Consider the following 72,089-nt stretch of genomic DNA (forward strand, 5'->3'; position numbering starts at 1 on the left):
ATACTTGGGTATAAGTGAAGCTGGGGGTGGAGATTATCTGTCAAGAAGGATCACAACCACAAATGGGCCAAAACAGGGCTTGCTTCTTAGCCCCAATCCTGTTCAACATTTTTTGTCAGATTTATCATCCAGGCTGGATCAGTGCAATTCTCATGTCCCAAAGATGGGTGGCCTCATCCTTTCTAATCTACTATACGACAACAACCTAGTACTCATCAGCCGATCTCTGGTAGGCCTTCAGCATTTAATAGACACTACACAAAGCTAATTAGTTGAAAATGACTTGAGCATAAATCTGTAAGACCAAAGTTATGCACTTGAATCGAAGAAAGGCAAAAGGACCACAGTGCTGGTCCCTGGCAAAACAACAGCTTGAAATCACCCATAAATATAAATATCTAGGCATTATAATCAATAGCAAAGGCTCATTTTGCAGAAGGTAGCACTGAAAAGGAGAGGCATTGTAAAAGCATTGGCAAAAAAAAAAAAAAAGGAACAAAGTCACCGGTTCTGGTTTCTCTCCACTGGTCCAAGTGACTCAAGCGAAACTTCTTCCAACAATCACCTATGGAAGCGAGTCAATGAGGGGGAGATATGCAACTTCTTTAGTCTTCCTAGATACATGTCACCAGAACAAATAAGAATAGAATTTGGTATGCAGAAGCAAGGCTTGGCTCGTATAGGTGCTTATATCAAATGCTAGCACAAAATCAAGAGAGCAGAGCCAAGGACCCTAATTGCTCATTTACGGGCCGGACTATTGAGTAAGGAGAAAAGGCCCTATCTGCAAGACTCAATAAATCATTTAGGCTGCGGGGTCTCTGGGAGGCATCAGGGACACATGATAACTTTAAACAGCTAGTTAACAAAACTGTCAGAAGAGTTTCCATGGCCCATGGCAGAGGACAAAGCATTACTGTCTGGGAGGGCACCTGGATGGTTTACCCTGCACAGTAACACCAAGGTGGCACCTCAGTATTATCTACGCACTGGGGCCCTCACTTACAAGCCCCTAGTGGCACACTGCACCACCAATGCATCATTTTTGTTATACTCAGGTGCCACAGTGTGCCCACACATATTTACAATGCCACACAAACCACCTTGTGTAGCTTTTCATGGCCTTGTAAATATATCCCCCTTCCACACATAACTTTGCATGAAAGGAGTGTTCTGTGGGTGTTGCTGTGCGTGTTCCTAAGCAACACTAGAGGAATCTTACGCATTCCCAGATTTACAAGGCAGGTAATGCATCAGTTTCCTACACCATCTCAGGGTAGGCATTAAAGTGGCGCAACAGGGAAAAATAACATTATTTCTCCCCATGTTTCCTTCTTTCTATGGCAGCACACATAGAAAGAGGAAAATGCCCTTAATGATTGTTTAAGTGCAGGTAGTTGTCCCACAAGGGTGCCTGCATTAGCGCTAGGCAACAGTTTGTGCACAAGGGCAGAGGAAAGTACAGGGATGCATTGTATTTCTGTAAATAAGACGCATTCTTGCACTTTCAAAATGATGCACTGCAGCGCAACAAGCTGGCTTGCAGTGCCACCTTGCATCGTTTCTTTGTAAATCACCCCCTGGGTTTACTAAAACAACTAACAAGAACTATCTATTATTGTCTTGGCATCCTTCACTACTTGGTCCATCTACCACCATGGAAGCGGCCCTTGGTAGTACTCTGCTGCTGTTTGTATGGGCAGGAGAAAGAAGATATAATCCAACTGCTATGTATATGTAAAGAACTCATGTGAGAACACAGCACTGCTGCGACCTCTCTTTGGTCATAAAGGTATTCGAACATGTAGGCAGGGGGTAAAAGCGTTTATGTACTGATATATTGCCTCCTTGTAAGATTCGGGGCACAGGGGGGGCAGACACAGAAGAGAGAGCACATGGAGATAGGAGCAGAGAAAAAGGAGGAGAGAGGCAGCCTAGTAGGAAAACAGAGCTCTCCCACTAGATACCAGGGATGAGGAGCAGGCAGAAGCCTGGGGGTGGCGGGGGGCCTCGAACTCCTGACAGCAGTCAGGAGTTCAGAGGAATGAGGGCTCTACTTAGCAGGTGGAGCCACAGGAGGCAGAGAATTTCACTGACCAGATCATACATACAGTCACAAAAATATTTAATTTACTTTAAAAAACAAACCTAGAAGCTAAAGTAAAGTTAAAGTTAAATGAATTTTTCAATGACAATGTTAACGTTTTGAACTAAAATAACCTAGAAATTTATCAGTTATAGCTAGCAGTATTAACATGACCTGCGCCCCTCCATGCATTGCTTATGACCTCACATATGACATCACTCATGACATGTTCTATGACATCATTTATGACATCTCTGATGACAAATAGTGCAAAATGGGGCCAAAATAAAAAAAATCTGCAATTTTTCTTGCACTCGCACGGGACTGTCCAATATAGCATAAAAAAATAAAAAAAATGTTGGCTGCACTTTTAATTAAACATTTATGGGGAGGGGTGTGTGAGCAGGTAATCCCTCTCTAAGCACATTTTGTGCCCTGGGGTCCCCATCTCCTTTCTCCATCTCCTTTGGGGCTGGGTATGTCAATAAAGAGGGGGCATGCACAGCCCCCTTCTCCAAGCACTGTTAGACCCAGGTCGAAATTATAGAAAATGGGAGGGAGACCATGCTGTCTCTCCACAAGCTTTTGTAGGTCTTGGGTCTCTGGATCCACAGGGATGATTTTGTTCAAAAAAGGATGGGGAGATGTTCAGTCCTCCTCCCTGAGCCTGTCTAGGCTCGAGGAATCCCATCCCACAGGGCCAAAATCAATAAAAAAGGGGAAGGGCTGTGCAGTCCCCATTCCTGAGCCATTGAAGGCCCCACCTGGTGAGATCATTTTTAAGTCTCCTGTAATTGGAAGCAAACACGCCTTCCCTGCCCAGAGTAGTCCAGGCAGAGAAGGTAAGTTTGCTATCAGCCGGTGGGATATTTAAATATTCTACCATAGGATGGGAGCAGACTTGTGTTTGTTTCCTTGTCTGCACTTCTGCTTATAGACATTTTCTATTGGCATGTTGGGAACTGTCAAGCAACTGAAAAGATTAGTAGGCTTGGTAAAAAGATGCGGAAAAAGGATGTCATACTTATGCAGATATAAATATTTGAAGCCTTTAAAAATATATTATGTCACAAATTGTAAAAACCTATACATTTTCTCACATTTTAACTCTCATTATTGTATTTCCATCTTAGTACTCATTTACTTATGCCTGCTCTTCAGGAAAGGCTTTAAACCAAACAGCTACTATTCAATCAAAATGGCATTCAGGACTGCAATGCTTTTGTTTTGAATAACAAATTTTAGTTCTCCAATTCTTCATCAGAACTCTGTGTTGATGCTACAGTAGGACACTGGGAGTTAACTGACCTACTGCTGGTGGTTTAAAAAAAAATATATTTCAATCTGCATGTCAGAACATTTAATGACATCAATGAGAAAGATATTTAAGAACTCATAGAAAATGTGTCCTAATTTTTGCTTTATAGAGTGCTAATCATAATTTCTAATGCAAAAAGAACCCCCTTATTTTGTTTCTGAAGGGAATTGTCAGGCTATTACCTGTTCGCAGGGGTGAATTGGGAACGTATAGGATTCCTATCTTCCTGCAGGCCAAGCAGATCCTAGGGTAAAGAATCAGCATGATCCAGTGGGATGAAGGGATGAAAGCTAATGGATACCATACTGCACCTCACTACTTCTGAGTTGTCTTTCCTTTTCTCAGCTTCTACAAGGTAAGGACAAACTATTAGTAATGTGTATTTCTATAATGTGAAGATTACTATAATACAACTGCTTCTGGATTTACCTAATATCCCTTCTTCTTATCTTGATGAAGTGAGAGTACCTTGGATCTGTTCGCTGGATCCATAAGACAAAATCGTACAAGTCAATTCCTCTAATAGTGAGTTAGCACATCAGTGTACATCATAAATATTGAAGTTACAGTTTAACACATACCTAGGCATTTTCAGAAAATTTGGGAATTGATGCTCTTCATGGACATCCTAGTAATGCTTAAACAAATAATTTTATTCAAAAGAAATCCGTAAGAACATGACATGAATAATGCAAACTAATAATGTTCCTTGCAATAACCTTGATATGTAGACTTGTTATACATATCTCACATTGAGCGCAATAGATATGTTTTTAGTGTCCATTCCATATATCTCCTTACGTTCATTTCACTTCTCATTGTTTAGAGTTCATACAAAAATCATATAAGGAACAAGTATTCCTAAAAGGAACCATAATATACAGACGGATACCATTCAGTTCATTCAACCCCCAAAGTACTAAATCAGGGTTGTCACAGTTTGAAAACACAAAACTTAATCAAAACAAACGTATTCCTCTTTTTGTATTTCTCTTCTGAAGAGGTGACCAAAGTACTCTTCTTTTCTGAATGTATCAGATGATTGGTACTGCATGCAGAGACGGAGTTATTAAAGGAGTGAATAAGATTAGTGCAACAAAGAGAGTTAGAGGATGAGGAATGAAATAGTAGAGCCCTTAGGTGCCATGCAGGCCTGCGCCCAAATAATGAACCAGAGTGGAGGAATTGTTCTGAGCCCCTCGGCAATTATAGTGGGGGGGAATTGAATGATGTGGACTAGGAATTAAGCCCTGCGCACAGCCATTTGATATTTTCCTGGAACTTGGGGGGTTAAAAAAGAACATTTTAAACATGACCTATTTAAAGGAGAGTTAGAAAAGTTCGATATATTGTGTCTCCAGAAAACTTGGCTGTGCGAGGAACCAGAACCAGTAGACCGTTTTATGAGGCTTTTTAGGGGAGCAACACAGCAAGGGTTAGGCCGCCCGTCTGGGGGCTTAATAACCTTAGCCTCAACTAGAATAGGGAATAAGCTCACAGTAATAAAAACCAAATGCCGCTGGTTATTAGCAGGCCATGTAGATTTTTACAGTACAATAGGAGGTTAGAAACAACTTATGATAATTAACGTGTATATACAGCCGGGTATATGCATGATTGTGAGACCCAGCGGGGGCTGTTTGTGGAAGATTTGGAATTACTATCTATTGGTAAAGCAGGATATATGACACTGATGCTGGGTGATTTTAATCACAAACGTGACCACAAAAGTAGTGCTAAGCTGTACAAAGGAGCTACTGGTAGCTGCGCAAATCCCCAATAGCATTTTTCCTAATGTAAAATGTTCTGCCCGCGATTTGTCCTTAGTAAGAATTTTAGGTTCACTAGGTATGTTCTGTCTAAACAGTCATATGAATATGGATTGCCCGGCAAAACAGACCTTTCGTATAGGCAATCAGGCATGCCCTATTGATTATGCTTTCATAAATACCTGTTTTTTTTGGAGAAGCGTTGGTTTTCAGAGTTAAATGTATAGAGGGTAGCGACCATTGGCCACTCCGCTTAACAATCAGATCAGCCAATAAAAATCAAAAAGAAAGGGAAAAGGCGCTGATAGTGCAGGTTGAGTACCCTCACAGGATAACAACCCGACTTACAGAAAGTAATTTGAAAGCACTTAATGAACTGATAGTAAACTATCCAAATTTTAGCATGGAAGAAGATCTAAACGATATATTCAAAGACTACAATAGGTGCATTGCGCGATTGGCTGACTGCTTGAAAACTAAATTAAAAATGTCGCCAGAGAGACAGACGAAGGGAGAAGCATATAAGATTAGTAACAGCAATAGTTGATTCAACTGGGAGTCTAGGTGCAAAAAGCGAAAGATGCAAAAATGAAAAGGGGAATACAAGAAAAAACCTTCTGTCTCTATAGAAGAAAAGATTTCACAGGCAAAACAAAGTTATAAACTAACTATAAGACAGAGGAAACTGGCACATATTAAGAAGAATTGGGATACAATGATTGAGGTGATAAGAACACGGGACATCAGGGGCTTCTGGCAGTTATTAAGGGACGGGAAAAGGTTAGGAACTTTGCGGGGTTTGATTGGAGAAGAGGACTGGTATACATATTTGTCTACCGTATATAAAGGTTCCGACGCTGAGGAAGAATATGGAGCTACTAGGAAGATTGGTGAGGATATGAGATTAGCGTTTGTCCCACAAAAAATAAAAGAAACTATCGTAGCACTTAAATTAACTAAAGCGGCTAGCCCAGACAATCTCCCAGCAATAATAAAAAAAAAAACATTGATTGATGGGTCAAATTATTTCACACTACATTTTGTAAAATTCTTGATCACTGGTGCTTTCCAGAGAATTGGAAGGGGGCTATGATAAGGCCGATTCATAAAAAGGAGGACCCTACACAACCAAAAAATTACCGTCTGATAAGCTTATTAGATGAAGGAGAAAAGGTATTTACAAAGATATTGCTGAGATTGATGAAGGAATGGGCTGAGAAAATGATTTTATACCAGTAGAACAAGGGGGGTTTAAAGAAGGGCACTCAACAATTGACCACTGTTTTAGCCTGTGGTCATTAGTAAAAAAAATCAATTGAAATGCAAGGAACCTGTTTTGCTGTTTTGTTGATTTCCGTGCTGCATTCAATTTGGTCGATAGGAAACTTTTGTGGGATTTGCTAAAACAGTTAGGGATTAGTTCGGACTTATTATTTCTCCTGCAAGGTCTGCATTCTCAAAACAGGGCCCAAGTAACTTTAGATACGAGTGGTTCACTCTAAAAAAAGATCCCTATAAAAAATGGACTTCGCCAAGGTTGTGTGCTGGCCCCAATACTATTTACATTATTTTTGTCGGACTTGCCAGAGCTGCTGAAGGAGGTTAAAGGTCTATGCCCAAAAATGGATGGAATGCATGTTTCCTGTTTATTATACGCTGACGATCTAGTGATAATGGATATGACGCAGCGAGGGCTACAAAGGAAACTGGAGGTGTTTTATTCCTATTGCCAAAGGAAGAAAATGGTAGTAAATATGGATAAAACAAAAATAATGTCAATAGGGAAAGAATAGAGAGCCTTTACTTACCTTCTAGGAGGAGAGAAAATAGAGAAGGTAAAAAATATAAATATTTAGGCATGTGGTTCGACTCTGATTTGAGATGGAAAGATCATATTGAAGCCCTAAAAAATAAAGCACTATCATCGGTCTGGGGTTTGAGACAATTTAGTAGTAAACATGGGGGACCCTCCCTCCAGCCGATTATTTCTGCTTTTAAAGCTATGGTACGCCCCCAGTTTCAATATGGGGTAGAAGTTTTAACATTCTCGGGGAAATTAAATTCGGAGACAGAAGAAGGAATTTGCATAAAGCGAATGTTATCGCTGCCTCCTTCAAGTATGATACAAGCTATAAGAGCAGAATGTCAAATGACGTCATGGACTTATCGTGGATTGCAAGCAGCACTGAAGTTTTGGTTAAGCATAAGAGATGAGGGGCTTTGTAAGATTGCGAGATTGTGTAAAAAAGAAATAATAACAAGCACGTTATACTGGGCGATACAAGTGTGAGGACGGTTAGAAACGATCTGCGCCCTCTTAGGCTTACCCAGTAACCAGTGGTGTGGAGAACAAATTCCGAAACAGAACCTAAGATTAATGGTGATTGAAAGGGCAAGAGAAATAGATCTGAAGTACCTGGAAGGTAAAATTTCAACCCAGACTATGGTGGGTGGATGGAGGCCCCCAGAAAATTTCCCCTATATAGAGGCTCTACCTGACCCAAGATTAAGGGACGCAGTGCTACAGCTCAGAATTGGGTTACACCCAGGTTATAGGGATCCCAAAGTAAAAGTATTTCTCAAGAACGCCCACGGCCTTTGTACGTGTGGTTTACTTCAGAAATGTAGCACGCAACATCTACTTTTAGATTGTTATTTGCTTTTAGAAGTGTGTAAAAAGTTTTTAAGACCAATTTGTAAGAAGTATAATATTATTAATCGTGATCAAGCGCTCAAGTTGCTAGTCGTTATGAGGTTTTTGAATGTAACTTGCGCTCTAGGTTGATTTTTAATTGGATTAAGAGGGATTTTAATGGGTCTTACAGGGCACGGTGTAACGTAGGTAATAATGGTGAATGAAGAAATTCAATGGTTGCAAATTGATTATTTAAAATTCTACTGGCCACCGGTAACATAGAAAATGTGTTAAGTTGTAGCGAGAAGTTAAATACAGAGCACTTCATATTGAAAAAGCACTTTATGAAACTGTAAGGATTTAAACCTTATTAGAATCATATGTGGGTCAATTTGATAGGTATGTTGTACCCTGAAGGTTTAGTAGGCAAATTAAATTTATTTAAGATTGAACGAATTAATGAATTATGTAAATAGTGTTGGTTGTTAAGGACTAGAATGCATTTGGAACTGTGTATGGGACTGCATAATGCAATAAGTAACTTTTACTGAATTTTGTATAACCTGTTGTTTTTATACTTTTAAGGTTGATGCCAAATAAATAATTTATTATGAATATGAAAATATTTCTTTTAGGTAACAGAAACAAGGCACAAGCAGTTCAGGTGGAAACAACCCATTAAGGTAAGTATATGCAAATGTCCCCATGAGTGCTACAAGCGTGTTACTGATCTGACATTTTGCTGCCTTGTTTGATGTATTTCCTCTATTTTTCATCAGCAGGAAAACGAAGTCTCATCCGATAAAGAGGACAGCAAGGAGGAACAGCCACGACCCAGGCGAACCCAACACCAACGCAAGTGTGACCAATCAAGAGCTGGACACAGAGGCAAGGCGTGAGAGAGCATGAGACGCGGCCCCAGGTAGAAACCAGATTCAGGTGAGTAACATTAGGCAGGCTTCTGGAATGACAAGCAGTCATTCATGGTGTAGCATGCAGCCTTAAAGGCTACACACTCCACCTTCTTAAAGGGGATGCCTGACAGGGAACAGCTTCACCGCACGCCCAGCTCACAGTGAGATGCAGCATGCCCAACAGGAATGCTTTACATTTTAGAGTTTTGATTCCATCGAGTGTGCCATACACTTGTCGTAAATACAGAATGTTAGCCCTCTGGTTTTTCATTAGATCACTGTGTGAAGCTGCAGTGGAACACTGGGGAACCACCTGACAGACTGCTGCTGCTGGTGCAAGTTCACGTTTCTCTCAGAATATCATATCAGACTTTATTCCCACATGGCTGAGGAACATAGGCGGTCATTTTGAACACGGCAGGAATTCCCGCTATGTTCAGCCTGGGGGTCTTTCCATCGACCGCCAGCCTCCTGGAAAACCCGCCGGCCGTAGAATGATTTCCCTGTAAGGCCGGCAGGCGGAGACAGTGTCTCTGCCCGCCGGCCTAGCGGGGAACACGGGCGCAACATTGAGGGCTGCTCCATGAGGAGCCGCCTCCAATGTTGGTGTGCGGCGGGTACAGCAGCACCCATTGCGCATGTCACTGTCTGTAAATCGGGCAGTGACATGCGCGACGGGGGCCTGCACGGGAGCCCCTGCACTGCCCATGCAAAGTGGATGGACAGTGCAGGGGCCCCCAGGGGTGCCCCGGGGCACCTCCTCCGCCAGACGTTTCCTGGTGGGACATCCCACCAGAAAAAGGCTGGCGGCATTTGAAACATTATCCGCAGGGGGGGAAGCATGGCAGTGGGTGACGGCTGCCGCTGGCGGCCGTCAACCTATTCATTATGTGGCAGTTCGGCCCACCATGCTGGCTGGCAGCTTTAGCCACCACTGCCGGCATGGCAGGCCGAACAGCCAAGTTCAAAATGACCACCATAGTGTGTATTTATTGTAAATGTGCTCTTATTTTAGATTCTACAGCACCTTCAGTAAACTCTTAGAAAATCAAGAGAAGAAGAGGTTTTCAGCATTAAAAAATAATCTGGAAATTCACAAGAATTCATGCAAAGAATATGACACCACAAACAAATGATACTATGACTAAGATCTGTTGTCACCTGTTATGTGTGCTCCCTTTTGCGATCCTGAAAACCTAGCATTTTCTACAGTACATTTAAATAAAGACTATGGCCCTCATTTTAACATCGGCGGTACATACCACCTACTGCTGTACTTCCGCCACAACAAGGGTGGAAATCCGTCAGGTCTTGTAGTGGACAGTGGTAAGCTGGCACTGCTACCACCAGCACCACCACACCAGTAGAACACTGCTAGCTATATTATGACCAGTAATACAGCCTGGCGGTGATCTGCTGGTGGGGCGCTGCTGGTGGTAGCAGCACCCCTTCCCATTCACTGCCGGAAGACCTCCTCGCCCAAGGTAAGTCGGGCTTGTGACAGGGGGTTGAGGGGTGTTGTGCGTGTGTGACCAAGTTTGTGCATGAATGTCTGAGTGTGTGTGTGAATGCGTCTGTGTGTGTTGCTTGCATGAGTGTATGTCTGTGAGTGAATGTGTGTAAGAATGTGTGTAAGCATGTCTGAAAGTATGCGTGAATGAATGAGTGCATGTCAGTGTAAGTGAATGGGTGTATGCCTGGGGCGTGTGGGTGTCTGTGTGCGTGTCTGCGGGGATGGGGTGTGTGGGGTGAGGGACACTATGACAGAAGGGGTGTGGGGGTGATGCATGCATGTGTGGCTGTGGGGAATGGGGTCAGGTATGTGGTGTGTACATGTATGGGGGTGAGTGAGTGGATCGGAGGAGGGTGGGGGTTAGTATGTGTATTGGGTGTGTGAGTTTGGATGGAGGGGGGAGTCAGGTGAGTGTTGGGGGGTTAGAGAGCCACCTACTTGTGACAGGGAAGGAGTACCCTGTCACCGGTAGAGCTTACCGCCATGGTTTTCGTGGCGTTGCTAACACCATGAAAACCATAGTGGTTGGCTCATAATACAATGGGCGGTACTATACTGGCCGCCGGGCTGGAGATATCTCTGGCCTGGTGGCTCATACCACCATGGCGGCATGAGTGGAGAAATGTCATAATCTCATAATGTGGATATATGTACCACCAGCCTGTTGGCGGTCACAGGGACATAAGGAGGGCCTATGATCCCATAGTCCTGCAATGGCTGCCACAACATGTTGTCCATATTGTGGCCTGTCAATAAAGGGGGGTTCATTTGAGATCTTCCCATCATAAACCTCTGGGAGTCATTGTGTGCTCACCCCACACCCTTATATATATTTTTTAGTGGTGGGCGGAACTCGCAGAGTTTCACTCTGTGGAAATCCATGGAGTTACATAATAACTCTGTGAGATTCCTCTGAGTTCCATGAGTGGGCTTAAACTAGGGTATGTTGTGCTGCTCGCACTTATTTTTAGCACTGGGAGCTTGTTCTGCGCTATAAAATCAGCACGAACAGTACCATGCAGGGCATCAGAGGGCACTGCTGCTTTCTACCACTCTAATAGATTTTCTACTTGAGCAGCAGCTTTCTTAATGTAAATAGTTGTGACCTGTCGTGAACGCCCATGTTAAGAAATCTCGCTGAGAGGAGTTCTGGTGCCTGAAAATCACAACAGGAGTTGCGAATTCTCACACTCCAGCTTAACCTTGGTGAACCACGCCAGAGAAAAAAACTCTGCTACACAGTGGTTGGCAGAGTTTTGCTGGAACTCCGTGCTCCAAGCAGAATGCAGAGTGGGCAAAACTCTGCAAACACTGCTAGCGGGGCAGACTTTTTTGCACACCCCTAGTTTTTACAAAGATCGTGTCCCTGAATCTTGCAATAGCTTCCACAATATATTGTCTATACTGTGGTCACCCAATCAGGGTTGACTAGTCCCCTTTAAAGAGGTCAAATAAAGGCTATCTGACCACCAAGACTCGTAAATAACTATGTTTTACCCTTTCATGGCCACCCTTTGCACCTCCTTATACACAGATTTCTCCAAAATGGCAGAACAGATTTACACAAATGACAAAAAGCTTCAGAGTAAAATTCTAACTTTTTGGCAAATTTTGCATAATTCGTTTCAGTTGTTGTTCATCTTCAGCAGAAATTTGCTATGGGAATTAACATGGAAAACCAACATTTTGGGACTCCTAGCCCCCTTCCTTTTGACTCCACTGGACAAATCACTCTGAAACTTTCCAGGAAGGAACTGAGGTGAATGAACTTCAAAGAATAGATTGCCACATTTCTGTCTTGAACACTGGATGTTTAATCCAAACAGTGAGGATTATGTAATCATCAATTTCCACACTAATACTTTGACCACAAATCCAGCCTGATTGATTTGAATTAGAACTGTGTCACTTGGTGAGATATTGAAATGTATTGCTGGTCTGTGTCTAGCCTATTCCCCTCACCAGACTTTGCTCATCTTCTATGTATAATCAGATGATAATACACCCACCCTGAACTGTTGGAGGGTCTACTTCTGAGGCAGCTGTCTCCAACATTTTAAAGGATAGTGTGGCTTAGTGTTAAGTACTGATTATCAGACAGAATTTGAATCCTATCACTTTTCTCACACCCCTCCTGGTGTCATCATGCCAGTAGTTACAATTACAGGTGCTGGCCAGGACCCTAAATAAGGAAAAGCAGCAGGAGTGAGAAACAAACACAGCTTCTGGCGAGGAGGCCACTGCTACTGGAAGGCTTGATTTGACCTGAGGAACCAGAGATGCAGTGTTAATATTGCAGCACGTTATCCTTCCTAACGGGTGGATAGAGAAAGAGACAATATAAGCAAGCTGTAAGTATACTAATGCAATTGGAAGAAAACAGGAGTGATATGTTTATTGACACAGGTGGAGATGTGTACTGTGACTAGTCTCTGGGCATTCCTGGGGACCTTCTCCAGAACCAAAGTAGTGCTGACTGATGTACAGATTCATTGTCCAAGGTGAGAAGGTAGGCTACAGGTGACCAAAAAATGTCCAGAGGAAGAAGAGTGTACAAAGAACATGCTTTCGAAGAAATAGAGGTGGGGACAAAACTACAAATATGTAGGTCACCAGTAATGGGTGTGAACTAGAATGAGAGAGCAAACTCTTAACATCTGTTGTTGCCAGACATTTTCCTAAAAGTGAACAGACTTCTTATGGTGACCCTGCTCTTCCTGTTCCAGAATCACTACAGGCTGGAAGTTTGAGAACTGACTAAAAGGCAGGGTCAGTGTCACCAGAACCAACCACGAGGGGCAGGATGGAGGATACAGGTGCATGCACACAAACAATGGAGGGCAAGAGGCTAGGGGCAACATGCTGACCACAGAGGCAGACCGGGCAAGGGCAGAGCCGGTCACGAAGGGTAGGCATGAAGTTCAGGGGCATGCATACGGTGAACAGAAGGCAGGCGAGAGAGCGGCTGGGACAGCTACAAGACCATCGGACAGGATGGTATGAGCAAGGACAGTACAATGGACAACGGAGAGCAGGTTGGAGGAGGCAGGTCTATGCAGATGGATACCAGCATGCAGGGCAGAGAGGGGAGGGGCAGGGGTAGCACAATGCACCGTCGAGGGCACGAAGAGGGAGGGGGCACAGCACACTTAAAAAGAACCTTGGCACAGGGTGTTGGGGACAGCGGTAGCAAGCTGATCACTCAATGCAGGCTGGCAGCAAGCTGACCACAGAGGACAGGCAGGAGGGGGCAGGTGAATGGAGACTGAGAACAGAGGGCAGGTGCAGCAGATTAGAAAATGGGCAGCAAACTGACCACAGAAGGCAGGCTGGCAGGGGCAGCACAAAGCACCATGTGGGGAGGCCTGGTAAGAGGCTAGATCTCTATGTAGTGTGCAAAGCTAGGCACACTGTGCAGGGGGCCAGGCAACCACACTTTGGTTTACAGGGGCAAAACTAGATCACCTAATGCTCTAATTTTTAAGGTAGCTTGGTCGAGCAGTTAGGCAAATCTTGGAGAAGTGCAAAGCATTTAGGAACTCATAGCATCAATCTTGCAACTCACACACTCAAAGGAATAACTCAAGACCAATTTATATGTAATTTTTGGACCAAGATTATCAAAATTGGTTAAGTACTTCTTAAGATATGAACTTTTGAAGCTGAATAAAAATAGTATTTTACGTAATTACGCACCATAGGAACTAATGGAAGAAAGATTACATTTAAAAATACATATAAAATCGCACAGTTGGTTTACCAAGTTCTTCTTTTGCACGTTAGTTGAGGTCATCAGTGGGCACACTGTGCCAGCTGGAAGAATTTGGGCGGCTCCTGGTTCTGGCGGGAGCAGCAATGAAAGGTCTCTGGAGCTGGTGCAGGGCCACTGCAGGGGACAACTTGGAAAAGCACTGCACAGATAAGTTTAAAGATTGTTCCTTGGGGTCCCCTTGGAGTGTTGAGGTCACCAGGGGTGGGGCACCCTTAGGGCCCAGCAGGTTCTTCGTTGCAGGGTACAGGTGGCCAGGTACAGAGCGAATTGGTGAGACAAGACCTGTGCGCATGGATGCCCTCTGGAGGAAGAGGGAAGTTGGTTCAAGGGTCATTTGCAAGACAACGGGGGCACTCTGGTAGGAAGTCCAGGGTGTTCCTGAAGTCCCTTGACTGGGGCTTCCTTCTGGCCCTTTTTCAGACCTGGGCGGGCTGGTTTTCCAGGTGTCCAACATTAGCTGATGAATACGGAAGATATTGGTATGGTTTGACCACTGGAGGGTGCAGTGCCACAAAACTTGGCACACTTGCAGGGTTTGTCCCTCTGGTCATCGGTGTATCACTTGGACCAGCTGAAACTTCCAGTTGGGGAGTTAGTGACTGGTCAGTGAAATGACTCTCACTGGCTTGCTGGTTTCTTGCTTTTGTAGAATGGTAGCTCCACTCTGAAGGGAGTTCTAAGGTGATTTTCAAAGACGTCCTCTGTGGTTCTTTAGATTTTTTCCAGTTGTCCAGCAGCTCCCCGGCAGTGGTTCTCAGTCCTGGGTGCAGCAGGCAGGGTTTGGAACCTTTTATTTGTTGCAGCAGGTCCACAGTTCTGGTGCATTGGATCTTCTTGGTGCTGTTCTTCTTCTGTCCATTGAATCTGATTTCCTGGTCTAGGGATGCCCACTAAATACTGTACTTAGGGGGTGTTTTACGGGGTACATGGTAGTGACCAATGGTCACCTACATTTGGGTGGCTACACCCACTAAAGTGACCAATTCCTGTGGGAAGGGTCACTTCCCTATCCCTGATTGGCTATTCCTTCCATCCAAGATGGCTGAAAATAGAATGGAGTGTTGCCTGCCAGGTGGGGCCAATCCTTCTACCCTTTGTGGAGTTTTTCGCATTTGCTCCTGCCAAAAATGGGGGTTTGAAAAGGGGGTGACTATCTGCTGCTAGCAGCAGGCCTGGGGGTTGAGTTTCAAAGGCAATAAGCCCTTTAAAACTTACAACCTGGGCAGTGCATAATCCTGAGGGAGGGGGTGTTAGCACCTCCACCCAGCAAGTGCATTGTTCAACAAACCAGAGAGATGGATCTCTTCCCCAAGGTTTATAGATTGGGTTTCTAGAGGTGGCAGGCTGGATAGGACCAGTCAGCAACCATGCCAAGGTAGATAGCTTTGCTGGGTACATTTAGAGATAAATCCAATACTGCTACCAGGCTGGATTTTTCATTCTGAGTTGTTTGACACCAAAGAACCCAGGGTTCAGAGTGGCCATCATGTAAATGGGAAACTCGTATTGACAAGTGTCCAGCACACACATTAAAATGGCTGTTCTGTTCGCTCACTATGTCCTAGGTTTCGCAAGGACACAGTGGGGGCATATCGCTCATGCAGCTATGCCCTTACATATGATATGGTGCAACCTGCCTTAGGGCTGAAAGGCCTGCCAGAGGGATGTCTTACCCATAGTATATGGTGTGTATGGTGGACAGGGCACACAGGCAGTGTGCCATGTTGAGTTTGTGTTTTTGGTTTGCACCAGGACTCTCAGCATGCATTGGCAGTGCTGAGTGTATCTGGATGCCCTAGAGGGTGGCACAATCAGTAGGTACCTTTTACTAGGGACTTACAGTGGTGGCTAAAGGTATATCAAATTGTGCCAATGCCTCACAACAGTTTTAGGGAAGAGCTCTGGCCTAGGGAACCTGATTAGCAGGAACCCTGGGCACTACAGTTGTTAGGTTACATCATACATCAGGCAAAAAGTGGGGGCTAACCATGTCAAAAAGAGGCCTTTTATCACAGGCCTGAAGGAGACAGGGACACACACACAGAACAGAGGGCATGGATGAGAAGGGTCAGCAAGCTGACCATGAAGCGGAGGCACATGTAAATAAATATATAAATCACTATTCACAACCACAAAACACAAAGAAATGCACATGGTCAACAAGACCAATATGAGTTATTGGCTATACGAGTAGCTAGTCTCTGTAATGGACAACAAAAAAGTATGCTTAGGACAAAGAACCTCACCCACCCCTAGGTGGCATAGTTCATCATTGGGTCCCTCCTCACACCATGAATCTAAGTTCCGTGGTTTGGGATAAAACTGCCTTTCCAGAACAAAAAGGGGGAAGGGAGAAGGGAGGTGGTCTTGGAGTGTTTTTCTTCAGAAGTGAGGTCCCTTTGAGAGCTAGGTATGGGTAGTGTGTGCAGAGTGCAGGATGAACATGAAGTAAAATCAGAAGATAAAACTACCTCATGGTGGACTGAATTGGTGGAAAAATTATTAAATGCCCCCAATAGGCAGAATCATCAGAAAATAAATAAGCCCATCCTTTTGTGTTCTGCATAGTGATTGAGGAATGATGCACATTTGGTCTCAAACATTCCTCTTGGACCCTTTTGTGTGTGTAAATGCCATGAATCATAGTTGCTATATATATGTCCATGTCTCCTTACTTTGCTTAAAGGTGACCAACTGCTTTTGAGGGTATTGTGTTCGTTTTTAATGCTGTACATGTATAAACATTTTTTAAAATATCTTAATAAGTTACTGAACATATTTATTGAACACCAAGTTAATAAGTGACAAAATACCCTCCTTTCTGCTGCACATTTTGAACTACTTTGATAAGCATCAACAAGTAATTCTGTCCTTTGCTGCCACTTACTACATTCTTATGTGTGGGCAATTTAGTATCATTGAATGTCCACAAGACACTATAGTCCTGGTTTAGAGTTTGGCGGATTGGGTTACTCCATCACAAACTTGACGAATATCCTGTCCGCATATTATGATTCCATTATTTCCCATGGAAATCATAATGAAGGATATCTGTTACGTTTGTGACAGAGTAACCCAAACGCCTAACTCTAAATCAGGCCCTATCTCGCAATCCGAGATGCAGAAAGGTGTCTCAGACACCTTCTGCGACTCGCTATGGGGTCGCAAAGACCCACCTCATGAATATCAATGAGGTGGGTCGCAGTTTGCGACCCCATAGCGAGTCTAGGCACTCACAGGGATGGTGGCCTGCTGGAGACAGCAGACCACCATGTCCGTGACTGCTTTTTTAATAAAGCAGTTTTTTTTTTCTTTGAAAACGAGCTGCAAAAAGAAAAAAATCCGAAACCATTTGGTTTCGGTTTTTTCAGAGTAGGCAGTGGTCCACAGGACCACTGCTTCTCTGAAAAAATATATTTGTGGGCATTCACTAAGGGGAAGGGGTCCCCTGGGGACCCCTTCCCTTTTGCGGATGAGTTACCATCCACTTCAAGTGGATAGTAACTGCGAGTTGGTTTGCGACCGCTTTCGCGGTCACAAAGCAACTCAGCATCGCGATGCTGTCGCAAATAGGAAGGGAACACCCCTTCCTATTTGCGAGTCGGAATCACATTTTGCGAGTCGGTACCGACTCGCAAAATGTGACTCTGCATCGCGTTCAGCCTTTTGCGCCTCGCAAACTGCGTTTTTCGCCATTTGCGAGGCGCAAAAGGCTTCCTACATCTAGCCCTATGTCTTTTGTCACAGTATATTTATTTTGCCAGCTTCACTTGTCTCTGGTATAAGCTTTATTCTGTAAGTAACTTTGCATCTACATTTGTGATGTTACCATTGTTTGGGTTCCTGAAAATTCTGTTTTGTCAACATTAATTATTCCCTCAATTCTTTTTAGACAAAACTGGCTAAGTATAATGTTTGGATTCATTTAAACCTCCCACGAATGCATGGAAGAGTGAGAAATGTTTGGTAATTGGGTGTCTGCTCCTCCCTGTATTGTTATGAACATTTTCATGAATTATCTGAAAACTTGACGCCAATAAAGCAATACTTCAAATTCGATATTAGCTTGGGTAGGAAGACAGTAAAGATGACCCAGTGATTTTCGCATAGTGGAATTTGGAAGCTCCCCAAATAAGTTGGCTATTTAGTTTTAATGCACCAGACACCAGATAATCTAACTTTAACACAAAGCAACACATCAAGCCGCCTTGCTGCACTGTGTGGAAGGGCAATAATGTGCCATATTCAACATTATATAGCACATTCCTGCACTCTGTCTGCACCCACACTCCACCCATGGCACGTCTCCCTGCCGCAGAGAGGCCACAAGGCTTATGTTAGTTTAGACTAACCAAGCCAGTGCAGAGCCACATAAGGTGACCTGACTAGCCTTGGTAAACCTAATTTTAGGTTTTGCATCACCTTAGGCCCTCTTACATGGCGCAGAACGATGCAAAACTTTTAATAAATTGGGCCCCTAGAGTCTACTTGGGTGAGATTCAGCTAAAAATGGCCAAACCCAGGGCAAAGCAAATTGTAGTAGGAACTGCATTATGCTATCCTTCATCAGTAAGATGAGTCAGAATCTCTTTAAGCCACCGGGTATGAAAATGGCACAAAGAAGAATATGTGGTCAGCGGGTTAATTAATTGTCAACTTTGACCCAAAGATTGTTGACAGCCTTCAAAGGATGGCAGTAACGGACCATAGTAACAGACAAAAAAGAATAAATATATAAACAAAAGATCCTGGGCCCGATGTACGACCTTTTGTTTTGTGACTCACAATTTGCTATCAGTGTGCGAATTGCGAATAGTGAGTTGCAAAACAAAATGTACAACAGTGTGAGCCACACTGTTTGTGATTCCCAAATGTGTCACAAGGGACTTGCCTCATTAATATTCATGAGGCGGGTCACAATTTGCAACCCATTTGGGAATGGCCACACTCAATGGGATGGTGGCCTGCTGGACTCAGCACACCACCATGTCTGTGGCTGTTTTTCAATAAAGTTTTCCTTTCTGGGACACTGCCTGGTCAGAAAAAATATTTTCACATGCATTCACAAGGGGGAAGGGGTCCAATTTCAAATTGGTGCTAACTGCGATTGTTTTGCGACCGCGTTCACGATCTCAAAACACTCATACATACCACTGTGACTCACAATTAGTTAGGGACGCCTCTTTCTAATTGAGAGTCACAGTCCCTATTTTGTGAGTCAGTAACTGCATACCAATTGGCAAAATAGAGATGGTGCATCACACCTGGCCATTTTGCGGTCCAAACAACGAATTTCGCTTTTTGCGTCCGCAACAAGGCATTGTACATCGGGCCCTCTGATTCGTCAGAGATCAACTTAACTAGGAGAATATGGACCTGGGATCTGGTATTGTTTCAATAGGTAACTACTACAAGACTGAAAATAGTTTTGCTGCATAGATATCAAATATAATGCATTTATACTCCTTTCCTCAGTTTGTTTACACTACCACTTTCTGTGAAGAATACATAGAGGGGGATGATTTACTACAGTGTTTTATCACTAGGAAATCCATCACTAATATGAAAAAATTATGCTCTTTCATCACCTTTCACTGTCTTTGCGTATTAGCAGCATAGACATATCAGAATATTATGAGCAAAGTGAATAGGAACAGTTCATGAATTACTACAAATATACAGAAAGCCTTTAGAATATGAATTAGATATTCAGTATTTTTTTTAATGTCCCCCAGATGGAATGTCGCCTTCTATTAAGCAACGAAGGTAGTTTTAGTATCTGTAGGCAGGCCCGTGTGTCTCTCAAGCCGAAAATAAATATACTTTGCTTGTAGTAGGTACTTGGACTTTGTGTAAAAAATTTACATTGCTAAGCTGTTCTTTCTTCGCTATATTTAGTGACCGAGATCATTTCAAGTGCTTACAAATTGGATAACATTTTAACCTCTATTCCACTCTGACAATAAAGTTTAAACAATCTGAAAAGTGGTAAACGACACCTATAATTGAGATACACAAATATCTGTAAAAGTGAAGTGCGCCAAAAGGTCCATCTTATATCTGGCATGTTCAAGCCATTATCCAGTGGCGATGAAAAATGGAAATACTGTCATGAGATGAACAATTCTGTTTCATTGTGTAAAGAGTACAGGGAAGAAAAGGGAATGTAATGTGAATTTAAAACGTTCTAAAACAAAGTGAATTGTACAATAGAATCACCTTATCCTCAGGAAGTGAGGTTATATTTTAAAGCAACAAATAGTTATTCCTCTGTAATTAAATTATACTAGGCATGAAGCCAGATATGACCAAAGACTCCAGCCATTACATCATATAATAGGGTAAAATGTTTATGTATCCGTAAAACAGCCAACCCAAATTAACTTTTAGGGACACCGACTCAGTGGCAGTCGGTGATCTTTGAAAATAGTGAGGTGTAAAACTAACACAGAACTCCAACGTGCACTCAAATCTAGTGAGACAGAGTCATACCTGAATGGTCCAGCAGAACAGTCCTAATGTTCTCTGTCCCATTACTTTAAAATTTCCTGGGAAGCACTGAAGGGGGGTCTGACTGATAACTCACTTGTGTGTCAAATATCATTGCCTCTTGCATTCTTTCGCTACATTTCAGCTGACCTCCCAGAGCAGATGCCCCAAGATCCTAGCAGTGGTTCCAGGATATCCACATTTAGAAGAAGAAATTCTTGAACCTCACCTGATCCCAGTTCCTGCTGGGATAACGTTTCTAGTGCAGTAGGCTTTGTCAAAAACCTTCACCAGTGAAAGCGACCCTTCTATCTGTTAATGTTAAAGCTCTGCAGCCTGTTACCTTAATCCCAACTCGTGGCATGCTATTCTATCTTTGCAAACCTCTTTAAGCATCGTGGTGTTCTGCCATGCATTTCCTGATGCTTTTCATTCTGGGTAATCATCATTGTAAGGAGGACCCATGAGAGCAGTCTAACCAGAACTGTCAAACCATGTCCTACTGGAGCCAGAACATAAGCAGCGGCTTTGCACTTATTAGTGGTCATCAACGAGTTATAGCTCAGTTCCAGTGGCATACTGTGGGCCTACACATCTCACTTAGGGTGTCACACTGAAGCATACACAACGTGACAGATAGCATGCTTGAAATACTCTGTGACATGAGCCCTAATTAAAGTGAAAATGCTCCTGGGTTTCTTGTGTTCCAGTTCAGGGAGGACCTGGCTGAGAGTTCAGGCTGGACTGTTCCCACTGGAGCAGGATCAAGAGTGATTTGCATATGGCTATGTCCAACCTGAGCTGGCATTATGTGCTAAATTACAATGGACTGTTATACAGCCCTATAATTACCAGTCAATCAATCAATCAATCAATTAATTTGTAAAGCGCTTGGGGGGGGGTGCTGCTACTGTTTGAAGAGCCAAGTCTTGAGAAGTTTTCTGAAGGAAAGAAGGTCCTGGGTCTGTCGTAGATCCGGCGAGAGGGTGTTCCAGGTCTTGGCGGCGAGGTAAGAGAATGATCTGCCACCTGAAGATTTGCGTCGGATGTGGGAGACGGAGGCGAGGGCGAGGTTAGCGGAGCGGAGATGCCGGGTGGGGGTGTAGAAGCTGAGTCTGTTGTTCAGGTATGATGGTCCGGTGTTGTGGAGTGCCTTGTGTGTGTGGGTGAGGAGCTTGAAGGTGATCCTCTTGTTGACGGGGAGCCAGTGAAGGTCTCTTAGGTGGGGGGTGATATGGCAGTTGCGAGGGATGTTGAGGATGAGTTGGAGGCGTTGGAGGAGTTTGGATGAGATACCAGTGTAGAGGGCGTTGCCGTAGTTGAGTCTGTTGCTGACGAGGGCCTGGGTTACTGTTTTTCTTGTTTCTGTTGGGATCCATTTGTAAATTCTGCGAAGCATGTGGAGCGTGTTGTAGCAGGAGGAGGAGATGGCGCTGACCTGCTTTGACATGGAGAGTGAGGAGTCGAGGGTGAAGCCGAAGTTTTGCATGCTGTCCGTGGGCTTCGGTGGGGGACCCAGCGTGGACAGCCACCATGAGTTGTCCCAGGCAGAGGAGGTGCGCCCAAGGATGAGGACCTCTGTTTTGTCCAAGTTCACTTTTAGCCGGCTGTCTCTCATCCAGTCAGCGATGGCTTTTAGTCCCTCGTGGAGGTTAGTTTTGGCGGTGTGCGGGTCCTTGGTGAGGGAGAGGATGAGTTGGGTGTCGTCGGCGTAGGAGATGATGTTGAGGTTGTGCTGACGGGCCACTTGAGCGAGGGGGGGCATGTAGATGTTGAACAGCGTCGGGCTGAGGGATGAGCCCTGGGGTACACCGCAGATGATGTTGAAGGCTTTGGATTGGTACAGGGGGAGGCGTACTCTCTGGGTTCTGCCGGTGAGGAAGGATGCGTCCATTCGAGGGCCTGGTCCTGGATTCCTGCTGCGTGGAGGTGGGATTTTAGGGTGTGGAGACATACGGTTTCGAAGGCGGCTGATAGGTCTAGGAGGATGAGGGCTGATGTTTCTCCATTGTGGCTTCTGATGTTGTCTGTGGCGGAGAGGAGGGCGGTTTCGGTGCTGTGGTTGCATCTGAAGCCGGACTGGGAGGGGTCGAGGATGTTGTTGTCTTCGAGGTACCGAGAGAGCTGAGTGTTGACGATTTTCTCAATGACCTTTGCCGGGAACGGGAGCAGAGAGATGGGCCGGAAGTTTTTCAGGTCTTTGGGTTCCGCCTTTGGTTTTTTGAGAAGGGCGTTGATTTTGGCGTGTTTCCAGCTGTCTGGGAATCTTGCAGTTTCGAAGGAGATGTTGATGGCTTTCCGTAGGTGTGGTGCGATGGCTGTGTCTGCTTTGTTGAAGATGTGGTGTGGGCAGGGGTCTGATGGTGATCAGGAGTGGATGGAGTTCATGGTCTTGCTGGTATCGTCGTCGCTGATGTTGACTTTGTACTTACATTATTTGCCCCCTCTATGCCTTCTCTAAAACAGGCTTCTTCTAGGAGTCATCAGAGAGATTCTTCCCTGAGAACATTTTGAAAAAAGTGGAGTTAAAATGAATTTTAGCAATCAAATGTGCTTATTGACTTCAACATGGAGCAGAACAAGCAATAGTGGCGACACCCCTAAGCCTGGTAAATGTTGAAAAAAAAGTATAATCTACCCACCCCTTTCTTTCCCTCTAATGCCAGTTATTTATGATTTGTCTCTCCTTCTGGTGTCACTGAAATGTGCACAGCCTATATAACACTCCCTGCCCTATTTCCGAAGTCTTTCCTCCGACACCTGAGTTAGTTATTCATGTTGTGGGGCCATAATATGCAGCATGTCAAATAATCTGTGGCAGGAAGCTCCTTTAAGTCTGTAAGCATGACTTCCAAGATGGCTTTCCAGTGTTCCCAGCATCTCTCGCTGTTATTAGCAATAACTAGTTTAGTTGGTAACTTCATTTTACACCCTGGGGCTGTGATAGCCTGCCTTGTGGTGCACATCTCTAATGACATACATTTTCATTGTAATCAATGGGAGGGTAAGTCTACTCTGAAATCCTGTGTTGTGCAAATGGGGAATGTTGGTATAGATTTGAAAAACGTATTTTCTTTGGCATCTTTTCAGTATATCTGAAGTTCCGGAAAATCTCTCACCAGGATTGTCAATGTAAACCTCCCATATCGCTATCAGCATCTACGTTAATGGTTGGTATCTCTTCCATGCAATTTGTCAGGGGTATAATACCAATAGCTTTTTATTTTTTCCCATCATGTTTGTAGCTGTCAGGAAGAGTGCCAAAGTGTGAGCACTGGTGAGAATTGGCTCACATTATTTACCTGTCATGGGCTGGACTATATCCTTTCTGTTAGAAATGGGGTCTTTGGTTGACAGTCAGGTTACCCCCTGTTCAAGCAAGGACCCTCACTCTAGTCAGGTTAAAAGAGAATCACCCTCAGCTAACCCCTGCTTACCCGTTTGGTAGCCTCGCAGAGCAGTAGGATTGACTTCAGAGTGCTAGGTGTAAAGTATTTGTACCAACACACACAGTAACTTAATGAAAACACTACAAAATGGCACAACACAGGTTTAGAAAAATAGGAAATATTTATCTAAACAAAACAAGACCAAAACGACAAAAATCCACCATACACAAGTCAAGTTATCAAAAAATGCAAAAAGAGTCTTTAAGTAGTTTTAAAAACACACTAGCGCTGCTAGCGTGTAAATGAACCGGGTGTGCGTCAAAAATAACCCTGCATGGGCGAGCGTGCGTCAAAAATAACCCCGCACGGTGGTACGTGAGTCAGAAATCCAGCCACACGATGATCCGACAACCCCGCAGCGCAGGTTGTGATCTCCCAGCCTCCGTCAGCGAAGCTGCGCGTCGTTTCTCCTGCTCTGTGCGTCGATTCTTTGGTCGCATTTCCTGCGAGCATTGTTTCTCAGCTGCGGAGCCGGCGGCGGGTCGTTTTTTCAACCGCAGATCGGAGTCACATCAATCTTTTCCCCGCACACCACTCTGTGCATGGATTTCCTTGTATTTAGGCTGCCAGCTTCTCCTTTCAGGGTCCCAGGAACTTGATGGGCACCACAGGGCAGAGTAGGAGTCTCTCCCTAGACTCTAGGTGCTGGCAGAGAGAAGTCTTTGCTGTCCCTGAGACTTCAAACAACAGGAGGCAAGCTCCAGATCACACAAAGTCCAGTCTTTGCCCTCTTACTCTGGCAGAAGCAGCAACTGCAGGATAGCTCCACAAAGCACAGTCACAGGCAGGGCAGCTCTTCTTCCTCAGCTATTTAGCTCTTCTCCAGGCAGAGGTTCCTCTTGGTTCCAGAAGTGTTTCTGAAGTCTGTGGTTTTGGGTGCCCTTCTTATACTCAATTTCTCCTTTGAAGTAGGCCTACTTCAAAGTAAAGTCTCTTTTGAATGTGAAATCCTGCCTTGCCAAGGCCAGGCCCCAGACACTCACCAGGGGGTTGGAGACTGCATTGTGTGAGGGCAGGCACAGCCCTTTCAGGTGTGAGTGACCACTCCTCCCCTCCATCCTAGCACAGATGGCTCATCAGGATATGCAGGCTACACCCCAGCTCCCTTTGTGTCACTGCCTAGTGTGAGGTGCAACCAGCCCAACTGTCAAACTGACCCAGACAGGGAATCCACAAACAGGCAGAGTCACAGAAATGGTATAAGCAAGAAAATGCCCACTTTCTAAAAGTGGCATTTTCAAACACACAATCTTAAAATCAACCTTACTAAAAGATGTATTTTTAAATTGTGACTCCACATGTCCATCTGCTCACAAAGGGAATCGACACCTTTAATCAGATTTAAAGGTAGCCCCTATGTTAACCTATGAGAGGGACAGGCCTTGCAACAGTGAAAAACGAATTTAGCAATATTTCACTGTCAGGACATATAAACCACATTACTATGGGGGTTATTCCAACCTCGGCGGTAAAAGGCGCTTACCGCCGTTCAGAAGACCGCCATAACACCGCCGCGGCCGAGGTAAACCGCCACGGTCATTCTGACCCACAACAGTCCAACCACCAAAATACAGACATCCACAAAAGTCCGCCACACCAAAGGGCAGCGAGAAACTGGCGATGACCAAACCTCCACCGTCACGCCAACAGAAATACGCCCACACTATCACGACACACGAATCCACGCGGTGGTGTTTCAACCGCGGTATTCTATTAGCGGTACACACCGCTGCGCTCAAAATACACACACACTTACAAAATACAACCACATTGGACAATTCAAAATGCACACACCTGAGACACATACACACACCACTCCCACACACCCAATTAAATATAAAATACACACCCACATCACCCACAAACCTCCACTCCTAGAGATTCATGAACACGCACTGAGAAAAGAAATCCGAGCACCCAGACGCCCAATTCACTGTCACCCAGCAATATTTGCAAGCACTTCACACAACACAACAATACACATCACCACACAATCCACCCTACACATCACCCACACCACCCCATGGCACCGCAAAGACACCCCAGGTTCTCTGATGATGAACTCAGGGTCATGGTGGAGGAAATTGTACGAGTAGAGCCACAGCTGTTCGGGGCACAGGTGCAGCACACCACCATTGCCAGGAAGATGGAGCTATGGAGCAGAATAGTGGACAGGGTCAACGCTGTGGGACAGCACCCAAGAAATCGGGACGACATCAGGAAGAGGTGGAACGACCTACGGGGGAAGGTGCGTTCCATGGTATCCAGGCACAACATCGCGGTGCAGAAGACTGGCTGCGGACCCCCACCTCCTCCCCCAGAATTTACAACATGGGAGGAGCAAGTCTTGAACATCCTGCATCCTGAGGGCCTCGCAGGAGTAGGCGGAGGAATGGAATCTGGTAAGGCAAATCTTAACTACTTCTTCCCCCCACCCCACCTGCATGCCAACTCATACCCCCACCCTCACCCCATCACATCCTACTCCTTGCAACTGTCTCACCATCACAACCCACCCATCCCAACACCTAGCCCTGCATGCGTCCACAAAGCATGGACACCCATCATCTAAGCATGCCCACTGCACATACACATACAACCCCCCCCCCCAACCACCGTCACAACAGCCCCCACAAAGGAATGCCAGCACTGGGGTACACGGGCACCCACCCATTGCACGCTATGACACACACAGAAGCAATAACCATACTTTTATACCCCTGCAGGACCGAACGCCACGTCACCGCGCAGGAGGGTCCACAAATGTCCCCTCCACCCCCAGAAGAGGCCCACAGTGAGGGCAGCAGCTCTGTCTCCCTGGATCTAGATGACCAGCCCGGTCCATCGGGGACCTCAGGACAGTCGGTTCCCCTCACACAGCCACAGGCCACAGTAGACCTTCCCCTCTCTGGGAACACCAGCACAGCACCCAGCCAGCGGGCCCATACCTCTGTCCCCAGGACACGTCAATCAGCGGTGTGTCCACCACTACAGGGAACCCAGGCTAACCCACCACCCCAACAACAACAGGGACCTGGGGGCAGTGGTAGTGGGCACACGGTCCAGGGGACAGAGGCCCAGGGAAACAGGGGAACTGGGAGGGCTGCTGTGCGACAGGGGGGGGACAGGCCCTGGGAACCCACTCTCCACGAGGCCCTCTCCTCCATCATGGGAGCATACCACCGCTCCCAGGAGACGATGGCGACGGTCCTGGCCAGGTTTCAGGAGATCCAGCTTCTGCAGGAGCAACAGTATATGGGGTTCAGGGAGGAACTAAGAAACATCAGTTCCGCCATGGGTACCATCGTAGTGGCCCTGAATGAGGTAGTCACGACATTGCGGGACACTGTGGCACCTCAAAGGGCCCCTGACACTAGCATGCACCAAGAACTGCCTCCGCCGGCGCTAGTGGACAGGAGGCCCAGACACAAGACCAACAGGCCACCAGAACCCCACCCCCTGCAGAAGGAGAACCACCCCGCAAGCGGGCCCTGAGATCCAGGAAGAAGACAGAGTAAGATGTCAAGACCCCCGCCAGCAAAGGATACCGCCCTGATTGTCATCCTACTGTCCCACATTGTCACCCTGTCCAACCTTAAACTGCCCCTGCTCCACTTCCCACAGGCATTTGGACAATGCACCTGTGAAACTGATAGTCTGGACTCTGCCATGGACAATCCTCCACCATCACCCCTCACCGATTTGCAACCACCCATCCAATTTAGAGCACTTGAATAAAAACACTTATTGCACAAAACAATCTGGAGTCTGGCTGTGATTTAGAACAAATGTATTAGACATGACCGTGCCAAAATGTTCATTCACATTGTGATGCTAACAAACCGCTGTCACACAGCTGTAGTCCATGGGGAAACAAAGCAGATGTCACGCAGTGGGGCCCACATCTCTGAAAACGGAAGGGAAAGTCACAACACAGTTACCATACACTGGGGGAAAAAGTCAGACAGTAGAGAGGTAGGAGTCATTAAGTAAATGTAATATGCAGATGTCTACTCTCACCTGTGTGTCACTGAAAATACTGCTGTATTACTGTGTTCCTGTTCTCTATGTCGTCCTCTTCGGCTTCCTCCTCTTCACTCTCCACAGGCTCCACAGCTGCTACAACACCACCATCTGGACCATCCTCCTGCAGAAAAGGCACCTGGCGGCGCAAAGCCGGGTTGTGAAGCATACAGCAGGCCACGATGATCTGGCACACCTTCTTTGGTGAGTACATTAGGGATCCACCTGTCATATGGAGGCACCTGAACCTGGCCTTCAGGAGGCCAAAGGTTCGCTCGATCACCCTCCTAGTCCGCCCATGGGCCTCATTGTACCGTTCCTCTGCCCTTGTCCTGGGATTCCTCAATGGGGTCAGTAGCCAGGACAGGTTGGGGTAACCAGAGTCCCCTAATAGCCACACCCGGTGCCTCTGGAATGACCCATCACATACGGGATGCTGCTATTCCGCAGGATGGAGGCGTCATGCACTGACCCAGGGAACTTGGCATTAACATGGGAGATGTACTGGTCAGCCAAACACACCATCTGTACATTCATGGAATGATAACTCTTCCGGTTCCTGTACACCTGTTCACTCCTGCTGGGGGGGACCAAAGCAACATGTGTCCCATCAATGGCACCTATGATGTTGGGGATATGTCCAAGGGCATAGAAATCACCCTTCACTGTAGGCAAATCCCCCACCTCAGGGAAAACGATGTAGCTCTGCATGTGTTTCAGCAGGGCAGACAACACTCTGGACAACACCTTGGAAAACATAGGCTGGAACATCCCTCATGATATGGCCACTGTTGTTTGAAATGACCCACTTGCTAAGAAATGGAGTACTGACAGCACCTGCACTAGAGGGGGGATCCCTGTGGGTTGGCGGATGGGTGACATCAGGTCTGGCTCCAGCTGGGCACACAGTTCCTGTATAGTGGCTCCGTCAAGTCTGTATGTCAGTATGACATGTCGTTCCTCCATTGTCGACAGGTCCACCAGCGGTCTGTACAAGGGAAGATTCCTCCATCTCCTCGCATGTCCCAGCGGACGGTGCCTATGAAGGACAACAGCGAGCACAGAGTCAAGCCACCCACAGGTACGTAACCACAGCTTGCACATAACACGATTCCCAATGCATTGAATGGCTTGTATGAGTGTTGGTGCATGGCCTAGGTATGTGTGACGCAGTTGGTAACTAGGCCATGTGGGCCCTTGAAATGGCGGCTGCCTGACCTGTGAAGTGCGACAGTGGGATGTGAGGTCAATGCGCTGGCGTGGCACACCGCAGCGGTAGGCGGTCGAAGACAGCGGCGCTAAGCCGCATTGGTTAACATTGAACCCTATGGGTTTCAGGAGCCAATGACGATGTGCGCCGGCGGTCGCGGTACGCACCGCCGCGGGCGTGACCGCCATTTTCTATCTGCTTAATCACTCGATACCTGATCTTCGACAGGAGAGGACATACACTGCAAGTGCTGCTGTGACCTCGGTCTGGAAGAGACAATGGCTCATGCGACTGGGGAAAGGGCCCCTGCCTTCACTGCGGAGGAGTTGGAGAAACTTGTGGATGGGGTCCTCCCCCAGTATGTGCTACTCTACGGTCCTCCAGACCAACAGGTAAGTACACTGGGACCATGCTTAGTGGGCAATGCCTGGGTTGAGTGTGGTGGATGAAAGATGGTGGGGAGGGGAGCGATTGAGGCATGCATCAAACGACAGATGAGAGCATGTGCCACATGGCAAGGGTGGGGATGGGGGGCCACTCACATCGAGCATGCAGAAGGTGATGAACATTTTTCTCTCCCTGTACATGTCACATAGGTCAGCGCCCACCAGAAAGTCGCGATTTGGCGTGCCATCGCCAAGGACGTCCGGACCCTGGGGGTCCACAACAGACGGGGCACCCACTGTCAGAAGAGGTGGGAGGACATCCGACGCTGGAGCAGGAAGACGGCGGAGGCTCAGCTGGGGATGGCCTCCCAACGTAGGAGGGGTGCCAGTCGTCATTTGACCCCCCTGATGTCCCGGATCCTGGTGGTGGCCTACCCCGATTTGGATGGGCGCGTGAGGACATCACAGCAGACACAAGGGGGTGAGTACAAATACAATCTGCTGACTTTGCGCTCAGTGGAGGTGTCTGGGTGGGGGAGGAGGTCTGTGGGTATCCCTAGGCCAGGGCGATTTCTGTAGGCTAGGCCCCTCCGTAAGGCATGGCCCTGTGCCCCCACCCCCCACCTCTGTAGGGTGCCAAGTACAGGTATCCATGGCCCTGTGTCATCTATGTGTGCAGTTGTCGTCCATAGGCTTGTAGGCCATGTTCCACGGATTGCGTAGTGGACCCCAAGTGTGCGGCGTAGTGCAGGGGGCTTCTGTGTCTGTCTTGTCCGCCAACGGTAGCGGTAATCCATGCACTCAACATGTCTTTATTTCTCCTCCCCCCCTTTTTTGTGGTCTTCCTGTTCATGTGTGCATTAGCATCATCAGGCAGAGGAGAAGTGGCATCGGAGCACGAGGGAGCTGCATCTCACATGGCCATGGCGGGCCATGCAACTGACTCGGATTTCACCAGTGAGACGGAGGGCGAGGGGAGCTCCACAGCGGGGACTCGTGCTGATGTCAGTGACAGCGACTCGTCCTCTGAAGGGAGCTCCCTTGTGGTGGCGGCAACATCCGTGCCCCCCGCAACAACAGGTACAGCCGCCACCCAGCGCACCAGCACCGCCCTCCCAGCAGCCCCTCTGCGATCGCCCCGTGCCCGCTCGCACACGAAGGCGGGCATCTCCTTCACCCCAGGCACCTCAGGCCCTGCCCCTGTCACCCCTGCTGCCCTCAGTGAGGAGGTCATTGACCTCCTCAGGACGCTCATTGTTGGGCAGTCTACCCTTTTGAATGCCATCCAGGGGGTAGAAAGGGAGGTGCACCGGAGCAATGCATACCTGGAGGGCATTCATTCGGGTCAGGCTGCCCATCAGCGATCGTTCAACGCTCTGGCCTCAGCACTGACGGCAGCCATTGTCCCTGTCTCCTGCCTCCCTCCTCCAAATTCCTCCACCAAGTCCCACTCCCCTGTTCCTCTGCCTATCCCAGACACACCTACAGACCAGCCTGCACACACCTCAACACCCAAGGGCAGCTCATCCAGACATAAGCACCACATATCACACAAGCATTCACACAAGCAACATCCACATGCAGACATACCAACAGCCACTGCCTCCACTGTGTCCCCCTCCTCCTCGTCTCCCTCCTCCCTCCCTGTGACGTCTCCACTCACACTTGCATGCACAACATCTTCAGCCACTACGTCCATCACCAGCACACCCACCAGAACACCCCGCACACGTGCAGTCACCACCCCCACTACCATTTACACGTCCCCTGTGTCCTCTCCCAGTGTGTCTGTCACCCCCTCTTCCAAACGACACAAACGCAGGCAGCCACCCACCCAACAGCCATCCACCTCACGACAGCCTCCATCACAAGCACCTGCACCCAAAGACACCACACTTGACTCTCCTACAACCACATCCTCTTCCTCCTCTCCCATACCCACTGCACCTACCCTTCCCACTGCTCCTAAAACGTTTTTCCTGTCCAAAATTAACCTCTTTCCATCACCTGACCCACCCCATCCATCTCGTAAGAGTCCAATCAGCACCTCAGCCACCACAACCCCTGGACCTACAAGGTCCATAGTACAGGGATATTGGAGTCCACCACCTTCAAGGGCAGCAACATCGGCCAGCAGTAAAGGGACAGCCAGCCCACCCCCTGGGAAGAAAACCAAGAAAGGCAAGGCTCGGCGCGAGAGGCCAGAGACGGCAGCCTCCAAAGGCACTACCCTGGCACCGTCAGGATGTGGGGTGCCACCTTGCACATCTACAAAGGGAGGCAAGGGCCACAGAGAATCACGGAAGGATGGCAAGGGCAGCACGGCTGACAAGTCCGGCAGCAGGCGAGCTGCCCTGGGGTGCCCCACCAGCCCCATTCGGGTGTGAAGGAGGACACCCACGGGCCCGGGACTCCAGCACAGGAGGGCCCCGGAAGCGAGAAGTCGGATGGCGAGTGAACTCCATATATTGGCCGGATATGGTGCCCTGGAGACACATGTCAAGAACCGCTGAACAGGGCCCTTCAAGACAAGCACCGCTGAACAGGGCCCTTCAAGACAAGCACCGCTAAACAGGCCACCGCCGTGTCAAGAACCGCTGAACAGGGCCCTTCAAGACAAGCACCGCTCCGCTGGGCCCTTCATCTCAAGCACCGCTCCGCTGGGCCCTTCATCTCAAGCACCGCTCCGCTGGGCCCTTCAAGACAAGCACCGCTCCACTGGGCCCTTCATCTCAAGCACCGCTCCGCTGGGCCCTTCATCTCAAGCACCGCTCCGCTGGGCACCGCCGTCTCAAGCACCGCTCCGCTGGGCACCGCCGTCTCAAGCACCGCTCCGCTGGGCCCTTCATCTCAAGCACCGCTCCGCTGGGCCCTTCATCTCAAGCACCGCTCCGCTGGGCCCTTCAAGACAAGCACCGCTCCGCTGGGCCCTTCATCTCAAGCACCGCTCCGCTGGGCCCTTCATCTCAAGCACCGCTCCGCTGGGCCCTTCATCTCAAGCACTGCTCCGCTGGGCACCGCCGTCTCAAGCACCGCTCCGCTGGGCACCGCCGTCTCAAGCACCGCTCCGCTGGGCACCGCCATCTCAAGCACCGCTCCGCTGGGCACCGCCGTCTCAAGCACTGCTGGCCCATTGGCAGAAGGGGCAGGCCCGGATCTGTGTCGCGCAGGGCTGCACAATGCACTCTGGGCACCATGCCTCCTCCAGTACCAGTGGAGTCTGTAATCCACTTGAGAGACTGTGGCTTTGCACTCCCCAGGATTGCACAGTGGGCAAGCCACCCACTGTAGAGACTTGAGAGACTGTGGCTTTGCACTCCCCAGGATGGCACAGTGGGCAAGCCACCCACTGTAGAGACTTGTGAGACTGTGGCTTTGCACTTCCCAGGATGGCACAGTGGGCAAGCCACCCACTGTAGAGACTTGTGAGACTGTGGCTTTGCACTCCCCAGGATGGCACAGTGGGCAAGCCACCCACTGTAGAGACTTGTGAGACTGTGGCTTTGCACTCCCCAGGATGGGACAGTGGGCATGGAGGCCCCTCGTGGATCTGGCGTCGTGGACTCATGTGGCTGAGGTGCCTCCCCTTCCCTTCCCCCTGAGGTGCCTGTAGTTTTTCTATCTGATGCCCCTGCAGTGTTCTCTCCAATGGCTTCGGGTCTCCTGTGTGGGCTTTGCCCATGTTTTGAGGCCCATCAGCCCACGTACAATGACTGAAACCCAATTTGGACAGGACAATTTACATATGTGTATATAGTTATAGATGTTTGAAAAAAAAGTTTTACGTAGCATTACAATATATTTGAATTTCATGATCATTTTATTTTGTCTTTGCATTCTTCCGGGGGGTTTGGGGGGTGTCACTCTGAGTTGTTGCTCTGCATTGATGTGTAGGTAGTTGTGGGTGAGGGTGGGTGTGTCGCGTATGTGTGTGCCGGTAATCTTTTCTCCTCCACCCTCCCCTGTGTCGTAGGTGCAGTACTCACCGTTGTCTTCTGCGCCGGCGTTCGTGCTCCTGGTAGAGGAGCAGGTAGACAATAGCTGGTAGGATGTGTAGTTCTGGTTCCATGCTGTCCAGATTCCTCGTGGAGTGTGTAGAGGTGAGCGTTTTCCCGTTCGTAGTCTGTTTCCGCCGTGTTGTTATCGGTGGGGCTCCCGCCCCCTGAAAAGGTGGCGGATTGGTGAGTTGTGATAGGGTGGGCGGTACATTGTCTCCCGCCTGTCTGTTGGCGGTGACCGCCGCGCTGTTTGTTTGTCCCGCCGTGGCGGTCGGAGTGTTAAAGTGGCGGTCTGTGTTGGCGGTTTCCGCCAGGGTCAGAATTCCATTTTTTGCACCGCCTGCCTGTTGGCGGGTTGGCCGCCGCTTTAACACCGACCGCCAGGGTTGGAATGACCCCCTAAATTTTCTCCACTTTGCTTATCATTCTTGCCTAAAAGGAGCTAATAGAGTTTGCTTCCTTCTACTGGACAAAGGAATTGCTAAGTTTCAAGCTACATCCATTAGTCCAAATATACTATCTTTTATCAATAACAGATCACCCCCTACTGTTAAACATAATTTCAGTGGCACTGAACTAGAGGTGAAGAGGTGCTTCAGCACCCCCTCATTTAAGTGAGGAATAGAAAACCAGCTGGAGGACAGAAGATAATGCTGTCTTTGTTTTGCAACGTTATTGGGCAAGGGGGTCATTTGTTAGATTAAATGTATACCTGGTGAATAATGTTTTCTAACACATCCCTGCTATGTTTATATTTATTAGGCAGGTTTTCATTTATGTTTGGAACACTTTGAAAAACACTCCCAGCAAAGGGGTCCAAAGCAGTGAGAGAAGATGACTTCAGAAGTTCCTAAATACTCTAGTGTAAAAAACATGTTTTTCTCACTTTGAATATTTTGAAGTATGAACCTCATTGGAAATACAATTGAAGGATTTTGCATCAAATGTATTTATTTGTATTTTTATCAAAGGTATTTATAAATGAGAATAAGCAGCTGCCAGTGTTGCCTCAGAGGTCTAATGATTTGGGTACAAGGGGCGATGATCCTAATCCACAGTGATCTCTTATCAATAACAGTGGATGGTAAAGTCTTAGAAGGCAATAGACAGCAGTTGACCCAGGAAGGTTGTAGGTCTGGTTTTAGGAGTCTAGCCATTCTGGTGGTGCAGATCTCGATTCATGATTTCAATTTTTATTCTTGAATCATGCTAGAAGCTGAAGACTTGGCTTTTCAATAAATGAAACTACCGTAGGCAGGGCTAGACACATACACCTGCTAAGTGCTAGGATACCCTCACAGTGATGGTGCACTTTATAAATACACATAAATTACATAATGTAACACAACTTGTTGAATAGAGTTAGAAACAGAAATATGCCTTTCACAATTATATACAATCACCTCAATATTTGTTAGACTTGAATTAGTATAGTAAATACCCCCTTCAAGTATATGCTGTTAGCTCAATGTTTGTTGGACTGGAAAGACATTTGTAAATATGCTCCCCCCATTTTATAGACTTACACTAGAACTGGAGCAAGTTCATATTATCTTTCTTAATTGTATGCAGTAATTTCAATGTTTGTTGGGCTACGTGGCCAAGATGGCAGCTGCATCAGATGCAATCTAACAAGCTCTGTGGCCAGCCAGCATAATATTCTCAAATATTCATTTTATCCAGTCTAGATTTTCAGCTGAAGATCATCCAGGTACCTAGCACACACAATTGTTGCCACCAAATTTGTTTTTGCACACTACCACCGCCATTGTGAAACCACAGTAGCAGTAGGATAGCCATGGAGGTCGCCCTTCAATGGCATCAATGTGGCCCTGAACCTGCCCTAGACCTTTGAGGAGCAAAAGCAATGCCAGCGCCAGTTACCTCGCAGCAACTTGGATGCCTGATCCCCTTCGCTCCACCAAGGTGTCCCAGGCAGGTATCACTACCCTGTAAATAAGCCCCCCTCTCCACCTTAGCCAGGGAGAGGTGCTGCCTTATAGGGGCCCATTAGAATGCCAGACCACCAATAGCCTGCCAGCCTGAGCCAGAAGAGCCTGCTCATGTTGCGGCAGATGGAGCCCAACTGAAATCCCCTCTGGGGCTACAGATTATTCCTGCTGGACCATGTGGTGCCTGTGTCCCTGGAATCTCTGGGTGAGGGGATTGTCGTGCATGAGGAGCAGGTATGCGCAACTCCCCCCCAGCCCTTGAATAATGCTCTAAAGAGTGCACACTGCCACCTGCCTGTGGGGACCCTTGCTTCACATGACATTGCATCCTGGAATGGCCCAGATGAGTTTGCCATACTTTTCACCCACTCCCTACTTGCTTGCATGCCCTGGACTTGCCCTCCGTTTGCCGTCATGAATCCATGCCCACCTGGAGACAATGGGTGAGCACTACAATCTTTCTGGATTGCGTGCATTAGAACGATGCGCGTCTACATCTTGTATGGCTGCAAGTGAAGCACGCTCCATAACTGATCCCACATCCACCTTGCAGCGGGCCACACAGGGATGATTCACACTCCACCAAGCATGCCAGGATTGCCTTATGTTTGATACTGTAGCAAGCTCCACCGCTGGCCCATCAGAAGCGGATGTCTCCAGACCATTTTTGCCCTGCTGCCTACTCACCTGTTTTGCGCTTGACTCAACACCATTTGCGCTGTAGCCTCTTTGCCCTGGATCTTCTTGACAGGGCCCTGCTTCCTCAGTGCAGACTGGGTCTGCTGCCTAGTGATCCTCACCCTCACACAGACTGCTACATTGGCCTACCATGAGCTTTTCACCTGCTCCACCTCCTTGGAACAATCAGGACCTTACAACATCCTGGACTATCATTATTCCTGTGTGGAGTGACTGGTCACGTGTAGCCTAACTTGGAACAGCCTCCACCATGCCATGAATGACTGCAGAGCAATTGAGACTAGCTGACATTGATAGGTCCCTCAACCAGGTGCCCAAGACCGAACCTCCACACCTAGTGGTGTGAGGGGGATCTACAAACCATGCTGGCATTCTGCACCCACGTTTCCACCACACAGTCTAACACTATCAGAGGCCAACTGTCTGGCTTTGTGTGACGATATATCCACTGGTCATCACAGTGAACAGGTGAGAAATATTGCGCTGCTACCCCTTTCTCATCCACGGAGGAGATTGCATTGCATAATATAATGATGGTGAAATCCAAGGCCACCAAACACTTAGCACATGAACTCCTGGGTTGTGTGTCCCTTCCACTCCTTCAGACCTCACCTCTGACTCCCTGGGTCATCTGGAGGCCACCCTTCATGCACACTCCACCAAATTCGAAAAAGTGCTACAAGCCATCCTGGACACTAAGTCGCCTTTGGAGACCAAGATTGACACCATTTGCCTTGATGTAAATCTCCTCAGGGCTAATCACCACAAGCTGTTGGATCAGGTGGCTGAAACTGAGTCCTCCCTGACTGCCCTAAGACCAACAGTGCAGGAAGTGCAAGAACTGGGAATGCTCATATGGATTGCTCCTGGGGTGCCATACATGGTAGATAATCAGTTGAAGCCAGGGGGTGGTATGTGATAATAGAGCAACACCTTGACAGAGCTCCAACGACTGTGGTAGGACTGTACTCTCCCATCTCAAACCATCCTGATTTCTTCGACATGCTTACTTCTGCAAATTTCCTTGGCCCATATGTACCAGACCCTTGGAGAGGGTGCTTTGATTGTGTGCCAGATGTGACTTTGGACCAATCACTCCCCCACTGCGCAATGCGACCTGTATCAAAACATCACAATATGTTCGAGGTTGGCTAACACACCTTTGATTTCACGACTTGTGGTGCATGGGTCACCTGGTAGACTGAGAATATTCATTCTAATCCCAGGTCCACGACATCCATACCTAAATGGACTTAATACTATCCACTGATAGGCTGGGGTCTCAAGTTGTCAGATCAACATTTCTGGCCTACATACTGTCAGACCACTGCCCCTTGCAAAAGGCACTTCAATGGGGCAGACCGCACCCATGAATTCCAACCTGGAACCTTGAACCCAAAGTGTTCCTTTATCTCCATTCCATGTGGATCTTTTGGCGGGCACCCCCTCCTCTAGGGCTCTTGAGTGGAATGCACACAAGGTGATTGTGATGGGTCCATGCATGCCTGCTACATTGGGACTAAGCTAGGTATTAAAGAATGAATGCATCACACTTTAAAATGAGCTAAGAACAGGAACAAAACTCCAGACACAGATGGATTACCATTGAATACTACTCCACTTTCTCGACTCAGATCTCTCAACACTTATTGGACATGCTAACCAAATCCCAATCAACTGGCCACCTACCAGACTCACTGCATGAACCATTAAATGTGGTCCTTCCCAAATCTGTGTGGTGCGCTCATATCGGCCATTATCCCAACTCAATATTGATTGTAAGATCCTGAGGAAAGTGCTTGTCAATAGGTTACTTCGCATAATCAGCACCTCAATCCACACTGACCAATCAGGGTTCATTTCCGGATGCAACACTTTCCTTAATATTCATCCATGATACGCCCCAGAGACATGAAGCAAAGTGGCAGTTTCTCTTGATATCAATAAAAGCTTTCGATACACTGAGGTGGTACTTCCTATTGTCTACCTCAGGCACCATTGGCTTTAGACCTGTGTTTCTGACCTGGATTCACACTTTGTACTCAAGACCAATGGCTAGGGTCAAAACAGGCCAGCAGAGCTCGGAGCGCTTCACCATTCAATGAGGCACTTGCCAGGGGTGTCCAGTCTCACCACTCCTTTTTTCAGTGGCCATGTCGCTCTTGACCTGTCAACTGCGACTAAACATGCGAGAATGGGAGATCCTTGAATTGTACTCCCAGCACATAGTATCATTGTATGCAGACGATGCACTGAGTTTCTCACTTTCCACCTCGAGTAGTGGATGATTTTGGTGATGTGTCTAGACTTAAGGTCAACTGGTCCAAATCCTGCCTATTCCCCCTCTCTACCACCCCAGAAATCCTCATAGACCCCTTCCTGGAACACCACCTTAAATGGTGCTTTGAACCCTTTAAATGTCTAGGCATCCAAGTATATCATGCCAATGGGGCCCCTATGGAAAGGTAACATCTGCAAGGCATTGCAATTGATTTGGGGCTCTCTTACCTTCTGGCACTTGTTGCCCCTCTTCCCAATGGGGCACGTAGCGATCGCTAAAATGCTGATATTGACATTGAAGATTATTATATTTCTTTGCAGCACTACCACTCATAATTTCAAAAGGTTTCTTCCAGGAACTGAATTATTTGCTACTAGAACTGATGTAGAGGATGGGCCGGCACCGGGTGGCTCTTAACGTGGCACAGAGGCCCTTAGTAGAGGGGGGATTGGAGTGCCCCACTTTGAACTGTATTACACAGTGGCACAGCTTCAATTGCCAATGCGCTTGTTGGACACAACCCCATGTCCCAAGCGAGTGGTCATTCTCGATGCCCTACAAAAGAAAAATATCTACACCTGATTAACAACAGGAGCACTCAACCCCAACAGGAATTGGGCCAGATAACAGTAGCGCAGAAATGCTACATCAATTTGTGCATGGCAAGAACCTATATATTTTCTTACTCACTGTCTATTTCACTAACACAACTTCCGGGTATTCACTTCTTAACTAGAAGACATGTCCTGACACCACTGCATGCTACAGGAATTAACCAAGTAGGCAACCTCTTCAATGAGGGGGTCCTTATGTCATTCTCAGATAGTATGGACACATATAATGTGGAAGCTAGTCACCTTCTGATGCATCATAACATTAAGCGGATTGTGAGGAACACCTCGGGGGTGGGAGAGGCAGAACCATCCTCATCATCTATTTGACAGGTTCTCCTGATGCATCACAATGTCTGCTGTGACTTTGCTCGCTATCCTCAACACTACTCGCTGATGCAATGGGGGACACAGGGGCAGCACCTGCCAGATGGAATAATTCCCTCCTACAACCACTGAAAGACAAGGCATGGACATGTGTTTTACAGAGTGAAGGAGGTGTGGGCATGGGCATGTGTTTTACAGCAGGTGAAGGATTTGTTCAGGAACCCCCGGTTCTGCTTCACACCATTCAACTACATACATCACACCTATTTATCACTCCACCGTATCAAAAGCATGTTCCCACATCAGTGTCTGTGCTGTCATTTAGAATACTCCAGATTTTATCATATGATGTGAAAATGCCAACCACTGCAAGTAACTTGAACTGAAGTCACAGCCACCAAGGTGAAATTAACAAACCATGCCTTACTGCCCACTCCTGAGTGTTGCCTTTTGGGCCTCCACTCCAAAGCCATGGGAGACAACACCTTCACTGATTCATAGACGTTGCTTTTTTCCTTTTTAAACATCAAATAGACATGCTGTGGAAGACGACTTCAGTGATGGACATGGCTTCATACTCTCCTGCAATGGCCGCAATCAAAAGCCAGCACACTTCACACACTGCACACCAAGGGGGGGGAGGTAGAGTGAAGGGAGGAAACTGGGACACCTACATTCTTAATAATGAGGTCAAAACGACACTCAACCAACATCCAGGGGCCCCACGACACCCGTTCCCGCCATCCTGTTCCTGGCGGTCAAAACCGCCAGAAACAGGCTGGCGGGAAGGGGGTCGGAATCCCCATGGCGGCGCTGCTTGCAGCGCCGCCATGGAGGTTCAGCCCAGCCAGGGGAAATCCGGCGGGAAACCGCCGGATCCCCTTTTCTGACCGCGGCTTTACCGCCGCTGTCAGAATGGGCAGGAAAGCCCCGCCAGCCTGTTGGCGGTGCTTTCCGTCGTTCACGGCCCTGGCGGGTTTTACCGCCAGGGTCGGAATGACCCCCTTAATGTGCCGTGTATGGATATGAGGGTTTATGCTGCTACTCTTCCCAAACAATAAAAAGTATATTAAAAAAAAAAACTTCAATGTTTGCTGGTCTTGAGTTCAAATAGTAAATGTGCTCTACTACAAATGATATGTAAGCGGTAGAATGCTACACGTTACTCCCACAAATTACATTATTCAAGATTGCTTTAACAATTTTTGCTAATTATTTTATATCACATATTTTTTTATGTTAATTGTACTTTATTTTTTTGCCTTAGCTTTAGTTACTTTTCTTACGTCATTTAGTAATTATTCTGTTAAAATATATTATGAATATTTAACTTTTGTTAATTTAGTGTCTGTGTTTACAAATATATGTTATGTCTTAAAAATTTCAATTTTTTTTTTGTTGATTTCTAAATATATATCACAGTCTTAAAGAATAAAAATTAACATATTTAACTATATTTTATTTGTAGATAAACATTTACAACAGTTATTTTAAAATGCTTCTCATTACATTGACATGTTTTTAAAAGTAAATAATTAATGATGTAGAAACTATTATTTTTTATATTTGAATAATACAATATCGATATGCTAAAGTTGTATTCAAATATTTATTTTAAATATGCACATTGTATGTTTTAAAAGTTTGCAGTTCATCAAAATTATTTAAAGTTCTAAGTCATTATTATAATTGTTTTAAATGGTATAATATATATTTTGGTATGCTATATTTGGGTTTTTAATACATTGAACGTTTAGGATCCCAATACTTACATCATCAATATGTAACCTCAATATTATTGTACATCAATGTGTTTGTGGACAATTTTCACAACCACAACCACCCTGATCAATTGTAGGGGACATCAACAGAGGGTGGTAGCCATCTGATTGTTAGAATACTTGAGTTTTCAATTAGGCCAGGATAAAATTCTTTCACACTGGTGTAATCTCGCATAATTTTGGTAATTTTGCGCTATGATTGTTGTGCAAATTATTGAAATGACTGTTGTGATGTGTCGCATAATTACAGACCATTCATAGCAAATATTTATCCTGAGCACAGAGGGACAATGTGAAAAACAAGAACCTGAGTGGCTGCTGTTACTGAGCTTGTGCTTTTGGCTGTTTTTAGCGCACAACGTGTTCTCACCTCTAAAATGGACATGAGGATGCATTTCATTATGCATGGAAGCTTTCTGGATGGGGGATGGAGAGGAACAGCTCAGACAACTGGTAAGGGAGACTGTCACACAGCGCTTTGTGGACGAAGCATAGGAATTTGAAGTTAGCTCATTCCTTCTTGGGTGAGATATTTGGTCATAATGATTCAAACCAAACAGGAGATAGGCAGTGTGTTTCTGGGACCGCTGAAACTTAGATAAGATTTATTAGGGAGGCTGGTGCAGAGGCTGTTACAACAGCCGGCGTGATATCACCACTGATAGCAACATGCAATTTTCTGGGTGAGAAGGAGGAGAGAACTAACACAGAAGAGGGGGTGCCAATGGTGAAATGCAGCTTTTGAAAGAGAGTGTATGTGAAGAATGAAAGAGAGGCTGCTATCCTGCATCACAGCCAGGTTGCTGGCTATTTCCACTGGATATGGATGAGTATTCAAAGACTTGGGCAAAGGAAATGAAAGTTGTGTCGGAGAGACCGAGCCCATTAACAGAATTTTGTGTGTCTCACTCTTTAGACACAGTCACTTGTTCGGCATCCATCGGTGAAGCTGAAATAAGCAGGATGAGACGTTCAGAGAGTTGCGTGAGCTGTTATCAAGCCGTGTATGGAGCTAGGTATCAGTATGTGGGTTCCTAGGTCCCAGAAGTCAAGGATCCTGGTGACTAAGATGACGCAGATGTTGAGCAACTTGAGTGATAAAGCTGAGCCTTGCAGGGCCCAAAAGCAACTGCAACAGAGAAGGAGAAGAAAGGGTTTATTTTGGCTTGTTGAGTGTGGTCTAGGAAAAAGGTGGAAAGCCAAGACAGCTCAGTTCTATTGAGATCATCTGACAGTTGCAAGTCTTCGAGGAGTACCACATGGTTGACGTTATCAAACTCCATAGAAAGATCCAGGTTGATTAAGGCACACGGTATACCCTAATTAGTAGAGATATTATTCTCTTTCTTCTTAAATAGCTCTTTTATGACGTTTTCACATACTCTCACCTGAGATGTTCTGCTTTTATGTTTAAAGTGTAGAATGTTTGCCCATATGCGGTCCAAAATCCGATTAAAAGTCGCTGAGGATGCATTGTGCTTCCAGACAGGAGCGGTGTTGTTGTATGGGAAAAACAATTGTGGTTCTGTTGAAAAGAAACAAGGTACATAGGTATGCTTTGTGGTAAGCACAACCGGTTTAAAACACCCTGCGTTTTTTATTCCTCTTTCATTGGTATTTCCTTTTCTGCAGAAAATAGAGACATCACAAATGAATGCAGTTTACGGTATGCCATTTTTGTGCAATCACAGAAGGTACGATGTATTATTAGAGATATACATTGGTGACCTCATTTCGAATTGCTTGGAAATTTGTGAAGATTATTTCACCCTACAGAAACCCAATACAGCATTTTGGGCTTTTATCCTAATTTACTCCCTTGATTTGAATTTTGCAACTTTTAATGTGGAATATTATGCATGTTACCGAATAGCCAGTTCTCATACATTTTTACGGTTAGAGCTGCAAAACTCAAAATTGGGACCTTATTTATCTGCACAAACATTTACATGTACAGGCTGTCAAAATATGCGTGGAGCAAAAATCACAGGTTCATATTTGCTCAGGAATAGGGATGTTAAATTGAGAGCAACAACCATTTGTGTTTAATTTAATATTTTCTTCTGACTCTTCATAAAGCCATACGTGTTATGATTTATGTATTATACTCTATATGGACAGATTTTCAAAACTGGTTTGCATTTGCAAAGCCAGTGCAGCAGACCTATGTCAATTGAAAGTAGCGGTGTTGTGAGAAAACAGGTCTGATTGCAGAGGCCCCCTTACTTTTTGCCCCCATTTTCCACTTTTTGCTGGTGTTTTCCTGACTCTGATGGTGCCCTGGGTACTGCTAACCAGTCCCAGGGCCTGTGCTCTGTGTAAAATCAATATGCAAATTAGGCTAATTATAATTGGCTAAGTTAACCTACCTATAAGTCCCTAGTATATGGTAGGGCATGTAGGTTTAGGGACCACAGCATAGGTAGTGCACCCATAGGTGCTGCACTGCTGAGGTGCCCAGTGTCATTTTAAAGGCAGGCCTGCCTTGCTGGCTGCTTTTAAATTAAAGTTATATGCAAATTCGACTTTGGAATTAAAAGTAGTTCCAAAGTCTTAAACTACCTTATTTTTACATATAAGTCACCCCTAAGGTGTGCCCTATGTGCCCCTAGGGCTGGGTGCCATGTAACTATAAGCAGGGACTTTATAAAAATAGTTTTATAAGCCCTGGTGAGGTAAAAACAGCCAAATTCGTTTTTCCCTCATTGTAGTAAATGGCCTTCATAGGCTAGAATGGGGAGACTTTGTTTTAAATTTTAAAGTCTCCTTAAATGATGCATACCAAGAATTTGGTATCAAATTAATTGTTGTAATAAATCCCACAACTTCCAGTTGTGGGATTTAATATAACTTGTTCAGGTAAAGAGTTTTAGACTTTACCTAAAAAGTTGCCAATTTCAGCCCTGCATTGTTTTTGCTGCTGTGCTCTGATTGGCCAGCCTGTAGCAGCTTAGCCAAGCTGCCTTGATGAGGTGTGAAGTGGCCTGGCTTCACACAAAGGAATGTGCCTGTGGGAGAGAATCTCCCCTCAGCAGATGGTGAGGCAGGAAGGGGGAGGGCTGCCAAACTGGTCTTCAAAGGCAGAGAAGGACATTTTGAGCAACCAGCAACACCCCCACATCCTGCAACCCCAGACAACTAGGTGCCCCCTTGATTAGATTAGGAGAGGGCAGGAGAGGGGTGTGTTTATGATTTTTAGCCACACCAGTGGGTGGGATCAGCCAGCTGTAACCTCCAAAAATCAGATTCAGCCATGTTGGATTTTTAGAGAATGTTGCCCTCTGGGATGGATTTTTGCCACACTTCCCAGGAAGTGGTCATCGCAGGGGGAAGGACCCTGCCCCTGATTGGAGAACCAGGACCCCCCTGCTTTTCACCCAGGAGCAAGGATAAAACTGGCAGACCTGCACCCACACCTCAGATCCCCATCAGATTCCAACAAGTAAGAACTAAAGGAGAAGAAGGACTGCCCTGCTGGACCCCTGGCCTGCACCTGGAACCTGCACTCAGAAGGACTGCACCAGCTGCACACTTGGGCTTCACCACAAGAAGGACTTTGCCTGGCTTCAACTGGTTCAAGGAGGGACTCCCTGTTTGCTACAGGTGAAAAATTGCTAACCAGAGTCCCCTGCACCAACTCCTGAAGAAAGCGACCAGCTGACCACTGCCCTGTGGCCAAAAAGGAGTTTGCATCAGGTGCATTCTGGGAGTTGTAGTCCGCACCCCCCAAGGACCATCTCAGAACTTCTGGACCCTTGGGGTGAGCTGTGGACCCCAAAAGAACCTTAAAAGGACATCTGGGTGAAGCCCCAGAAGTTTGGAGAAGTTTGGAGATTTTTTTGTAAAAAAGCTCCATAGAGGGACCGACCTGCCGCGGCAACTCTAGCCGGCTTGCCTCAACCGCGACCTGGCCTGATTTGCTGGTTCGTCCCGGTAAAGAAAAATCTCAGAAAAAGAGACTAAGTCCGAAGGTAAAAAGTTGACCGGGACCTCCCAGCCATCGTATCCGAGAAGGGCTCCACGGACGTCGGATCAAGATCCAGGTTTACCCCGGTCGAAGGATTTTCACCTCGAAAAAACCACTAAGTCCGAAGGTAAAAATCTCCACCGAGGATTCCAGCATCGCGTATCCGGAGAAGGGCTCCAGGAGGTCGGATAGGACTGGCAGGTTCGTCCCGCTGAAGAAAATCTTCAAAATAAAGACTTAGGGGGTCATTCTGACCTTGGCGGACGGCAGAGGCCGTCCGCCAAGGTACCGCCGTCAGAACACCGCACCGCGGTCGCAAGACCGCGGCGGTGATTCTGACATTTGCCCTGGGCTGGCGGGCGGCCGCCAAAAGACCGCCCGCCAGCCCAGGGCAAATCAACCTTCCCACTAGGATGCCGGCTCAGAATTGAGCCGGTGGAGTGGGAAGGTGCGACGGGTGCAGTTGCACCCGTCGCGTATTTCAGTGTCTGCTGGGCAGACACTGAAATACTTTTTGGGGCCCTCTTACGGGGGCCCCTGCCGTGCCCATGCCATTGGCATGGGCACGGCAGGGGCCCCCAGGGGCCCCGCGGCACCCCCTACCGCCATCCTGTTCATGGCGGGAGAGCCGCCATGAACAGGATGGCGGTAGGGGGTGTCAGAATCCCCATGGCGGCGGAGCGCGCTCCGCCGCCATGGAGGATTCAGACGGGCAGCGGGAAGTCGGCGGTACACCGCCGACTTTCCGTTTCTGGCCGCGGCTGAACCGCCGCGGTCAGAATGCCCAGCGGTGCACCGCCAGCCTGTTGGCGGTGCTACCGCCGACCTCCGCCATGGCGGTAATTACCGCCATGGTCAGAATGACCCCCTAAGTGGGAAGGTAAACTTTTAACCGAGGCCTCCCGCGACCTGTAGCCGAGCAGGGCTCCATCGCGGTCGGCCTGAAACTTTGACTTTGCCCCGGTCGAGGTGCAACCAGATGACCCGATTGGTGCTTTTTGTTTCTAAGCGCTAGAAAAATAATAATTCTTTAAAATTCATATCTCCGGTTCCCTTTATCCTATTTTATTCGTTTTTGTGTCATTTTAAAGATAAAAATATAAAGTATTTTTATAAATTGGTTTTGGATTTTTAAACTGTTTCCTGTGTTTTATTTAATTACTGTTTTGTGATATTTGAATGCTTTACACACTGTCTCCTAAGTTAAGCCTTGACGCTCGTTGCCAAGCTACCAAGGGTTGAGCTGGGGTTAATTTACTGAGACCTAACTGGACCTAAGTGGAGGTTAGTGGCTTGTTGCTAGGTGTAGGTACCTACCTGCCCTTACCAATAACCCATTTTCCAACAGGTGTGTAATTCCAGGAGATGCAGATCAATTCACAATTTACTTTGCTATAATTCACACTCTGGAAGCACTTCTTAATTCTTCGACTAAGCAACTAGCAAGGTAATGCATAAACGTTTTGCAGCAAGCAGTTACTATGCAAAGAACGTAAGTGGTACTTTCTAACAACATATCTTCTGTATCTCCAGGCTAAAGGCATCGTTATGACCAGGCAGCATGCTCATTGACTCCTGTAAGGTTCTGCCTCCCCCCTAATGTCCCTTTCGAAATTGGTGATTTATGTGGTATTGCCCTGTACCTTTAAGGCACAGAGATTGTAACGCTGGAGTACTGCAAAACTGAGTGCTCAGATGGAGCTCTATTGCCATGTACAGACCATCTTCACAGCTTTCACTTTCGTGCAAAGTTAGGCGATTAGAATGTATAACAAATTATTACAAGTCACTTAAAAGACTTTGTGTAATAGACATCAATTCCAAAAGTAAGGGACAGAGCAAGGCAGCAATGTAGGATATTAAGCATGATAACATGTGAAGTCAGTCACGCAAAACTTAGCCATCTTCTACCCAGAAGGGTTTACTGAATTTGGTAGGTGATACCATCAGAGCCAGTAAGCAACATTCTGGAATGCCATCCCTGCACATCTGATAATTAATGGTGACTTCTCAAGGTAAAGTAAAGGTCTATTGACTCATGTTTCCAAGCAACATATGGTCTTTAACTAGACATGAGAACTCCATATCACAACCAGTTTGGGACATAATCATGAAACGATTCCTGAGAAGGCCTATGCGTTATGAAGAGTCGGCCTCTTTATAATTTGCAGTATTCTCAAGAGCTCAGCTGTATGCAAGTGCAATATTTATTAATATGATCAGAACATTGATTTTATGGATATTGTATGTCATGTACAGCGGCTATGATTAAGTCTGTATGTTACGAAGGGTAGAGCTATCAGTGAGCCACAGTATCATTAGTATTAGAGATTTCTCTGGGCTTTTGGAACATAACTCCAAATGATGGTGTGTGTTTTTTTTAAGAGAAGAGTTTTGGGTGACTGTATTATGAACATCAGAGCTCTGAGGAAATCAAGGTATTGTAAAGATTGAATCCATTGTAACAAATAATAAAAATAACATTGGGAAATAAACAGCCATTTTATTACATTACTCTACATCAATGGTTGTTAACCTTTTACTTAAGTGGACCCCCACATTATCATTACTGGAACCCAGAGACCCCTACTGAATCATTATTGGGATCCAGGGACACTCCCACCGAGTCATTACTGGAAGGCGGGGACCCCGGCCTAAACATTGTCAATGATTTGAACCACAAAACAATGCACATAAAACACAGGAAAAAGCTATAATCGAACACATACACATATGATAACACATTTTATTTAATTTACAATCAAATATAATTAAAAAATGTAATAGGAAGGTTGGAGCTTTACTAAATTCAATTAAAATCGCACATCTCCATACAATATTCTGTTTGATGCACCTGCACTGCTCGCACAAATCAATCTGATGATACTAATTTAATTTTTAGCCACCTATTTCAAATTCCTTTGCACTTACAGTGTGTTTTTGAATTTTCAATAGTTCAGCTGTTCATTTAGCCACCCTACTTTTTTAATCTGTTAATGTTATCTAATTTTCTAAGGAGTTGCCCCATGAAGAGGCTTCCTGGATCCCCAGGGGGTCCTGTGACCACGGGTTGGAAACCACTTTTCTATTTGCCTTTAGGTCAAAAGCAAGATTTAACATATGTTACACCTCACAATATGTTTGATGGATGTTATTTCTGCATACCTGTCCTTTCTCAATATTTTAGTTCAATAAAACATTAAACAGCAATTCTTATTTTTGTTCCAAATTGCCACAATATTTCAGATCTATATTTTAAAGTTGCTGGATCTACTTTGCTGCCTCCTGAGACACATGGAAGAAGCACATCATTTCATCCTGAATCATGATGTTAACATGATAAAGCTGAGATGTTTGAGTAAGGCTGTGCACTATCAAGAACAGAAATATGGATGGCTGAATTTAGGTGTTATCATTATCATAGCTCTTTTACAATTTTGGGCACTACGAGAAATGAGCTTTGTTTAGGTTTGTGTAGTATCAAATGCTAAACACTGAAATTGTCAGGGTATTAGCAGGAACCAAACTGCTAACCACACCTGTTATTATAAATAGCACAGCTCTGAGGGACTCTGGGGTTTTAGAACAAAGCCTTGTGTGAGTAGAAATATAATTAAGATCTGATTGGTTTTATACAGTGGCTGTTTCTGCGACTATCACAGCATCAAGAGTCAATTCAGATTGAGAATGTGTTTTCCATAAAGAAGCATATCAAATCATGCTTTTTGGAAATTGTGCTTTAAAAGGTATTCTGTACCCATTGTTTTAAAAAATGTGAAAGGGCAGGAACAAAGCAGTCACTTTTCCCCTATTCAAAGAATGTGGCTTTTTCTACACCTTCTTGTTTGTTAACATTACTTTTGCTCATACCTTCTGCTAAAGCATTTTACATGCTGAGAAAAATAATGCAGTTTTAAAATGTGCAAAATTAACATATAGGCTTTAATGAAAAACAAATGCATTTAAAAGCAAATTTAGTAATAGACAACCATATTTACTTGTACTAGGGCTGAAGAGATGAAGAAGCCTTGTCTCACAAAGATGACCTGCCTAAAGAATGCTGACCTTGCACAAAATGTTTATTTCTTGACCTTACCATGGACATATTTTTCCATCATGATCAATAGTTGCACAAAATGTTTTAATGTAATTATGTAAATGTTTCTACTTGCACAAAGATCACTGTTAACTAATGAATAGAGGTTTGTCATTTAATGAGGTAATGAAGAAGTTAACACATGAAGATGCAGCATTTCTAATGAGAATAAATGACGTGAAAGTCTAAGCTAAATACCATTGTATTTGATAAAAAAAGTTTCATTAGTCATTGGTGTTTCTGGTCCTGTTCCCATGAGCACATCAAAAAATGATTGACTGACTGAAGATAGAATCAGTAACATGTCGTAAAAGCTTTAGATTGTTTATAATAGTGCATGTTACTAGAGTATGCTACATAATTCCTTACCACATCTCTGGCACTTTCCATTCAGGCCCTGAATATATACTAGAGACTCTACTGACTTTCTTGAACCCCTCATTATGGGAAGTTCTGCTTTGATTGAATATTGAATTGCTGAACTGATATTTTGATGCTAAATCTTTAAGCACATTTTTCTCTCTCAATGGGAACTCTTTATGGGTTCTAACTGACACCTTTTCATCCTCTTTCTTAGAATAGGGATTCTTTCATTTATGGAACACACTTAATGAACTTGTTATAAATGACTGATTACTTATTTTTGATCACTGAAAAACCTAATGGCTGATACTGATGAATTTATATGCTGATTACAATAAAAATGAATAACTAAAAGATGTGATCAGTAAAACCCTTAAAACTCACATCAACTGACTGAAAATAAAAATGAGATTTTGATGACAATTTAATTTCATATACAGCCCCTGGCTAACATCAGTCAATGACAAAGAGCCATCGGTCTGAGAGGAGGAGTAACAACTAAGATCCCCACTCCTGCACACCTGTGACTTTAGTGAGATGGTATCACAGACCAGCTCCCCACCTCTGAAAAAAATTCCAAACCACTGCACATTTGGTTAAAGTTTTGACTTCATCAATTATTTGAATGTTTTCCAATACTCTGATTTAGGTATCCATTTAGTTGATTGCCACCATAAAACCATCACAATTGCAGTTAGCATATTAATCTAGAAGATACTGGTGGGAGCAGAGACACTTTCTTAGTTTCTATTTCAATCAAAATTGGAGTGTTGCCTCCTAAGATCAAAACGATTTCACAGATTTTCATATTCCCTAAACTTAAGGACTCATGAAATTGTTTATGTACTGCTTACTGAGAGCTCCTTTATCCATTTCACAGGGTGGTAGACTCTAGAACATCTGATGTTTTCAATATGCTTCATGTATCCATGTTGGGCTTTCCATTCTTGGGGTTCCTTTCATTAGGTGGAGATGCTGTCCTAAAAATTGATAAAGGTTGTTCAGTAATTAAAGTATCTAATTTCAGTTTCTGTCTTATAAGAGGCCATGTTGCATCCAATTACTAAAACACTTCCACATGGGATTCATTATCCATATTATTAAATCCTGATCAGTAGCTTTAGTATTGAAATATTGAGCAATAGTAGCGTGGCCACCTGTGTAATTTATGTCACTAGGATATATCTCACTTTTCCTTTATGGATTGTCTTAAGGACTTATTTTATAAAATTCAATTAAGTACAAAAACAATCATTTACAAAAATAAGAACTCAATTTAATCTAATCATAGGTGTGCACCCTGCCCCTCTGGACAGTCTAATTGCAAAGGTGATGCTCTTTGAGCGAAGATTCTCCTCTGACACTCTTCATCAGTGAACCACTTTTATATCATTCAGTAAGCAGTTGGCTAGGCCACGGAATAGATTCTAGTTAGGCCCAACCTCAAGGCAACAGCCTTCCTGGGTATGTTGCCATGTTTTCAAATTAAATACTCTGTCCCTCTCAGCTCAATATAAGTTAAAAGAACAAAGTAAGATATAGCAGCATTTGCTCAGCAGGCTGCTGACTTAATGTGTTTCCAATAGTTACACATACTGAACATGAGATTGTGAAGTGCAAAATAGCAACAAAATATGCCCTAAAGGTGAATTTTAGGTGTGAATGTAACAGTATATTTCAGAAATCAGAAGGCAAAATGTGTGGTGTTTGTGATTTTTTGGCTTACAAACTAGTAAAACATTTTACGCTGTATTTTGATTTTCCAATATCATGTCTTTTTTTCCGTTAACCAAAACATGACCCACTTTAATAGACAAAATAAATATATATTTAAGTATATTAATATAATTTATTCAGAATACCACTCACTAAAGAACCTGTATACGTTCGTGCAGAGAAATACAAAATACAATTATAAAAAATGAAATGGTAGAATGTAAAAGAAAATGAAATGCCCAAACTACATTATTATAGAAAATTAGAAAATTTGTTTCTACCAAATGTTATTTTCAGATCGTAACATTTAAGAGAAGTTAAGTTACAAGTTACAAAAAGGATGATAGTCTGAGACAGCAGAGGTTGCAATGGTGTGATAGACCTTAAAAGAGAACTGTCATATTAACTATAAATGATTTAAACACCCATTTTCCACACATTGTTTGAGACAGTCAGTTTCAAATTTACATTAACAATAAATATTACAAATGTAACTGTTATTTTGCTTATTTTCTCCAGAATGCTCGAAAGGAAACAATTCACTTCAGCAGTAGATATTAAAACAACATATAATGGTCTAATGTGCCTCCCATTTATTGTAAGTATAGAATGGTAACCCTCTAAATAGTTTATCATTTCAGTGAGATTTAATAGAAAGCTCATGTTTCTCCAGAGGGATAAATATCCTAATAGCCTCCTAGTAATAGCCTCATCCCCAAAAACAATTCAACAGTCAAATTACATATGACCTCCCCCCCCACATAGTGCCATGAAAAAACACCAGCAAACAAATAATTTCTGTAATTGTTTAGTTCACAATAGAACTATCCAGGACCAAAAGGGCATTTGTAGTAGTTATTTGCCAAGGTGGGAAGACCCTTTGTCTTTGATTCTGTGGCTCTACCGGTCAATAAATAATGAAAATGCTCTCCCTGTAGATACTATTCCTTAAATATTGATTTACTACTAAAATAAAACATAAAGACCATTCTCTGTTAACATAGCAAGAATATGGCTTAGTGTGCTAGTTTAGCACCTAGAAAAGGGCTAATTCTTCTTGAATCACTCCCATTCAAATTTTGGAACTTACTTAACTTTCAGCTGGCTGTTCTCCGGGACATCAGAAGGATCTACTTTGCTAACCTGGCAGATGACAAACTGTCATATTTAGATTTAGTTTTTCCTGCCAGATATCTATTAGTCTTCGGAGAAGCGAACACTACAGCTGCTCTGGCACTGCAGCTTTACTGTGGTGGCATGAAGTTCAGTGCACTCACACTGCAACATATTTTGTTTTTTAAAACTTCATGCAAACAAAAAATGAATGCCTCCAACATCCTATGATGTTTCTTCTGGGGTGTGGGTGACATTTATTTATTTTCCAGTTGGGGGACTTGCCTTGGTCATCCCAAACCGGAAAGAAGTATGTCAGAATGTTTGCACCAAATAAGGAGAATGGTCTAAAGTACTTTGACCAATGGTCTTTTGCCACTGAGGATGTCACTGAGTAAAAGGGTTCCACTCGCAGAGTGTGTAGAGGTTCTATCATAGGAAACATTACGGTTCACCAGTCTCTCAAAAGAGTGGGAACAATTAGGGTTTACTGGACAGGGCACTTCACCACATTCAGGCAAACTCTAAATAACATCCCAAATCTCTATCTTTTTCAGACATGAAGCTTATTTCAGTTTTCCAAAAGTTTTCCAGTAAAAATATTCAAATAAGATAACATATTGAATTTTATTCATCCATGCAGTCACTGGTGGTGCTTTCTCAGATATCCAGAGTTGGACAAGTAGAGATCTCACAAAAGTATAACATAAAATTAAGAGGAAATTATACATAAGAAAATAAAGCAATCAGACATATCTCAACAAACCCTCTTTCGGGTCCATTAATAGATGGGCCCCTAGGTCCTGACAGAACTTCATGAAGACCTTGCCCACAATTCTTCCAACTACTGAGAATCCCAGAACATAAGGCCCCTTGTGACAGTTTGTTTCTGGCACTGAGCATAATTTAGAATTATAGGGATGGATGGCTTAGATATTAGTTTTAGGTGTTATCAAGGTAAAAAGTGCAAATATATTGAATTATTCTAATGCTAGAAGCATGATTGATTTGGTGAGTCCTGCAACTCCGTGCTCACCAGTTAGGTGCCATCACATCATTTCCACTCTGCTTTTCCATGTTTTTGAAAATTCTTCTCAGCATTATTTGGGGAAGTAATTTAATGAACATATAGGCAAGAAATCATCTTGTTATTGCTGAATGAAATATATCATTACATATTTCCACATCTGAATTCCTTATTACCTGCTTAGCTGCCCAATTCAGCTGATTATTTTAAGTTTATAAAATTGAAAGTTGTAGAGATTTAGACAAAAAGTTAACTCAAGTTCTTGAAACAATGAAAGTTTCCCACTTATCCTAAGAGGAGCTAACTTCATGATTTCCGTCCAACTCTGTGACATGTATACAAGCTCTGAGCAAAAGGATGAATATTAAGGAAGATAAAAGAACATTTGGAAACTGTGTTGGCAAAGAAGACACATTTTAGTGCACACACAGGCAGCATGACAGGAGTATTTTTGATGCGCGGCTACATTTAAAAAAAAATCTGAATGCTGGGATTCGCTCATTGCGTAATTCAGCATAATGTTGTGTAATTTTGCTCTAATTTTGTGTGATTACACTACATCAAATTATGTGAGCTACGCCCACCCCTAAAAGGTTTTGGTTATAGTTGCTTTAGTGCATGAGTTTCAGTTACTTGAGTTAAATATAACTGATGAGTTTCAGTGGTTTTGTTGATTTAAAACAGTATGGTTTCACCTAACTATAAAGTCTCTCTTCCCTTTGGCTTTTTCAGTGGATATTTAAGGTTTATTTTAATACCAAACTATGACTGCCATTTTAACTTTTGTTTTTTTCAGTGAATGTCTATCTTTTATTTAACATAAAGTAAGATCTTAATCATCATGTGCAGCATCCCTGCAACACACCCAACATAAAAAAAATATTTGGTGATGCCCCTCCCTGCCCCTTCTAGAAGCACCGCAAGCAAAAAACAAATGCCCTAGGGCATTATGGGGTGTTCCTTACCAGAGCAATGAATAATAATAAACAGCTTCTGCTGCTCATTTATTTTTCTTTTAAATTGGGGACTGTGAGTGGGCTGTGCAGGATCCATCCACTGTGAGCTGTAGGGTCACTTACTTTGTTGAAGGAATATGCCAGCCTTTATTTTAAAATCATATGTAAAGCAAACCCCTGCTGTGTAAGGCCTTTGGTCATGTGGGGCAAGGGGTTAGCCACTGTGCTTGGCCATTGACCCAGCACTGCGGCCAACCCCCCCCAGGCAACCAACCCTACGCTGCACATGGCCTTCGGTTACACACAGCAGGGGATTGGCAACAGGACTTAGCCTGCTGCCAGGCCCTATGGTCAACCACCCCAAAGGCAGCCAACCCAGTGCTTCGCAGTGCCTTCAGTCAGGCTTGACAGGGGAGTGACCACATGGCCTAGCATGCTGCATGGCCTGTGGCCAACTCCCCCAAAGGCAGCCAACTCAACACTGCACAGTGCCTTTGGTCACATGTGGGAGGAGGTTAGCCACAGGATCTGGCCTGTGGGCAAGCTCCGTGGCCAAACAAAAATATTTGGTGATGCCCCTCCCTGCCCCTTCTATAAGCACCGCAAGCAAAAAACAAATGCCCTAGGGCATTATGGTGTGTTCCTTACCAGAGCAATGAATAATAATAAACAGCTTCTGCTGCTCATTTATTTTTCTTTTAAATTGGGGACTGTGAGTGGGCTGTGCAGGATCCATCCACTGTGAGCTGTAGGGTCACTTACTTTGTTGAAGGAATATGCCAGCCATTATTTTAAAATCATATGTAAAGCAAACCCCTGCTGTGTAAGGCCTTTGGTCATGTGGGGCAAGGGGTTAGCCACTGTGCTTGGCCATTGACCCAGCACTGCGGCCAACCCCCCCCCATGCAACCAACCCTACGCTGCACATGGCCTTCGGTTACACACAGCAGGGGATTGGCAACAGGACTTAGCCTGCTGCCAGGCCCTATGGTCAACCACCCCAAAGGCAGCCAACCCAGTGCTTCGCAGTGCCTTCAGTCAGGCGTGACAGGGGAGTGACCACATGGCCTAGCATGCTGCATGGCCTGTGGCCAACTCCCCCAAAGGCAGCCAACTCAACACTGCACAGTGCTTTTGGTCACATGTGGGAGGAGGTTAGCCACAGGATCTGGCCTGTGGGCAAGCTCCGTGGCCAAACACTCGCTGGCAGCCAACTGCACCCCACGTATGGGTTTTGCCCGCGCATTGCAGGGGGTTGGCCAAAGGACCTGGCCTCTAACTAGGCTCTGTTTGCCAACTCCTCCAGAGGCAGCCAACACTACACTGCAGACAGCCTTTGATGAGGAGGTGTAGCATTGGCATTTGGGCCCGTGAACCAAATCCCCATGGCCAAAACCTATATATTAATGGGAGGGGTTGTGCAGCCCTCTCCCCAAGTCTTAATAGGCCCCTGGGACCTCACCCCCAGGACAAAATTCAACAAAAAAGGGGAGGGGGCTGCACCGCCATCCTCCCTATTCCTTAATAGACCATGGGGACCTCACCTACAAGGCTGAAGTCTAAGGGTAGGTGGGCATGTGGCAACCTCTCCCTGAGCCTTATCAGGCTTTGGGTACCCCATCCTTTTTTAACATACAGTAACTTTATACTATCATATGTAAAGCCAACCCCCTGTCATACATGGCACTGTGTACAGTGGAGGGTTGGCCGCAGGGCCTGGTGGCCAACTCTCACACATGCAGCTAACTCCACGCTGTGGACAGCCTTTGGCAACACAGTGTAGAGTTAGCATTTGGGACCCATAGACCCCATATCCTGGGGCCCAAAAATATATATATTCACCGGAGGGGGCATGCAGCCCCAAAGCATTATTAGGCCCTGGAGATCCCATTCCCCAGGGTGAAATTCAACAAAAAAGGGGAGGGGACTGGGGAGTAAACACCCATGGCGAGGTCTAAGGTGAGATGGACATGTGGCAACCCCTTCTCGAACCTTATCAGGCCCCGGTGTCCCCATCCTCTGAGGTCAAAGCCAATAAAAAAGGGAGGGTGGCCCGTGGCCCCCCTACTCAAGCTTTATTAGGCCATAGGGACCTCATTCCTTGGGGCCAAATACAATTAAACGGGGGACTATAACCAGTAAATTTCTGTGTTTTTTTATAGTTTAAAACGTTACTTTGTTACTGAACAATTCACCTAGCTATAACATTAATTTAACGAGTGAATTTCTAGTTTTTCTTTCTAACGTAAAGTAAGATTTTATTACTATATGTAAAGCCTTGGCTGCAACCAGGCCCTGTTGCCAACCCCCCCCCGAAGGCAGCCAACCACACACTGTGCAGGTCTTGGACTAGGGCCTGCAGCCAACCAGCTGCAGGCAGCCAAACCCATGTTGCATACGACCTTTGGCAGCCAGGCTGGATGGCGGATTGGGTCCCTGGAGCTTTATTAGGCTGGGGGGAGGGCATTTGCCTCTCGGAGGGTCCTGGCCCACCACAGGAGGATTTAATAAAACAAGCACTGAAGCCTGTACTTGAGGTTTAAAAAAAAAAATCTGAATTTGCAGATCCTCCGGTAATTTGTAGCCATTTTGTTTTTAAATCGTTTTAACCACAGGCATATGGGGCCCTGTATCCCTACTCCCTACCCTGCCCCATTATGTCTTTTTTGCATTTATTAGGACTCAAGACTGAGTTCTGAGACCTAAGGTGGCTGCCACCACTTCCTGTTTGAGGTAGTGGCAGCCAATCAGATATCAGAATGAGATCTGTTCGCTCCATGGATCTTCTTCAGCATGATATATAGAAATGTTTTGAACCTTAATTTCTCCAAAACTACTGAACTTTACACCCAAACACACAAAGCAATTTTTCTGGACTAAGCTCTAGCTTTCTGTTAAATTTGGTGTATATCCTATCAGACGTTTGGACTGTAGCTGTGTCTAAAGTTGGAAAAATGAATGGGGGAAATGTGTTTTGGGATCCCCTCTTTTTCTTCAGTGACTGGTGTACAGATTACCCCAAAACTCTATGTGTACAAACTTGTCAAGAAGTAGCACTTCTTTGGAAAGTTTCATGGAGATTTGTCAAGCAGGGGCAACTCTATTATCAACACAATAAAGGCATTTCGTATAGAAACACAATCCAAGCTACATTTATCCAGTGGTGACTGCTATACATATCTTGTATATTGAGTTTTTTTAAAGACTACAAATATATATTTTTTTAAATACATGGCAAGGTGACTGTTTTTTATTTCCTTTTTATATTGAATGAGTGCTCTGAACATAACTTTGCTGATTTAAAAAAAAAACAGATGTATACACACCAAGTGAACCATTGTTTTGTGTTTATGTCTAAGACCCCGGTTCCTACTAGTGTAAGGGCTACTATTATTCTGTGTACTCACTCCTTTCCTGTTTAAGCCATATGTGCCTCTCCGTCAGTGTCCAAGTTAAAACGGCAGTAATGGTTCTCCTTTGGTGCGAAATGTATTCCCTCCAGGCAGGGGAAGAGTGTTCCTCTTCTGAGCAGGTAGGACTGAGGAGTTGTACTCCGCCATTCCTGAGCATCAAAGGGTGGTCTGAGAGCTGTGCGCACTCACCTCCAGACCTCTGAAGCTGTCTGCCCTGTCACTGTCAAATGCAGCTCACAGCTGGGCCTGTCTGCAATGTGTTTGAGGCAAAACCAGGGGAAGGGAATAAACTGACCAGAACCAGTTTAGGGGCAGACAAATTGAGGGACCCCACACACAAACTGGCACTAGGTATGAAAGTGGCACCCTTAGAACCTCTCATTAGGACACTCCTGGATGTGGAGAAGATTCAGACGAAAAGGCTGCTCTGCTTTCTGAGGAAGAAAGACATGACCTGCTTCCCTGAACTCAGGATCCCCAGAAATTACCCCAGTGGTCAGTGGGCTGATCTCCTGTTTGAACTACTGGGAAACAATTAGCTTCTAGAGGCCTTTCCTGCTTTCCAGCAGACCAGACCCAAATGGACCTGATGGGGATTTCTCTTCTGGCCTATGTGGGAGTGCGTCCTGAACCACCAAGTGCTCTTATTCAGGTTCTTAAACCCTGGCTGAAATCAGAATGCACTCCTTCCTGTTCAACTGAAGGTGTCCCCAGATTTGATGTGGTACAGTGCACACCAACCCAGGGCTTTGCATTGTATCACCTTGCAGCTCTTGATCAGTGGCTTAAACTGATGCAGGGCCTCGCATCACAGCACTTTGCAGCTCCTGATCAACAGTTTCACCAGCTCCAATGCGGTACGAGGAAGAACTTTGCATCGGAGCACTTTGAAGCCCCCAACCCAGGTACAAATGGTACAACTCCTAGCAGGTTGCATTTGGTCCAGTATCTGGTTCTTGTCCATCACGGTCAGCCTAAACTTAAGACTTTGTCCCAGTCCAGCATGTCAAGATACCCACAGTTGGCGCTTGCACCTTTTGGTGCTATTTGTACCTTAAACTTTTAAAAATCATACCTCTGGTTCTACTGTTAGTGTTTTTGTATCACTTTATTTATTAACATGTACTCTTTTTACTAAATTGGTATGGATGTTCACTTTGTTAATGTTTGAGTGCTGCATAAATACTTTACACTTTGTCTCTGAATTAAGTCTGACTGCTTTTGTGCCAAGCTACCAGAGTGTTAAGCATAGGTTTATTTAGAGACTCTTGTGGTTCAACCTGACATGGATTATGTTTATTTCTTGAATGGGGCTCTCAACCTTCTCAACTAATAACTCAATGTCCTACTAGATACATATATAAATAAATTGCATCTTTTCTAGCACAATAGCACTCGGATTTGATAAACCTCATTGATTGTGGTAGTTACCTATATATTTATCATAGATTTGTTATGGTTTCATTTAGGATGAATTTACTTCAAAGTGTCAAGTACCAGCACAGAAGAAAGTGTCTCACTGAAGAATTCAAACAAGGCTGTGAGAAGAGGAAACAAAAAAATTTCGAAATCTGTGCAGAGTTGAAGCTGATGGTTCACTTAGCTGGAGTAGCAGGGTCATTTTTTGGTAGCATAGAACCTTTCAGTTGAGTTGAGGTTAACAGGACCTTCAAACTTACAAAACATTTGGGCTGGATTGTAGGCATTGCTAGCATAACGTCTAACAAGAGCCACATTATTTATAGAAATCAGACATATCTTTTATCATTACTCTCCGGAGAGAAATTGTGTTCCAGTTTTACAAGCCTAATAAGTTGAGAGCCTCTCCCCAATGATGTTTGGTTAAGGGGTGATAATTATCCTACCTGATAAGTAATTGCCAGTATTCAAAGTCCCTCAGATAAGAATTAACCATATCAGGTTGTCCTGGTGTCAGGCATACGAATTACCACGTTTCACCTATTTTCAGCCCGATTCTCCAGGCAGATCCCCTACTTTGTCACTCTACTCTGCCAGGTACCAATCCTAATTGGAGATATGCTGCCTGCAGTTTTGAGTGACTATAGAAGAGTGCTTCCTCATTTCCCTGGCCACACCTATAATCTGGACAAGGACCTCTGCACAGGGGATGGAAGTTTCTGCCATGTTGGATTTACAGAGACAGGGGTTCTGTGGGACTGTTTGCAGTAGGGAACATAAGAACCGCTGATAAAGTCGGTATGGTTACCTCTCTGAACTTTTTCACTAATATTTATGGAGGGGCCAGGAGTCACCCCAACCACAGGCTAGTGCCAGGTATAAACATGGTACAGTGGGTACCCTTTTTAAAACACTACTGTACCTGTGGAATGAAGAAGAGGCACTGCACCTGCCATTGAGACTTATGAGGGGACTCAAAAGGATCAACCTGCTCCCAATTGTACCCATGACAAAGAAATGGACTCTGAGGGCCAGTTGGCTGGCCTACTCTTAAACTACAGGGGCAGAAGCTACTTCAAGTCCTTTTACTAAGGAGTCCAGTTGACCAGTTCCAACAGGACCTTTCCCAGACCCTTCTGGTGCCCTCTGATGGAGTGAGTCTTGATCCTCAAGTGCTTTCCCTAAGGTCTTGGATAGCTTGGCTGTATGAAAATGTATTCCTCCGAACATCCTGAAAAACCTCAGACTCACAATCTTGTTAGCTAGCTACAAGTTCAAATGGAGGACCAGGACAAACTTTCCAAGTCAACCCAATGGAAGTGGGTTGCTGCTGGGCCAATAATTCAGGTTGCTCATGCTCTGAGCTTTTCTTCACCAGAAAATCAATTTCATTGGAAGTCATGGAGAAGATATTTGGCTTTGTTGATCTGTTTTTAGCTCCAACTTTCAGGCTTGGCCCACTGGAGGAATCTGACCTATGAAAAAGTCCAAAGCTAGAAATCTTCACCAGATGAATGCGCCAAAAGTATCCGGCTGGTGAGAGACCTTCCTTGGCCACAAATTTTGAATTTCTTCGACTCTGATCTTTCTCTCCAGAAGTCAGCCGCTTCACCGGAATTTTATCCACTCTCTATCCAGCCTAGTGGATTCCATCTCAGCTGCAGCTTGCTGTCTTGCTCCTCTGAGGATTTTTGACTTACATTACAGACACTGTCAGAAATTAAAAATTCTGACTGCGGTATCTGATCCATATTACTTGATGGTTGGCCTTAAATTGAGCCAGATGACCACGAATGGCATTCAACGCTGTTGGTGCTATTTTCATTTAAAATTTTAAAATGTATATCTCTATTGGTTTTTATATAATTTTGGTGTCATTTTGCTTCTTAAATTATTCTTTAAATTGGAGTGGGACTTTTATTGTGTTGCATTTTTTCACTTATTCACAGTTTTCAAATATCTGAATGCTTTACACATTTCCTAATTTTCTTAAGTTAAGCCTATCTGCTCTTTGCCATAATTACCTGTGCTTGAGCTCAGGTTTCAAAATGCTAAAACCTCCACGGGACCTGACAAGATTAATGGCATTACCACCCACCACAATGAATAATCCACTTTCTCAAAGTGTCATTTTCATTGCCCACATATCTGGCTTGCATAACATTTTCCATGTTTGTATTTCATTGATTTAAAAGAGCCATTTTTAGTGACAGACCTGCTACCCTGCATTAGGTTGCTTATGCATGACTATGGGCCTGATTACAACTTTGGAGAAAGTGTTAATCCGTCCCAAACGTGACGGATATACCACCAGCCGTATTACGAGTTCCATAGTATATAATGGATTCGTAATACGGCTGGTGGTATATCCGTCACTTTTGGGATGGATTAACACCTTCCTCCAAAGTTGTAATCAGACCCTATGTCTGTTAGAGCTTTATTTGTTTTGTGGTCTTATGGAGTATGTAAAAGTATCAAGGGCATTGACAACTTTGCAGTTACTTCTGAACTTGGAGGAGCAATTTCTGGAGCCAGAAATGTCATCACTAGAAACATGTATATCACACAAAAGAACAATTTGCACCAGTAAAGAATTGTATGAACTGACCTATGTATTAAAATGTTAATTTGTAAAATTCTGAATTGGAGTGAGTTGTAATCTGACTTGCCTCATTATTATCAATGTGGTAGTTCGGAGATTGCGACTCTGGAGGCAATTCAAGGATGGAGGGCCGCTAGGCCCAGCAGATCACTATAAAGCAAACCTTTTTCCTAAATTCAGCCCATTTTCCTCAAACAAAATGGGTTTGTGTTTAAAAAACATTTTTGTCCCCTTGACCACTTCCTACTCTCCTACAAACATTTTTTTTACATTTACAAAGGAGAAGCTTTGGGACCCTTACTTTTTCAGAATGGGTTGCCACTCAGGAGTTGGCTATTTTTCAATGTTTTGAGACTAGAATATGATCACAGAACATTAATATAAAGCATATGAACTTGGGGGCAGATTTACAAGCCCCTACCACCTCTTAGATTTGCCTTAGCATAATTTTTCTTATGCTTAAGTAGCACTAAGTGTTCCATTCCCCCAAGCCATATTTACAAAGTGGCACAATGTATGCATTGCGCTCCTTTGTAATACTTTGTGTCACATTATGCCAGTGCCAGACATAATGTATGCAAGGGGGGTGTTCCCAGGCAGGGAGGCCCGAAAAGATGGTGCAGTAAAGTTTTCAAGATTTCACTGTGCCATTTTTTCTGTCCTTTTTAACATCTGCCCAGGGCAGGCGTTGAAGTGACACTCCTGTATTGGCCTATGGGCTTCACTGTGCTTTGCTGCATTAGCACCAACATTTTTGGCGCTAGTGCAGCCAAATGCCACTACAGCGCCACAAATGTTGACGCTGTTGTGGTAAGGCCCTCATGGTGTACTGTAATGTAAATATGGCGCAACCATGGTGTTGTTAGGGGGTGCAGGGGGATGAGGGAAAAGTGATGCATCAGGACCAAAGTGCCACTTTCTTGTAAATATGCCCCACTGTACTTCCATGAGACACAAAAAACATTATTTTCCAAAGACAAAATTGTCATTTATTGGCAATCCCATTTTAGAAACCAGTAAACATTTCATGACTCTTAAAATGGGATTAGTTCATTTAAAACAACATTTTTGCAAATGCAAACTCCAAAAAGAAGTATATATGAGTTTTAAAGTGCCTAGTACATCTGGCACCATATGTTCCCCCAAGCTCAAACCCCTCACATGTGTAATGGAGGCCTGCCACTAATGGGATCCGTAGGAGGTGCTAACATTCTTTGATCAAGCAGTTCTTCCTGTTGAATTTCCCTCCAAACTCCGGGTTCCATTCACCTAGTTAATTTTACCTCAATTTTCAACATTTTGGCCCTGATTACGAGTTTGGCGGATGGGAACACCTGTCTACCAATCTCCCAGCAGAGTGGCCGCCAGTATTGTGGCAACCTCCCCACCTAACCCACTATGACTTTTCCACTGGGCTGACATGCAGAAACCAAGGTTTCTGTCCATCAGCCCAGTGGGAAAGTGGTGGCAGCATTGTCGCCAGCTCGTAATCTATCCAGCAGCAATGCTGCTTCCCACAGACGGCATCAGCACCCTTGAAATACACATCGTCTGCACAGTAGACAGTGAGCATTACGAGGGTGCTGGGCAGGTGGCACCCTGTATGTGTTCTCCGCCATGGTTCCCACCATGAAAAGGCTACAGGAGAACCAGGTTGTAATCAGCAGGAGGCGCTGCATGCAGCTCCCCCCGGCTGATTGCAACCTGCACCCACAGTCAGCCCATTGGGATCACCGATTACGGTGGTGACGTGGGTACCCTGGCAGTCTGACTGTAATTGTTTTAATGTGGCAGTTGGACCACTAGACTCATGTTACAGCAGTTGCTTCCTTCATTTATTGAAGGAATCAACTGCTGTAACAAAAAATAAAGTGAGTAGTCAGATGATTTTCTTTATTTACAAAATGGTAGCCACATTAGATCCAAGCTTAAGATTTGCATTTTAACTGAGAGACTATATATAGTTTTGAATACATGGAAATATCAGTACGTGCCTTACAGTAATGATAGTGTGGCGATGAAGCATTCACTCAAATGAGATGCTACTAAAGTTGCCATTAGAGAGCCTGAATGTAGTCAACAAAAAAGACAGATGAAGACGCGAGTGGGTGTAGGTGAGTAAAGTAAATAAATTCAAAAGATGAGGCCAGATTTATCCGATAATTATTTTTAAGGCTCCTATTATTTGAGGACTTCATTACTATTTTTCTATAGCAGGGTGAAGACGAATCACTCTCAAATGATCTGGTGTCACTTTATTGTTCTACTAATGTAGAAGCCTTATAAAGCTTCAGCTTTTTACAGAATTGCATGTGCCTCATCACTTTCTCAAACTATATTATTGGCTGTAGCTCTTCTACTAAGATTCAAAGATATATATGTTATGTTGTATTAAAGATAGGTGAGTGGTGGAATGCTTATTTTTGAGGGATGGATTACAAAAACCCAGTGCATCACAATTAAGTAGCTTCATCCTGGTTCCCAGAGAAGTTGAAAACGGTGTGCACAAGACAACAACAAATGAACAGAAGAGAAAAATCTGTGGCTGATGCATTTAAAAGAAAGCACTGACATCGAATAACGTATAGTCACAAAATATCTTGGTAGAAAACAGACATATCTTCCTTTACTGCTTTGTGTACAAGTAATATGGAACACAAATGTTCCTGCATTCCTCAGAGGTCTATCAAAGTGGGATAGATCTCAAAGGGGCTCACAGAAGTGTTGTTCAACTAACAAATTGATCTGAATTGCCATTCTTTCTGTGTTGACTGCAGAAGCTCCTCCTATCAGTGTGGCCCAGTTCTGCGCCACTTTGCTCACTCCAGTTCTTCTGCCTCCTTCTGCCTCCCAAGAGTGCCTTCCCACTGGCCCCTCCAGGTAGCTACTGCCTTCGTTCTCCTGCTGCACTTCACAGTGCACTGCACAGGTTTCTGGTGAGTGAGCCATGGGGATTGCAGGTGGCACTGTGGGAGGGTGTGGCTTTGCTGGCATTGTTGGTATCATCACCTCTGTGAGAGGAGGAGGGGTAGAGTGGCTTAGAGTGGCTTGGCCTAGAGGCAGTGCCACACAGAAGAGGGATTCTGCATGAAGGTGGCCCTGATGCAGCTTCTGCTCTTGTGTTGAGTCATGGATGTGGTATTAAGGAAAGTAAGCCTGAATTTTCTTTCTTTTTGATGACTGCGTGAGGTACATGTAATGGTGCTAGAGTTTGCAGGAGTTATCATTTATATTCTTTAGACCTAAAAATGTAGTCCCTCTAAATACACTCTGAAATTACACGGTTGGCATATCACACTCCACTCACAAGCTTATTACAATAGCAGAACGTTTGAACGATTTTTCAACTGAAGTATCAGCTATAATGTGATATGGTATATCAGCAAAATATAGAAAGAATATAATAGGAAAAGAAGGATTGTGGATAGACTTGGTAGCCGGTTTGATTGTTATAAAAAGACTTGGGATACACAACTAAACCTCGTATTGCGCTAGACAAACATTTTACACAAGCTTTAAAAGCACCCGGAAACCATAGTACTATTCAAGGAGAGTTCTAATACGTCCTCTCCAAAACCTGCAGAAGAAAAAGAAATGTTATACAAGGAGCAAAGAAAAGATCTGGTAGATCAACAAGGGCTGATGTAAACTGATTCCGAGTTTCAGAACCTACCTCATTGTTCTCATTCAGTTAGTGTAGCCAGCATAGGTGCCATTGGTGGCTCAGTTACAGATGAAACACATATCAATAAGGTCTTACAAACTGAAACAGATTCTCTTCTATTTGCTGTTGCAGATCAGTCATTACTATGAATGGCAGAGGGCACAAATCAGGATTAGCGCATTTGCGCATATGAGGCCTGTGGAAGATTTAACCTCCCCCCCTCCCATAAAACCTAAGGCCCCTCTGCCACAGGTATCTGGAACCATAGTAAATACTACAAAATGGAATTCTTTGCTCTGGTCACTTGATGTAGCAGTGGAAACACTTAATTTTCAGTCTAAGAAACTGGATCTCTAAGTTGAGCTAATTCACTGGGAAAAGATGGAATCAATTCAAGCTAGTAAGACCTGAATGTGTTTACCAATAATTACAAAATTAGCAGCCCTCCCAAATATTTTGAAATTATTGGCCACGAAGGTTAAAGCAGCAACCAAAGCTAACAATGCAGATGTCAAGTTGATTAACCTGTTGTATTCTCAGGAGTAAAGGATTGTACACTCTCTGAACTAGTTGAAGATAACTTTAAAAGCTTTCAAAACCCTTTGAGTACCAGATATTTTTCCTCCGAATCAACTGAGGCACAATTTGTGCAAGTTCACAATCTATTGGATATCGAGGAAATCCCTCTATCATAGACTCCAACAAATCTGACGACTAAGGGTACACATGAGGAAAATGGAAATGGAGACACAATTACACCATCAAATCTCAAAGGATTCTTATATACCATTGTCTAAAGGCGAACGGAAAAGATGCAGTAAGCCTCATAATGAAAAAAGGAAATTGCCAATAATCCCGAGTCAATTGGCTAAAGGGCCCAGACTCTTTCCAATCGTCAACATATTGGCAATTAATCATCTTTTTTGCATCATCAGAGTTGGAATTAAAACAGAAAGGAACTACAATACAACACTCTCAGGGGGAAGGAACACTCAGTCCTGTCTAATGATCCTGTAAAAGGACAACCATCATCTGAGGATTGCATAATAAATCACAAGAACATTAACACCAATCCCAGTTTATTGAAAAAGGGTGGGGAAACATCTGACACATTCATGTTGCAGGAAAGAAAACCCATTTAATGGGCTGGTTTATGGAAATAGATATTGGATTTAGTTTTGCTTTAGAGAAAACAATCTTGCAGCATGATGTGAAATTAGAACCACAAACATGTCCATTATTCATCTTAACAGGAAATTAGGGACCTGAATTTTATCTGCTCCAATAAAGTACTTTTTTATCCAGTTGATAAATCTAAAGATAAATCTAAAGGCAACTTTGATGTCCCAAATGGAGGAACATCTTGAAGCTTCTACAATCAATTAATATTTTGGTCCACATTAGTACAGGTGACATAGAATATATAGAATTTCTCCAGTTGATCTTTCCAAAGATTGATTAAAGTACCTTAGTTACCCTGAACTCAATCAACATTGCAAAAGAAGTTTACACATAAAAACTACAATTTGAAACTGAGATATTGAGCTCTCGTTAGAGGTAAAACCTAATTATCCAGGTACAGGGCCTGATTACGAGTTTGTCAGTCGGAAAACCCGACCGCCAGACCAGTAATGAGGAGACTGCTGTAGAGATGGCGGTCTCCCCACCAACCCCATTATGAGATTTCTACTGGGCTGACCAGCGTAGCAGCCCAGTGGAGAACATGAGCTGCATTGGACTGAGCTCCACATGGAGCCGTGTCCAAAGCAGTTGCACCAGGGGGCCGCCCAGCATTCTCAGAATGCGAATTGTCTGCACAACAGACCATGCGCATTCCAATGGTGCTTGGGGGGGTGGAGCCCTGCACTTCCCACAACAAAGTTGTGGGCAGTGCAGGGGCCCCCTGTGGTCTCCTGCACTTGTTCTCCACCAGCCTTTTCATGGCAGTTGAACCACCATGAAAAGGCTGGCAGAGGACATGGTTGTAATCAGCACTGCAATGCTGACTTCAGTGCTGCTGAGGCTGATTACAACCATGACCACCGTCATCCCGCCGGAATCAGATATCCTGGCGGAGGTGGCGGTCTTATGATGACACCGACCCCCAATCTTGTAATATGGCAGTGTGATCACCACAGCCATGGCATTCCGACCTCACCGCGAGTCTGGCAGTCTTCAGACCGCCATACTTGTAATTGGGCCCATACTCTTATCTGTGGAAGATTCTGAACAGAAGTCACTTAGATTGGAGGCTCAGCGTTGAGCCAACCCAAATGGTTTAGTTTTGTGTGGGGCACTGAATCCTGAAAACAAAAAACCCCAAAGAACTTAGGCATAAAAATCCACCCAAGAAAAAATCAGGAGCGATATTGCAAAATAGATAAATTGCTGGAAGAAAGTGACTGGAGTTGACTCCCTATGGTGCTAGGTAGTAAGGGAAACCATTGATACAATGCTGTTTCTAGTTCTCCTGAACTACTGAAAATATGCTCATGGAATATCGTTGGGATGACTGGCCCATTGTTAGATGAAGGATTTATAAACATTTTGGCAAAAATGTGATATTTTAGTCTTTCAAGACACAAAGGCTGAAATGCCATGCCCCTTAAGAGGATAAATTGAACATCATCTTCCTGCATTAAGAATATGCAGTAAAGAATGGCCAAGAGGTGGCCTATCCATTCGTACTACAGCCATCATGAAATTGCAAATTGTCCCTTTAACTAAAGTGTCTTAGTTACTGGGTATTATGATTAAGAATTGGTCATATGCGCAACTGGTCTCCTGTAATCCTTATGAACATAAATATCAACCCGCAGAAAGCAGCAAAAAGCTGGTTAACACCCTCAAAGTGATTATTAGTGATTTAAAAATGTTGTATTCCGAAGCTTATAGGCTCCTAAAAGGTGATTTGAACCTAAATTTAACTATCTGAGTTTGAAAAGTCAGAATTTGTAATAACTAAAAACCAGTTGTGGAACATACTTTCTGCTGATCATCCATTACTTACCAAGAAAAGAGATCATATAGTTATTTCTTGACCCACTATATTTGGGGATAAGAGAATACTAAACGGTCAATTGAAAAATGATCAACCTGCAGTGTCTTTCCAGTTACCTACCTTATAATAGCCTGCATAGATTACACTCCAAGTGTAAATGTATTTAATGCTGTAAGATCCTTCAGATTTTATTGTTGTGGAACTCTTTTTTTTTAAATGTTCACTCATCATACAACAGGTATGATACAAGATTGCATGGTCACATTTTATCATCAAAGCAATGATAAAGTATATTTGCAGAGAGTTTCAACATTCTAGTCAACGTGGCGCTTTTACGGCCCAGTATAGTATATAGAACAATCACCATTTTCCATTCCCCAGGAACATTTCAGGTCTGTCACCTCCTGGTCCAGATCTATCCCTCAACCATAACTCTTATACTCTCGCCATTCTCCCCACACCTTTCCCATTTTCTGAGGAGCCCCTACTCTGATATACTACTTCCTCTGACCTCTGACTCAAATCCAAGTCTGATTCCCACTCTGCAATGCTTGGGGAGGCTCTCCTGCCCCATACCCTTGCTATATTTCACTTTGGCACTCCCGCTGCCAGCTACAGCCACATCTTCTGATATTTGAGCCAAGTTATGTCACCAGTGGGAACCACCTAGCCTTCACAGGAACCGGGGAGGACATTATATGTGTGAGCAGTCCTGTATCATCGGGCAGCCCCGGAGGGTGTGGAAGAATGTGCCCTTCTTGGTGCAGCCTCTAATGCACAATGGTGTGGGTGCACTACCAATCTTATGTAATAGTGAATAGTATGAGTTGTGTGATATTCTAAGATGCACAAGCTGAAATTAGGCACGTATGACTGTGACCCATGGACTCTGCAAGGACTCCACCCTATCCTTGTCTTCTAAGACACTGATATCCTCAGTCCAGGCACCTCTCCGGAACTCTACCTGTTCAAGGGAGTTGTTGACTAGTTTTCTATAAATCATGGAAACCCCTTTTTCTGGTATGAGTACAGTGAATATCCTGTCTTCCAGGGGAGAGGATTCTGGCAATTGTTCATCATTGAAGTATGTTGTTTTAGGGCATGCTCTGACTGCTATACCAGTATCACTCAGTGTCTGCTAACTTATATTCTTGGCAGAGGTCCTCAAAGTGTATGATAGCTTGCCCTCTCCAGACATCACCTAGATGCTCAATACCTGTGAGTTCCAACTTCGAGATTCCCGTCAGTCCCTCAACTTCACACAGCAAGTCACTGTGCCACCGTGGAGTCAGGCTAGTTAGCTTCCCCTTCCAGCCCAAATCATTTGTGGCCCTCCAGATCTTAACCACCATCCTGGTGTGCGTCTGCAGGAGTTGCTCTTTTTTCCTTCAACAAAGAATCACTTCATGTTCTCCTCAGCCCATAGATCTCTCTCCATTCTGAAGGCCAGGTCCTGACAGTCAAAGAAGAACCAGTCATTTACTGTTAACAGCTGGGATGCTCAGTAGCATTTCACCGTATCTGGGACCGCTGGTCCCCCATCATACACACCCCTCTGTAGCTTGCTTAGCACAATTCATGGAGTGCCGCCTTGCCATAGCAACAGTTGAAGTACCTGATCTATTTTCTTAAAGAAGTCTGGCGGAATCGTGTATGGCATATTTTGCAATCCATATAAAAGGCGTGGCAGGTTAATCATTTTAAAGAGGGCCGCTTTACCCATTAATGTTAGCAGGAGGTTTCTCCAGTGAGCCACATCTCCACGGAATCTTTTGAGCTGTGGGAATAGATTCCTGTATAGGGATACCTGTGTGTCACAGGTAACGTAGACACCCAGATATTGAAATCCCTCCATCACTAGTGGTGCCGAGCAGTCACGCAGGAGTTGGGGTGCACTCCTGGATAAGGGGAATATCATTGATTTGGAACAATTAATCGTATAGGGGGAGTGATCCCCAAAGATGTTAAACACATGTAGTATTCTGTCTATGGAGAGAGTGGGCTTAACGAGGTAGATGAGAATGCCATCCACATAGAGGGAAATTCGCTCCTCCCAGCCCCCAGGTGCTTTTATCCCCTGCCTTGATGGGTCCTGACACATCCAGGCCACAAGTGGCTTGAGTGCTAGCATGAAGACCATCAGAGAGAGGGGACACCCCGTCAAGTTCCCTTTTGAGGGCAAACCTGCAGTACACCCTCTCATTAACGCACACCCGGGCTATTAGGGACTTACATAGAAGTTACACCCATGTGCAAAACTGTGACCCAAAGACCAGTTTTTTCTATGTGGCAAAAACATCATTCCATTTAATATAGTTGAACGCAATTTCGGTGTCTAACACCGTTAATATTGCTTGGTCTGTAGACAATGAGTTTGTCAACTGGAGCACCCCATATAGGTGCCTGAGGTTAAGATGGGTACCTCTGTGTGGCATGAACCCAGACTGACTGGGGTGGATAATTGAACTCACACAGTCTATACAAGGCCTTCAATGTGGGAAATTGGGTCAGTGCCAACGGCCTGCCAATCGAGCGCTATAACGGGATGGCAGATCTAATCTCCAAACCTATGATTGCAGGAAGCACAAAAAGAGGGGTGCTTACCAGAAGACAAAAGAATCACCACTATTGCAGTTATACATAAGAGGGGCAAACCACCAACAGATTGTGGCTGATGTAGCCCATCCTTATTAAATGTGAAAGATAAAGTACTACTTCCTCTAGGGCTGCTATGTCTCTTTCTATTCTGTTGCATTTAGGTTTGGTTTCTTTCTTTTTCGCCCATATCAGGCCTTGAACGTGTCCCACTCACAATGGTTTTGAATGCCCTGCTTAGCACTTGTGCTGTCGAGACTGTCCTCTGATTTTATTTAAAGTAAAGATCAACTCCTTCCCTCAATTTGTCTTTGATCCCCTTGTCTTGGAGTCACCAAAGATTTATTCTAAGGGTAGTATAAAATCCTGGGGGTGGCCAGGGAGGAGGACTCCCACCGGGGAATGATCAGAGATTGCTCATGAATAGTGCGTTGCAGACCTAAAGTGCGATGCGTGGGAATTATGGGTAAAAATGTAATACAGGCAAGAGAAGCTGCAGTGTGTGGGTGATAGGTATGTATAACAGCAGCTTTGTGGGTTGTGTTTAGTGCCACAAATCAACCAGTCCCATTGCAGCTACAAACTGAGGCAATGGCCCTGTCACGCTTCCCGCCCCGTGTTGCTCACTCTATCTACTCCAGGCTCCATAACCTCATTCATATCTCCACCCAATAATAATACTTCAGGTAATAGTGTCAGAACCAGGGTACCCTGGTCCGGGAGAATCGTGTTATGAAGTCGCAGTGGTATGCATACGAAGCATAGGTTTACGCCGGCCCTCCCAGGTCCCATTCAGTGCCACATATCGATCAAAGGGGTCGTGCCACATATGCTATAGAGTGAGGGGTATTGATCTTTTTACCAGGATCTCAACCCCCCAGGAGTCAGTGGTGTAGCCTGCATGCACCTCCGATGTATACCCAAATCTCTCAAGGGCCTTGCAG

This window comes from Pleurodeles waltl, chromosome 2_2 (genome assembly GCF_031143425.1).
Source record: "Pleurodeles waltl isolate 20211129_DDA chromosome 2_2, aPleWal1.hap1.20221129, whole genome shotgun sequence".
Classification (NCBI taxonomy): Eukaryota; Metazoa; Chordata; class Amphibia; order Caudata; family Salamandridae; genus Pleurodeles; species Pleurodeles waltl.